At 57.1% G+C, this 67,318-nt stretch overlaps 4 protein-coding genes across 14 annotated transcripts; 2 read left to right on the top strand and 2 right to left on the bottom strand.

Annotated features, from left to right (window-relative positions):
• Window positions 1-4,128: 4,128 nt before the first annotated feature.
• On the top strand, window positions 4,129-10,205 carry PLA2G3 (phospholipase A2 group III). Its single transcript, XM_061385408.1, has 7 exons — window positions 4,129-4,894; window positions 6,312-6,444; window positions 6,700-6,834; window positions 7,144-7,451; window positions 8,109-8,238; window positions 8,348-8,464; window positions 9,045-10,205. Exons 1-7 carry the CDS (start codon window positions 4,381-4,383, stop codon window positions 9,256-9,258), a joined length of 1,551 nt encoding a protein of 516 aa, XP_061241392.1. The 5' UTR covers window positions 4,129-4,380; the 3' UTR covers window positions 9,259-10,205.
• A 114-nt stretch (window positions 10,206-10,319) lies between these two features.
• On the bottom strand, window positions 10,320-21,106 carry INPP5J (inositol polyphosphate-5-phosphatase J). 2 transcript variants are annotated; one of them, XM_061385394.1, is made up of 13 exons: window positions 20,367-21,106; window positions 17,332-18,479; window positions 16,863-16,979; window positions 16,614-16,722; window positions 16,286-16,402; window positions 15,571-15,746; window positions 14,702-14,813; window positions 14,453-14,562; window positions 14,124-14,307; window positions 11,791-11,928; window positions 11,556-11,633; window positions 11,300-11,404; window positions 10,320-11,082 (listed from the first exon to the last, which is right to left on the bottom strand). In XM_061385394.1, the coding sequence occupies exons 1-13, from the start codon at window positions 20,547-20,549 to the stop codon at window positions 10,573-10,575; spliced, it is 3,087 nt and encodes a 1,028-aa protein (XP_061241378.1). In that variant the 5' UTR covers window positions 20,550-21,106; the 3' UTR covers window positions 10,320-10,572. The 2 variants fall into 2 exon arrangements, with proteins under 2 accessions (XP_061241378.1, XP_061241379.1); XM_061385395.1 differs by lacking the exons at window positions 16,286-16,402; window positions 16,614-16,722; window positions 16,863-16,979; window positions 17,332-18,479; window positions 20,367-21,106 and adding an exon at window positions 16,403-16,605.
• Window positions 21,107-28,481: 7,375 nt separating this feature from the next.
• SELENOM (selenoprotein M) lies at window positions 28,482-31,396 on the top strand. The gene is made up of 5 exons (XM_061385409.1): window positions 28,482-28,826; window positions 30,248-30,283; window positions 30,481-30,515; window positions 30,875-30,953; window positions 31,042-31,396. Exons 1-5 carry the CDS (start codon window positions 28,707-28,709, stop codon window positions 31,198-31,200), a joined length of 429 nt encoding a protein of 142 aa, XP_061241393.1. The 5' UTR covers window positions 28,482-28,706; the 3' UTR covers window positions 31,201-31,396.
• A 162-nt stretch (window positions 31,397-31,558) lies between these two features.
• Window positions 31,559-57,925, bottom strand: SMTN (smoothelin). 10 transcript variants are annotated; one of them, XM_061385397.1, is made up of 21 exons: window positions 57,830-57,925; window positions 56,736-56,796; window positions 52,489-52,619; window positions 47,519-47,667; window positions 47,052-47,205; window positions 46,882-46,960; window positions 46,686-46,783; window positions 45,272-45,595; window positions 45,110-45,182; window positions 44,461-44,532; window positions 43,889-44,377; window positions 43,524-43,696; window positions 40,319-40,471; window positions 40,157-40,232; window positions 38,896-39,060; window positions 38,748-38,810; window positions 38,469-38,535; window positions 37,364-37,537; window positions 37,053-37,170; window positions 36,162-36,313; window positions 31,559-31,865 (listed from the first exon to the last, which is right to left on the bottom strand). In XM_061385397.1, the coding sequence occupies exons 3-21, from the start codon at window positions 52,537-52,539 to the stop codon at window positions 31,715-31,717; spliced, it is 2,781 nt and encodes a 926-aa protein (XP_061241381.1). In that variant the 5' UTR covers window positions 52,540-52,619; window positions 56,736-56,796; window positions 57,830-57,925; the 3' UTR covers window positions 31,559-31,714. The 10 variants fall into 10 exon arrangements, with proteins under 10 accessions (XP_061241381.1, XP_061241380.1, XP_061241383.1 ...); XM_061385398.1 differs by lacking the exons at window positions 56,736-56,796; window positions 57,830-57,925 and adding exons at window positions 35,008-35,172; window positions 54,336-54,495 and having other exon boundaries at window positions 31,776-31,865; XM_061385400.1 differs by lacking the exons at window positions 56,736-56,796; window positions 57,830-57,925 and adding exons at window positions 35,008-35,172; window positions 54,336-54,494 and having other exon boundaries at window positions 31,776-31,865; window positions 47,052-47,145.
• Window positions 57,926-67,318: the final 9,393 nt, after the last annotated feature.

Raw genomic sequence — 67,318 nt, 5'->3', positions numbered from 1 at the left:
GGCAACCCACTCCAGTATTCTTATCAGGAGATTCCCATGGCCAGAGGAGACTGGTGGGGCTACTATCCACAGGGTCACAAAGAGTCAGACATGACTGAAGAGACTTCACACATGCACGTAAATATAAAATACACAAAGATTTCAAAGACTTAGTATGAAAAAAGAATGCAAAATAGTTCATTAATAATTTAAGTGTTGATTACACACTGAAATAATATTTTGCACGTGGTTTACATAAAATGTATCATTAAAATTAATCTCACCTGTTTCTCATTTTTTTCAACTGTGGCTAGGAAATTTTAAATTACATTCATGGCTTGCACTAGACTTTTATTGTTCAGCACTGGTGTGGACAGAACGGATTTATTTACTTGTACAACAGGGACTCAGAAAAGTGGCTTTACACTGACCAGCTATGACAGAGTAGGATGGGAAACAGGGTCCATTTGAACCCTGAATCTATGACACCCACAATGCCTCCCTCCTCCAGTCCCCTGTCCTAAATGAGGGTGCTGCTGCTGAGTGTTGAACCGTGTCCTGGGTGCCCCTGATGCCAGCAGCAACTGCCAGCCCCTCGGTGAGCCCATCCTGGGTTAGGGTAGTCAGGGAGGAGGAATTCCTGGAGGAGGTGATTAAACCAACACTTGAAAGATGAGCAGAAACAAGCCCAGGAAAAGCAGAGGGAAGTATTTTAGGTAAAGGGAACAGCACATACAAAGGCCCTAACAGGGCCTAGTTATTATAGAAATGAAAGTAGTCCTGTGTGGCTGGAACAGAGAAGCGGGGAGCTGGTGAGTTCAGCCAGGCCCAGATTCTGCAAGTCATGGCAGGCTTCAGCCTGAAGGTCAGAGATGGTCAGGGGACAAACCTAGCCAGGCTTGTGTGTGATCTGATAAGATCACTAAGTGTGGTCACTAAGATCTGCTGCAGGCTCTTAGTTCCCTGACCAGGGATTGAACCCAGGGCCCTAGAAGTGAACGTGCGGAATCCCAACCACTGGACCACCAGGGAACTCCCTCCCGTGGAGGCAGCTTCCTAGAAGACACAGCCCAGGCCCCAGCTGCTCCGGGTTGCCCGACCCCTGACCCCCCAAGGATGCCTCCCACCTCCATCCCCCAACTCAAGCATCCTTGACCCCCCTCCCCTCCTCTCTCTGTGCATGGCTCTGCCCGTGCCTGACACAAAGTAGACTCTCAGTAACTATTTTAGGTTTTGAATGAATGCAGAATGCTCTGGAGCTAGGCACCGCCTGCACCACTGTCCTGGCGCAGAGAGCTGCAGAGAGCCCTCGGGTGGGGCCGGGAGGCCAGCTCCACGGGGCAGAGGGAGGAAGGCCCTCGGCAGGAAGGTTCTCAAGGAGCTGAGAGTCTCCCAGGGCCAGGGGAGGCCCTCCCCACAGCCTAGGGGACGTCTAACCTGGCTTCTCCCTTATGCACTGTGTGACTCCTGGCAAATCACCTCCATCCATCTTGACAATGGGATGAGAAACCCTGCCCTGCCTGTCTTCCCAGGGAGGGGCAGGGGTTGTGAGCATCAGATGAGGTCACGGCTGGGAAAATATGAGCAGGAAAGGGCTGGGTTAAGCTGGGCCCTAGACCTGGGTTCAGGGTGTGGAGGGGGGAGAGGGACAAAGAAAGGAGGAAAAGAATTAGGAGAGAGAGAGACACACACATACACACACGCACACACATACACGCATGCACTAAAGAAACAGAACAGAAACATTTGAGAGATGGAGAAAGAAGGAATGAAGGAGAGAGACAACAAAAAAGAAGGGCTTCGGTGAAAAAAATGTAGAGAAAGACGGAGAGAGAAATGGAGAGAGGAAAGAAGATGGGAAGTTAGAGGCAGAAAGATGGAGGTGGAGGGACGGAAGAGACAGAAATTACGAGAATCAGAGTCAGGGCAGGAAAGAGACAGACAGAGAGGGATGGGAGAGGGGCCAGAAGAGACAGAGGATGACGGGGATGGGGAGACAGAGACAAACGGTGGGACGGGAGGGAGGGGGACTCCTTCTCCCAAGGACCCCCGTCCGGCACTCACACCGTCACCGACTCTGCACCCTGCCACGCCCCGGACGGGCGGGGCTCCTCCTGTCTGTGGGCCCCACTGGTCCGGTCCTGTCCCGCTGGTTTGGCTCCCGGCACCCTCTGCTCCGAGGCCGCTGAGGGGCGCCCCCGGGGGAAGCACGGCCCCAGAGCCTGTCCAGCTGACGTGGCTGCCGGTTAATCTAAAGGGAAAATCCAGTGACCCCTCCCTCAAGGCCCTGGGCAGGCCCCAGCCTGCCTCCCTTTGGGAACCAGGCAGGAAGAGACCTCAAAGGTCAGTTCCACTGCACCCCGTACTGAACAGAGCAGGAAGCTGAGACCCCGAGAGAGGCAGAGACGAACCTGCAGTCACATCGCCAGGCAGGGGCCTAACCAGGACTCCCCGCCACAGATGCTGTGGCCCTGAAACCTCGTGGATGTGCCTTCTTCTGGGTAAACTGCTTCCTGCCCAGGGGTGTCCTGAGCCTTCAGTGATAGCATTTCAGATGCCAGGCACTGTGCCCAGGGTCCTGTGAAGTGTCCACTGTGAGTATGCCTGTCACATAGATGAGAAGACAGAGGCTCAGGGAAACTGAGACTTCCAAGCTTGAAGTCACACTGTGCCAGGACCCAAGCTTGGTCTGTCCCACCTTGAAAGTCTGGTTCCTGCCCAGGCACCTCCCAGACTCCCTGGGTTCTGACCAGCATGAAAAGTTTCTGTAATATAAAAAAGGAGGGCAAGGTATGTGACAGGGTCTTACACTGGGAAAGTTCCCAGACGCTGGGAACATCAGACTTCTTCCCAGAGGGACCCCCTCTGTGTTCAGTCCCTGCCTTTGGGAACCCCAGGCATCCCTATCCTTCCAGCCACCACTTGTTCTACCCTACACCCGCTTTCCCAGCCTCTGGAGAGAAGGAGTTTGGATGCTGTGCTCCCCTCCCCCTCTCCCCCTCCTCCTCACTGTCCCCAGCTATGACCTTTTGAGCTACAGACCCAGGCTGGTGCTGAAGCCAGAGATGCGTTTGCATAGCCTGTAGCTTCCTTCTCCCTCCTCTGCCCCGGGGAGCTCCCCTTCCCCACCTCTGCCCCCACTGGGGCCCGTCCTCCTGGAAGAGACCCAGGTGGAGATTGAGGGGATGTTACGGGAGCAGTAGGCTGACGGGCAGAGCAGAAGAGACACTGTCCCAGCCGGCTCTGACCTCCCAGCAAAGCCCCCAAGAGCTGCACTCCCAGCCTCTAACCCGTCCCGAGCTGGGCTCTGACTGTCAGCTGAGGTTTCCTCACCCTCACTGATTCTCAGTTTCTTCATCTGCATGTGGGTTGTAAGTACCCAGCTTTCCCAGTTGGTTGGAAGTTGAATAACACATCAGCTTTGAGATATAGGAACATGCACTGGGTGTAGCCCCTCCCTGATGGAGAGACCGCCCGGGTCTCTTGCAGGACACAGGATGGGCTGCCGTGTCCCCAGGTGACTGCAGTCCAAGCATGGAGGCGCTTGCAGACCCAGCCCCCGAGTCCACCTCTGCTCCTCTGGGGACGTCCGTCTCTTCAAGCCCAAAGTATCAGCCCAGCCCAGAGTTGCTTTCAAAGTCTGCGGTGGCTGTGTCTACACCATCAATCAGACCAGGAGGGCTGCTACTGGGCCACGCTTGTGCTTGGAGTCCAGGAAGCAGGGAGGCCTGGGACTCTGTTCCCTGAGTGTGCTGAGTGCCTTTCCTAGAACCAGGACTGGGCAGGGGGAGCACCCCAACCGCCCCGGGGATGGATGCTCCCTTTCCCAGAAGCCTCAGAGCTCCCGGATGAGGGGGGACCACAGAGCCCCAGCCCTGCCCTCGTCTTCTTTACCCAGCTTTGGCAGAGCCTCATGGCCTTCCGCCAGCTTTGCAGAGGTAGGCGTGGGAGCCATCCCTGAGGCGGGGTGATGAGGCCAAGTTCAGGAGCCTTCTCTGAGCCCCTGGACACCCCTTCAGCACCCAGGGAGACGCAGACACTCCTCCTGTCCCCCGCCCCAGGTCCCAGGGCTTTGGCTCCTACCGTCCCCATCCAGGAGGGCTGGGCCGGCGGCAGGTGACTGAAAGGCGTGGAGGAGAAAGGCCAGCTGCGTGGGGGCGTGGGCCCCGGCAAGTGCACTCCTCAGCCAATCAGCGGCCTGCCTAGCCGGTGGATTCGGTTACAAGCCCCGGATCACCCCATACTCCAGCCTCCTTCCTACTCCTCCCAAAGCTCCATTCATTGGCGCCGCAGCACCGGCTCGGCTGGGCACCGCTTCCGCTCCGCGGCCGCAGAGTTGCTGCCTCGTGGGCCCACCGGGGTAGGCTTCCCGAGGGCTTTGTCCGGCTGCGCCAGGGCAGGATGGGGGTTCTGGTGGCACTGTTGGGGGTGCTGAGCTTCCTGGGGGTGGCTCCGGGAGGCTCCCCTACCCTCCACTTGCACAGCACCTCCTGCCACTTGGCCAGGCCCACCGCCAGCATCCCTTTGGGGTCCCTGAGCTTCCTGGGCAAGGATGTCCAGGGACTAGCTCTGTTCCATGCCCGCTGGGATGGGCACGGGAGATTGCAGGTGTGCAGCCGGCAGGATGAGCCAGAGCTCACTGCAGCCTTCCGTGCACTCTGTGCTGGTGAGCTCACCCGGGGCTCCTTCATCCACACCCCTGGACCTGAGCTGCAGAGAGCCCTGGCCATCCTTCAGAGCCAGTGGGAGGCCTGCCAAGGGCCTGCTGAGAGTCCAGCAGGGACCAGGGAGAAGCGAGCAGCAGGGCAGAGTGGAGCGCCTGGCATCCGGCACCAGCGGGTGAAGAGGGGCTGGACTATGCCTGGCACGCTGTGGTGTGGAGTCGGGGACTCTGCCGGGAACTCCACGGAGCTGGGTGAGACCTCGGGGTGTGGACTGGGGGGCTGGTGGGGGAGGAAGCGCAGGCTTTAGCCCTGGCATCCACTCTCCCAGGCTGCGTGTCCTGAGGGAGCGACTTAGCTTCTCTGAATCTCAGTTTCCTTATCTGGAAAATGTGCGCGCATGCTCAGTCATGTCCGACTCTTTGCAACTCCATAGACTAGCCCGCCAGGCTCCTCTGTCCCGCCAGGTTCCTCTGTCCATGGGATTCTCCTGGCAAGAATATTGGAGTGGGTTGCTGTTTCCTCCTCCAGGGGATTTTCCCGACCCAGGGATCGAACCCGTGTCTACCGCATGGCAAGCTGATTCCTTACTGCTGAGCCACCAGGGAAACCTTCTGTAAAATGGGGTGACCATAAACCTCATTGTGGGGTGCTCAAATGAGGTTATAGATGGGAAATGTCCTACTCACATCTGGGAGCCATCATCAATCACCATCTGAGGGTGGGGGTTGGCTGGGGCTGGCTGTCCAGGTTGCTGCTGCTGCTAAGTCGCTTTAGTCGTGTCCGACTCTGTGCAACCCCATAGACGGCAGTCCACCAGGCTCCCCCGTCCCTGGGATTCTCCAGGCAAGAATACTGGAATGAGTTGACATTTCCTTCTCCAATGCATGGAAGTGAAAAGTGAAAGTGAAGTCACTCAGTCGTGTCCGACTCTTAGCGACCCCATGGACTGCGCCCATGGGTTGGGCTGAGCCAAAAAGCCATTACCCAAGAGGAGGATTTATGGTCTCAGAATGCCCAGCCAACTGGACGAGGAGACCCAAAGGCTTCGGTTCAAATCCCAGCTCAGCCCTTCCAAGCTGAATGAGTCACTTCCCCTCTCTGAACCTGGACAGTAAAAGTGACAGCTCCCTCCCAGGCCTGCTGTGTGCTGGGGTGGGAAGTGCCAGACGTTTGGAAGATGCTCAGCAAAGGGCGTTATAGCTCGGGAGGTGGAAAGCATGCATGGCTTTTTTGCACTTCTCGGTACAGCTGTCTGCGCTTACGTGCAGAGGGCTGGGGGAGGACTTGGCGCTTACACTGGAGCAGGTTGGCATCCTGACAATGCCTCACTGCGCCAGCAAGGTTGCACCCTACTGTTTGCCTTCCCATCTCACACACATTCGGAACTTTGGAGTTTCACTTGGGGTGCGAGCCTGAGAACTCTAGAGGCAGACACCTGTTCACCTGAGGAAGATTTTTCCATGGACAAGGGCTCCTGGGTGGGCTGCCTGGCACTTGGCGTTGCCCAGCATAGGCTGTACCTGGGTGTTCTCTTCAAGTGTTGGAACCGTGAGTCCCACAGAGGCTGACACAGAGGTGTCTCTGCTCCCGACACCACGTGGGCAGAGCTGGCATGTGGTGCCCAGGGTCCTGGGACCGCTGAGTCAGTGCCCCCTTTGCTCCCTGCAGGGGTCTTCCAGGGCCCTGATCTCTGCTGCCAGGAACATGACCACTGCCCCCAGACGGTCTCGCCCTTCCAGTACAACTACGGCATCCGGAACTACCGATTCCACACCATCTCCCACTGCAGCTGTGATGCCAGGTTAGTTAGCGGTGGGCAGGGAGGGCTGGGAGCTCGGGGTGGGGTTACCCAGCTACTGGGTGCAGAGTCTGGGCTCCAGAGGGTCCCAAAGGATCAGCCAGCCAGACTCCCCTGTGCAGTGGGAAAGCTGAGGTTTAACAGGATGTGGGATTCTTGGACCTCACGTCACCTGGCTGGTAGTGGTGGCTGGGTGGCCTGGGAGAGGAGCCAGGTAGCCCTCTCAGGTCCGGGGACTGAGCGCCGGCTCTGGGGCAGGTTCCAGCAGTGCCTGCAGAACCAGTGGGACTCCGTCTCCGACATCGTGGGCGTGGTCTTCTTCAACGTGCTAGCAATCCCCTGCTTTGTGCTGGAGGAGCAGGAGGCCTGTGTGGAGTGGTACTGGTGGGGCGGGTACGTTGGTTCCCCTTTTGACCCCCTTCCCAGCCAGGGTGGGGGAACTGGGGCTCCTAGGCTGGGGGGGAGGCCTGTCTGTATGTCCGTCCTCCAGGGAACCATGTCTCGTCCTGTCCTCCCTGTCCTCTCCTCGGAGAGGGAGTGGGGGCCCCAGGACACAGACATTCCCTGGTGCCCTGTACAACCCAGTGGGCTATGGGCTGAGGGAATGGGACTGGCAGAGCCCCGATCTCCATGGAGATGAGCCTGGGGCCCTCTGGGAGGGATGATTCTGGGTGACCAATGCCACCATGTGCTGCCTCCCAGGTGTAGAAGGTACGGCTCTGTGTCCCTCGCTCGTCTCCAGCCCAGGACCCTCTACAATGCCTCTTGGAGCTCCCCTGCCACCCCCTCAAGTCCCAGCCCCCAGAACACAGCCCCCAGCCAGCTTCGGCTGATGCAGCATCCTCAGAAGTGGCCATCACAGCAGAAAGAGTCTAGGCACCCCAGTCAAGCCAAGGCCACAGCCCTCCAGGCGCCTGCGGCCTCCCCTGGGCCTGCCATGCTCCCCAGAGTCCAGCTGGAGGTCACCGATCCAGGTCTCCAGGGGCCTCAGGGTGGCTTAAAACCTCAGGGTGAGTGCAGAACCTAACCTAGCTTTGGGGGCTCCTGAGGTAAAGAGGAGCCTCTGTGTGGGGTTGGGGAGACCCTGTGTTATTTCCTTTCCTGCTCTGAACTTCCAGCGACTCCCAACTTCACCCATCAAATCACACTACAGCCAGAGGGATTTTCATAAGCTGCAATCTTGACCAGGGGATTCCCCGCTGAGCCCCCTCCACGGTGTTCCAGCACCCAGGGGTCTTTGGGTGCTGGTCCTGCAAACCCTACTCCCCAGTCAAAATTCCACCTGCACAAACTGGATTTGTTTCCTCTGAAGCCATTTGCTCTCTCCCGCCACTGGGCCTTTGCGTATGTCACTCCTGTTCCCTGGGGCATTCTCCCTGAGTCTTCCTCCTTCAGCGTCAGCTTAGCAGCCTCTGCCTCCAGGAAACCTTTTCTGAGCACTCTTACCTTTCTGGGCTTCCCCCATGGCAGCACTGCTCTGTGTGTGTGTGTGTGTGTGTGTGTGTGTGTGTGTGTGTGTCTCCTCTACGTGTGAAGCACTCTGAGAGCACAGAGGACAGATGAAGGGACACTGTGTGTGTGGGACTGAGCCTGTGCCAGAGGGCAGCGGGCACCAGTGAGACCTCGATGTGGGGCGGGGCTCCCCTCACCACTGCCCCTGCCCCCAGGCGTCCGCCAGGCCTGCCGCAGCTTCCGCCGCCTGGACCGGTGTGAGCATCAGATCGGGCCCCAGGAGACCAAGTTCCAGCTGTTCAACAGCGCCCGGGACCCCCTCTTCCACTGCAATTGCACACGCCGGTGAGGCCTGCTCGCACCCCTGGGGGATGGGCTGCCTGTTGCCAGCCACTGGGAAGGGACTCCAGGCTGGAAAGGCCCTGCCCTAGTCTGAACCTGCCTCTGCCCTCAGGCTGGCCCGCTTCCTGAGGCTCCACAACCCACCTGTGGGCGCCATCATGCATCGGGAGCTGCTGGGCATGACCTGCTTCAAACTGGCCCCTCCGCTGGACTGTGCTGAGGTCAAAGAGTAGGTGATGGCAGGGCCAGGAGGGACGGGGGTCTTCTCCAAGGGGGTGGGTTGCCTCTCCCCTTTTTATGCACCTGGGCTGAGAGGGCGATGGAGCGGGTCAAGGGCCCACATAGGTTGCATCTCAGCTCCGTCTTCTACTTCCTGTGTGGTCTTGCCAGCTGAATCCCCTGTCCATACCTCCATTTTGTTACCTGTGAAATGGAGGTAGACACCAGGGCATGTTGTGTGTGATATATGTAGGCAAGGCCTGCAGAACAGCTAGTGAAGCACCTCCTGAACTCTTCCTCCTAAGCCACAGTATCATTTCGATTCTGATCCTCAAAACCAACTCCTTGTTTCTTTTCCTATTTCATATGTAGGGAAACTAAGGCTCAGTGGCCCAGGTTTCTGCAGTCATCTAGGGTAGAACCCCGGCCTCTAGGTACCAGATTAGGTTTATTCTGCCCCCTGCTAAGTATAACCACTCCCCACCCCAGCCCCATCCTTGCTCCTCTCTGGGCCTTGGTTGCCCTGTGTGCAGAGCAGGGTGGGTTTCTTGCCAGCTATGACCCCCTGTCCCCCTCTTCTGTCCCCACAGCTGTTCCAGTGACCCCAGGGCCATCAGAGTGGCAGCTCAGCACCTGCGGCGACTTCAGCAGAGGCGACGCCAGCTCCAGGGGTCAGGCACACACCACAGGCAGGCAAGGCCTTCAGAGCACCCAAAGGCCCCCACATCATTCTACGACCGGTGCCTGCAGCTGACCCAGGGAGCCGGAGGACCCAAAGGGCAGCAGAAACCCTGGAACCAGTGACCTCACTTCTTGTTCTCCTGGGCACTAGATCGGACCCAGGGCTTTGCTGGGCCCTGGGAAGGGGGCAGGTCTCAGCTTTCCCTCCATTGTGAGACTGAAGCATGGACAGGCTCTTGTGGACAGACAGAGGGCCCCATGGGTAGGGTTGGGGGGGGCCAAGGCCCAAATGCTGGACCATGTCTCCTGCTGTGCTGGGTGATCTTGGGCTGGTGACACAACCTCTCTGTGCTTGGATGTGGTATTCAGGAGGCTCATTCTGCTGCCCCAGGCTTGGGCCTCCCCAGGGAGTTAACAACCAGATGGGAAAGAGGAGAGGGTAACATTGCAGAAGCCCCAGGAGGTACCAAGAGGAGGTACACATATGTCCATGTTGTGAAATTAACACATGTCTCAAAAGAGTTGTCCAGGAAAACGCCAGAGCCTGCCTGCTGAGGTCTGGGGGCAGAGGGTGGTGAAGGAGGGATGTCACAGAAGTGCCTGTGTCTGAATACAGGATGGGGGAGCTAGAGAGGGGCTTCTTAACTCCCCTCCTCCTCAAGGGACCCCTTCTATTAACAGCTGCTATGCCCTTCCCAGCCCAACCCTGGCCCATTCTTTCTGCCCTAAACCTAAATTCAGATCTTCCTTATGCCCTTGGGCAAGAGACCTCCTTCACTCTGAGCCTTAGTTTCCTCCTCTGAGAAAGAGGGATGTAGACAGGAGCTACCTCATAGGGTTGTTGAGGATTAAGTGAACCAACTCCCAGACAGCACTCAGCACCCAGTAAATGTTCTCTCCCTCCAACACCCAGCCAAACTGCACTTAAGACAACTGATTTGCAAAGGTTCATAGCACCTCTAGAAGGCTTCAGTTTGCTCATCTGTGAAATGGGGCTAAGAACTGCACTGAACTCAGTGCCACAACTCAGGCTTATGGTGCCGATTAAAGGAGATGGCATGTGTAACGTATACAGCTGGTGCCTAGTCATTGTCAGACCTGTCATCCTCTCGCCTCTGTAGTCCTTTCCTCCGACCACCTGCTCCCCACCCCAGACTGCTAGCAAGTTAGGAAGGAGTCGGGAGTGAAGCTGGAGAATTTAATTCCTAAACAATGACCTCTGGGTTTGCTCCGCCCCCCATCCCAGATGGGGGCCAGGATAGGGCTTTGCTGATTGTCACAGTTGAGGTGCCAGGACTGAGTTTGAGGGACCACCCCTGGCCAGAACAGAGTGGCAGGTGCAGATCAAGCTGGAGCAGCAGCCGGTGGGAGGCAGGTGGGTTTGCAGAAGACTGAGGCAGAGTGGGGGCCCCCTGGGCCCGCCCGCCCACCCCACCCTCAGGGCCCCAGGCCCCCCTCCTCTAGCCCCTGCCGACCCTGGGGGCTGGGAGACAGGCTGCCGGAGGAGGCCAGGGCCCCCCGATCAGGTCCCCAGCAGCCACCCCCACCGGGGTCTACAGTCTCTAGGCGCAAGGCAGGCAGCAAGCCCAGGCTTCGAGGCACAGATGGCGGGAAGGCCCAGGCCCCCGGCAGCCCAGGAGGCCCCTCCTCACTGCTGCCCCGGCTGCCACCGTTGCCGGCCCCGTCGGGGGCTGCCCGGGGCAGGCGGCGGCTCTGGGGCGAGGGGCTTCGGCTGGTGCCCCGGCGCTCCCGGGACGAGGGCCGCAGGGCAAGGGTGGGGAAGCGAGCCAGGCCTGGGCTCCTGCTGCGGTGCCGCTTGGACTTGCCGGGGCTGGGGCTGCGGGACTTGGGTGCCAGCAGCTCCAGGGTGCTGTCATCCTCATCCTCCGAGCTGGCGCCCGAGCTGTCTGTGCTGCTGCTGGTCGGCTCCGAGGTAGGCAGCGAGATCTGGGGGCGGGGAGCAAGGCTGCTCACTGGGGTGCCCCTCTCCCTAACAGGCTGTGGAGGCCTCTGGGAACCCCTCCCAACCTCCCCGTTGGCAGGCCCAGGAAGGTCAGGCTACTGAAGAGCTCACAGAGAACGCAGAGGCGCTAGAGGATCTGAACAGTCTTCTGGCACCACCTCCCCACCCCCAGCCTCAAACCCTGCAGCCAGGACCACTCACCTGGAAGGGCTCAGTGACACCGATGAGGATGCCGTGGGTGTGGCTGTAATAACCTAGAATGAAGTCTCCGTGGCCTTTGGGCAGTGACTCCTCACTGAAGGTCACCTGGTGGGTCGGGAGGTTTAGGTCCAGGTTGGGGTGAGGGAGGCAGCCTCAGGACCCCTGAAACGGAATCCTGAGCCCCCAAGGGCAATGAGGGCTTCCTCCCACTCTCCCTCCCCTTAAATACCTGGTAGGAAAAAAAAAAAAAACAAACCTGGTAGGCGCTCCCGTCCACATCCTCGTGTTTGGCCCAGACATAAGCCACATAGTCCTTGCAGTGACGGAAACCCACCTGGGGCGAGAGCAATCAGGATCGTGACCCATAACGGTGACCCTAGCAGCCTCCCTGGGTGACATAAAACTCTGGAGAAGCCCTGTATGGGTCCCTGGCTACCCCTTCAGGCCCCAAGTTCCCTCCCCGATCTGCTGACCGCCCCTGCCCTTCTCACCCGGTACAAGCCAATCCAGTCCCAGGAGCTGCGGGCGAACACCGTCTCTATGCGGTACCTCACCACGGCTTGCTCCGGCCGCGCCCACTCGTCTGCCACCTCCAGCCGCACCAGAGGCACGTTGTCTCTGAAAGCAAACTGCCCAGGGGCAGGGGGCAACATCAGGGGAGACCCTCCAGCATTCTCTGCACCTAGAGCCCTTGGGCCTCAGTCGGCACAGTTAGGCTGAGATGAAGGGCCTTTGAGGCGGCTGCACCGACTGGGAAACAGGAGGAGGAGCAGGTCCAGGATAAATGCTAGGCCTCCCGCCTCCCAGCTTAGGGCTCCTTTTGTCCTTAGCCTCCGTGAGGAGTGAATGAGAACACAGTTTTGACCCTTGGTAGACTGTGGGTTTGGCCCTGGCTCTGCCACAGGCATGCAGTGTGACCTGGGGTAAATTTCTTGACCTCTCTGAATACCTGGGCTCCTGTCTGTAAACTCTGATGGATCACATTTAACTCTTGGGGTTGCTCTGCAGATTCAGAGAGATACCATGTAAAGCATCCTATAAACGTCTCAATATACAGTAGGTGCTCAATGAATGACTCACTTATACGCTAACAAGAGACAGGTAAAGTCCCATGATGCCCTGGATATCCTGGGGTAAACTGAACACCCCTGAGCCGGCAAGTAGAGCTCTGGGGAGAAGCCTGAAGACCTTCTGGGCTCTGCTACTAACCTGCTCATGACCTCAGGTAAGTCCCAAGACACCCTAAGTGAGACTCAGCTTCCCCACCTGTACTAAGGGACCATTATGAACCTTGTTTGTTACCAGTCCGTGGAGACAAATGATAACCATGAGTCTCCTCTTCCAAGGGTCACCCCGGGTTGATCGGGGGGTCACCATGGGGATGAGGTTGCTGGGGTGGTAGGCGGCCAGGGTGCTGGCTCCATCTCTGTCCCTCGGGGAAGGACTCAGGGGGTGCCAGCCTCAGGCTTTCGTTGGCTCCCCTGTTTATCTGGTCTCCACTTTCTTCCCCACCTTATCTTCTAAGCCAAGCTGCTTCAGAAGAAACCAGCACCTCCTCTCCCTGCCCCTGGGTTCCTGACAGCAGGAACCAGGCTGGGTGGCCAGGCTGGGGTCTTGGAAACACCCTCCAGGGCCTTGCGGGGTCAAAACTCCTGCTGAGCTCTGTTCTGTGCTGCTTTGGGTAAGAGACTGAAGTTCTCTGGGGCTCTGTTTCCCTCATCAGTGAAACCAGGAGGAGAATGTGGACATCCTTGGGGCTTACCAGTACATTCAAAAGGATGACACATTGACGTATCCTACACAGCTCAGGCGCAAAGCCAGAGGAGGAGGTGAGGAGGCACTCAACAGGCAATGTTTTATAAGGGAGAGTTCTAGATAAAGAATGCAGGATAGAGCACCCACAAGGAGTGGTTCTCAAGGTGAGGTCCCTAACTGGGGATTAAACCTCACATTCAAGGCTTTTACCAAAGGTCACGGGAGGCCAGACATAGGCAGATTTCCATTCCTAGCTGAGGACACTGGCTGCTGTCCAGCCGACTGATCATATGACAAAGTTAGCTGGGAAAATATTCTCTGGCTTGCTGGGCTCCATCTTATCAGATCAAGAGATCGGAGAGCCCAGAGTTGGGTTTCAGGGCTGGAAAGTGGGCTCCACCCTACTGTGCCGCTGAGCCTGTGTGCAACTTGGGGCTCGTGCCTACCCAACTAAGGGCCTCCGTTTTCCTGAAAAACCAAAAACAAAAACAAAAAACAGAGAGTTGGATCACGTGATCTCTATGATCCAGTTCTGACATTTTGGATTTTCCCTTTTTACTGTCGCAAGTAGGGGCCTCAATCCAAACACAAAGCTAAATTTTATAGTAACTATTCAGAGTCTAGCTGTGTATTGTTTTATATCTCTACTCCCTCTCCCCACCACATATGGAAAGATGGTAAATAAATAATAAGTGAATGTGAATGAACACTACATGGCATTTGAGTATATATTTTGAGTTTGCTCGTCTTACTGTATATGTGAATTTTAACACAATTGCCCTAACCATTTCTTGGAAAAGGAGAGCTAGAAATGAATGGAAAAGATACACTCTTTGAAATCAGCCTAGCCTGGGTTCAAATCCTAACTCTTCCCTTTGTTAACCATGTGACCCTAGGAAACGGATGCTGTGTCTCTGAGCTTCAGGGTTTTTTCATCTAAAAATGGAGACCATAATCCCACTCCCAGTCTGTTATAATAAGTGGATGGTGGTGAGGGCCTGGGGTTACCCATGGGCAGTGGGATGCTGAGCTGGGCTTGGGGATGTCATAAGGGGAGGCCAGGACTCACGTGCAGGACGAACTGTGCAGCCACAGGCTTGTGGTCACTGACGGTATATTCCATGTGGCTGCGGTAGCTGTGCTGGGTCACCTGGAGCCGGTGGCTCTCCCTTCCTGAGGGGCTGGGACCTCCACCTGGAGCCTTGACCTTCCACAGGATACGGTCTGTCCAGGCTGGCTTCCGCTTCTTCGCACTGCGATGGGCAGGAGTAGCCTGAGAATCAGGGGCTGTGATTCGAGCCCCCCTGTTCCCCTTTCCTCTCCTTTATCCTTATTCTTTTATCCCCTTTATCCTGTCTCAGCCCACATCCCCACCTCTCATCCTGGGGCTGAGCTCACCTGGTATCATATTTGTTAGTACCCACGTCAAACTTGAAGGTGGGTGCAAAGTTGAGGGGCCCCTCCTGGAAGCCCTTCAGGATGGGCCAGGTGTTCTTGGCCATGTTGAGCTGCGAGGGTCCAGAAGCAGAGAATTGGACAAGAGCTTGGGCAGAGCAGGTGAGGGCAAGGACCATCGTCTAGGGTACAGGTGGTCCTAGGGCGTGTTCTGTGTGCTTGGGGTTTGGGGTGCAGGTTGCAATCCCCCACCTGGTCTTTCTCCCAGAGCTGGTGGAGCTGCTCACTATCGATGGCAAACTTGACAAAGTGCAGGTCGTAGCTCTCGATGCGGAAGTTCAGGTCTCCGAACCAGAACACGAGGCTGTTCCAGGAAGGGAAGAGGGGTGCTCAGCAGGGTCCATGGGAAGAAGAGCCCAATTCCATCTTCTCTGCCCCCATCCAACCTGACAGCGCTGGCTGCTCCCAGTGATGACACAGGGGGGTGGGTGGGTGGGTTGTCAGGTTCTGACTCCCAGCAAGGTCCTGCCCCTCAGCAAATATCCATCCTGCAGGATCCATCCACTTCCCGATCAAAGTGAAGGTCACTCAGTCGTGTCCGACTCTTTGTGACCCCATGGACTATACAGTCCATGGAATTTTCCAGGCCAGAATACTGGAGTGGGTAGCCTTTCCCTTCTCCAGGGGATCTTCCCAGCCTAGGGATCGAACTCAGTTCTCCTGCATTGCAGGCGAATTCTTTACCAGCTGAGCCACAAGGGAAGCCCAAGAATATTAGAGTGGGTAGCCTATCCTTTCTCCAGAGGATCTTCCCGACCCAGGAATCAAACCGGGGTCTCCTGCATTGCAGGCGGATAAGGGACGCCCTCCCGCATTCCGGTTCCTAGACATCGTGTCTCCGCCCCGACAGGCCCCGCCTCTCCCTACAGGGCCTTTCTACCACTCCCCTTCCACTGCTGCTGCTGCTAAGTCACTTCGGTCGACTCTGTGCGACCCTATGGACAGCGGCCCAGCAGGCTCCTCTGTCCACGGGATTCTCTAGGCAAGAATACTGGAGTGGGTTGCCACTTCCTTCTCCAGCCTCTTCCCCTAGCCCCACCCAAGCTCCAAGAGGCCCATACTCGTGATCCAGGATGCCTTGAGCGCCAGGCCCCTGGAACTGCTGGAGGCTGAGGATGGTCTGGAAGTTGTCCTTGCGCTGCTCCGCTTTATCCATGTGGGCCGGCAGGTGGCAGTTCAGGAAGCACAGCATGTGCCCAAAGGCAGCCAGTCGCACACTCACTCCACCCTTGTTGCCCTGGGGAGACAGGTTGGGCGGGTCGTGGGCGGGGCTTAGGCAGGGAGGTGAGCCCTGGGGCGGGGTTTGGGGTGGGCGTGGTCAGCGGGTGTGGCTCAGGACTGGTGCAGGCTTGGAGAGGGGTGGGTTCTAAGGAAAGGAATGGAACACTAGGAAGTGGTGGGAATAGAAAGGGGCCACTCTTTGCAACCCCACGGACCGAAGCCCGCCAAGCTCCTCTGTCCATGAAAATTTCTAGGCAAGATTACTGGAGTGGGTTGACATGTCCTACTCCAGGGGATCTTCCCGACCCAGGGATTGAACCCTCATCTCCTGTGTCTCCTGCATTGGCAGGCGGATTCTTGACCACTTCGCCACCTAGGAAAGTTTTATAGAAAGGGGCGGGGTCTAGAAAAGGAGAGGTAGCAGTGGGTGGGGAGAGGCAGGTCTCAGAGTAAGGGGTGGAGTTTGGGGAGGGGATGTTGCCACTGCTTGGGGGCGGGGACTAATCTACAGACCCCTTAGGTCCCTGGTCTCTCCCACGTCCCTTCCACGCTCACCCAGTAGCCTCCCAGGCCAGTGCGCGTGCAGTCAGTCTGCACGTCCCTCAGGAAGGGCAGATGGTAGTACTTGGCAAACAGCAGCAAGATGACGCCCTGCATCCGCACGGTGCTCACCTGCCGCAGAGGCGAGAGGAGGCTGAGCGGCGGGACACGGCTCCCACCCCGCCCTCGCCTTTTCCGGTCCTTAAAGGTCTGCTCCTCCATCCTCCTATTTCAGGAACCCAGCCACAGAGGCTCAGCGGGCCCCACAGTGAGTCATGGCAGAGCTAGTACTGGGAAGCCAGGGGTCTCCACCTCCCAGGGGGGCAGCTGAGGGAGGCGTTACCAGCACAAAGTTGAAGGGCCCTAGAGCGTCCATGAAGAGCTCGCTCCACTGGTCCGTAAAGAGCGCGTCCTTGAGCCGCTTGTTGATCATGGAGTTCACTTCCTGCAACCTGGGGTGGGGGGGGCGGAGTGGGGGGCGGATGGCGAGGCGGCGTTCGGATTGGGGGGCGCCCTAGGAACCCCTCCCACGGGCAAGGGACTGGGAGGCCCCAGGGGCTCAGGGGGGGGTCCGCTCGCCCTGCCCCCTCACCCTATGGCGATCATGTCTGCCCTGTCACTGTCATCGCTGGTGCTGCCCAGGTGGAGAAGGGACGTGACATCGTCGGGGGGCATGGCGGTGCCCACGTTCCACGTGACCACAGTGATCCTGGGGATGGGGGTACGGGAGGGGTTACTACTGGGCACCACCCCTTACCCTCAAGCTCCCTCCCACAGGGCTCTTAATGGGGAGACAAGCTGTGGGTGAATGCCCTCAGAAGGACCCACCGTGGGCCCAGGACCCCTCCCACCAGACTCTCCAGAGGAGATCAACTGAGGCAGGGGTGGGCAAGTCCCTTCCGAGGGGACTGCTGTCTTCTGAGGGTCCCAGAGTGGGTCTAACAACCCCAGGGACTCTTCCTCAGGGGGGTCAGCTGGGGCAGAGTAGGGCCCACCACCAGAGGATTGCTTGTCTCAGGTCTCAAGCCCTGGCAGCCAGCCTCTCAGGAGAAGGCCCTCACCAGAAGCCAGGGTCGCTCTTGCAGGTGGGCTGGGCTGACCAAGAGGAGGATGACGAGGTGGGTGTAGAAGAGGAGGTGGTCACCGGGACCGGAGTTTCTCTGGGCTGAAGGCTGGGACTCAGACGCTCACCAGGCCCAGCACCCTGGCTGCTAGGCCTGGGGAGGGCCATCTCAGGAGCTGGGGGGACACCTGGGGAGCGGTTGGGGGAGCGGCTGGGGGAGCGGCTGGGAGACCGAGGTGGCTTGGGCAGAGGTGGGGGCCCGGTCTGGGCTAAGGCGGCACCTGGCCGAAAGGTGGGGGACAGAAGTCCCGGGGAGCGAGTGCTAGGCTCTGGAGGACCCTGGCCCACATCCAGGGGCAGGGTCTGGGGTGGCCGGGGCAAGACAGGATCTTCAGGGCTGCTGCGGGGGACCTCGGGCCGGGCTCTGAAGGACGGGGAGACCCGAGGATCTGGGGGGGCTTGGATAAAGGATGGGGAGCTCACAGCACCAGATGCCTGAGCTGGGGCCGGGAGATGCCCTTCAGATTGAGGGGGAGGTCTAGGGGCTGGAGCGTCCCTCTGTTTAGCTGGTGTCCACCCTGTGGAGGCCAGGGCTGGTGTCACAGATGCTGGAGCCAGGACCTGTTCCTGAGATGGCGACAGAACTGGACTGGGCCCTGGGGAAGGGCTGGAGGAGGGCTGTGGGGGCTGTTTCTCAGATGTCACGGCCAGGCTCAGGCCTGAAGCAGCCAGTGCTGGCTTGGGTCCCATGGAGGCAGGTGGCACCTGCTTCTGGTCCCTGGACAATGGAGCCAGCCTAGGCACTGGGGTAGCTGAGGGAGGCCTTGGCCCAGCTGAGGCAGGCATCAGGAGCTGCCCCAGGGACGTCGGAGCCAGGACTGAGCCTGAGGTCGCAGGAGGAGGCTTCGGCCCAGCCGAGGCAGACATCACCAACTGGCCCACGGATGTTGGAGCTAGGCCGGAGCGGCGGTGGGCAGGAGCTGTTTTCTTCCCTCCAGGGGTGGACGCTGGAGCCAAGATGGGTTGGGGAGACACCAGAGCCAGCCTTGGACCCTCTGAGGAAGGTGGAACTGCTGCTCGTGGCCCCACAGGCGTCAGAGCCAACCGAGGTTCCAAGGGCACTGGGGCTGACTTCTTCGCTGGGAGCTGAAAACGTGAGTCCATCTTGTACGCGTGCGTGCTAAGTCACTCAGTCGTGTCTGACTCTTTGCGACCCCATGGACTGTAGCCCACCAGGCTCCTCTGTCCATGGAATTCTCCAGGCAAGAATACTGGAATGGGTTGCCATGCCCTCCCACAGGGGACCTTCCCGACCCAGGGATTGAACCCGCGTCTCAACGTCTCCGGCACTGGCAGGTGGGTTCTTTATCACTAGTACCACCTGGGAAACCCCCATCTTGTAGGAGCAGGCAGAGACTCAGGGTCAACCGACCCTAAGCAGTCCTCCACTCCATAGAGATCATAGCAGACTCTGTCTAGCTAGAAAAGGCATATATTTCTGAGGAAGTTCTTCCTAATTTCTCACCTCAGTCGATTCTGCTGTGAATCAGTTTCTCTTTTAAAGGAAACAGGACACGGAAACCTATCCCCTCCCTCACCTGTGATACCTCTTTCATAGATGCAGAGTTTAAAATCCCCGACTTACAGGAAGCAGAGTGTAAGCCTGGGCCTGTGGGCTCCCCTTAACCTCCTGGCTGGCATCTGCTCCCTCGCCACCCTGGAATGTTGGGGGGCTGGAGCCAGCTTCCCTGAGCACTGCCCCACTCTCCCTACAGTCCGTGCTGCTTGCCTGGCCAAGGGCTACTGATCTGACCCCCCAGGTCTGCCCACTCTGGACATCCTGGGTCCAGCCTGTTAAACAGCCCCCCTTCCTCCACTGTACCCAGGAACCCTCATGTTCTCCCCCGGCAAACATCCCCAACTCCTTGGTCATGGTCCCCTCTGTCCTCTTTACCTGTACCCAGATCCCCTGCAGGAGCAAGAGCCCTGCTGGGACTGGCTGATCCCAAGCCCAGCTCTGTGTGACCATAGGCTAGCATTTCCCTGACTAGGGCCTCTGTCTCCCTGTCTGTAAAGTGAAGGAACCTCGTGAAGGGTCTGTGGCCACACTGATCCTGGGGAGCCCGGTCTCACCTCTCTGCATTTCTGAGCTCATTTGCTAGGATCGCATTTGAGCTCCAGGGAATTGTCCATCCTCCCAAGTGTGATTTCAACATCCAGAGCAAGTCCAGGGTTCTGTTGATCCCGGTGCCACACGTCTGTGCACAAGTTGTACCCTCTTACCCTCGTCACTTCTCCTGGGAGAGCAGGCCAGCATGTACCCTCTTCCTGTCTGGCAGTGGAGTTGGGGGCATTGGGCCCAGCAGGGAGGCCCTCTCCCTTTCCCATCTGTCCTGTTTCTGATGCCCCTGTCTCCAGAAGTCAGGATGAAGTGTCCTTTGCCAGGGAGGGCAGATGAAGGTTTGCACTCACCCTGGGGCGGCCCCATCCCTGCCTCCAGAGATGCAGTCCTGCCTGTATCCCGCGTCCTTTTCAGTTCAGAGAACCTGAAACTGTCTCCACTTCTGTCCCCAAACTCAGCTCTTTGAGGCTTGCATTTTGGGCGTCTTCCTTGGTTTCTAGTGTCCCACTCCACACCCCCCCACCAAACACTACACCGCCTCCAGTACTAACAAGTTAGACATCCCAGATGTCACAGTTTCAGTCTTCAGGGACAAGCCTCCTCATTTTGCATTGGCTCAGAGAAGACAAGCAACTTGCCCAAGGTCACACAGCAAAGCTGAAGCATGGCTGGGTCCCCTGATACCCAGTTCAGGGCTCTTCCGTAGGGTCCTGGAGATGGCTAACTCCATCTCTCTCTGGGCGTCTCATCGCTACCTCCTCAGACCCTAGGGTACCCTGTTTGCCCAGTCCCTGCTTGGTGGGCAGAGGAGAATGCCAGCCCCTCAGTTGGGGGCACCAAGGTGCCTGCAATGTGTGTGGGGTATGGGACCAAGGATCAGGAATGGGGGAGACTAGCTTTAGGGGTCTTACCTTGGAAGGTGCCCCAGTTTGTGAAATCCCATGGGGCATGGGCAGGGGGCCCAAGCCAGCCCGGGTCCCTGGCCTCCTGCTGCCACCGTCACCCCGGCCCTCCATGTCTGCAGCCCAGGCAGCCCCAGGTTCCCTCCCGGCTCCAGCTCCAGCTCCTCCGCTCCCGGGAACCAGTGATGTCATCAGTCGGTTCAACCTGCTGAGAATTTAAAGGCACAGGCACCCACTTTCCAACCTAGAGGTGGTCGGGCAAGGTGGCCTACCCCCTGGGGACTGGCTGCTGAACCTGGAATGGTCTTGGTAGGAGAGGAAAGGGTGGGGAGTGGGCCCATGGGCCTGGCACAGGTCCCAGCATAGTGGAAGCTCTCTTCTTGTTTTCACCCTCCTTCCAGTAGGCCTGGCCAGCCCTTGCTCAAGGGAGGGGCGCTGACATACCTGAGGGTAAGGTAACTCAAAGGTCAGCCCCCTCTCCAGGGCCTCGGAGACACCGGGGGTCCTGGCCCTGATCCTGTGGCCTTCCTGACTCCCTGCCAACTCAGGGCTTGCCTTGGCCCCCACCTTTGCCCCATTTTCAGGCCCTGGTGCCTGGCCCCCTTCCTGATTCTATCTTTCCCATCCCAGAGCCAGACACTCAGGCTCCAGCAACTGGAGCCCTTTTGCCATCTCAGCCTCAACACCGGCCCCTCCTCTTCTGTAGACACCTTCCCACCTGTCCCCACAGCTCCTCTCAGCTTTCCTTCTCCAGGACTCACTGGGTGTGGCTTGGGAGAGGGACTTTCTCAAGGTCATCTGGTGAGCTGGGGAGGTCCTCTGAGTCTCAGAGAGGACAGAGAGCTGCCTCTGTGACCCACAAGAGCCAGTTGGGGTTTCTGGGGGAAGGGGACTAGGGTGGAGAACGGCCAAGCGGTGGGAAACAGATGATGAGAGGGTCAAAAACAGGCCTGGGAACTTCTTTGGCCAGGACCCAGCACAGGGCCTTGTCTCTCCCACACCTAGGGAAGTGTTGGCTGCGTGCATGGACCAATCAATCAATGAGAAGTGTGAACGAGTGACAAGCTTCAGATCTGGGTGGATATGGCTGTGGGCTCTGCTTCTGCCTCTTCCCTACTCTCCCTCTTGTCTGCTAAGCAGTCCCTGAAATCTCAGTTCCTCCAGAACTGCTAGCTTGCTTAGAAAGGAGTGCTCTCCCTCCGTTTAGGCAGAAAATGCTCGGTTTTGCACCCAGAGCTCCTTGCTGGCCACCAGTGCCCTCTGTGTCCTCATGGGCCCTTGTGGCCCCCTGCAAAAAGGTCATGTGGACAGATGCCCCCTTCCCCTCTCCTGGATGGGCTTCCCATCTCTGCTTAACTGTCTCTGGTCTAGTCTGAGTTTGGGCCCAGTGTCTTCGTGAGGCTGGAATTTGAAGAGGCAGAGACCCAGGCTGCAGTAGGGTCCTGGGGTAGAAAGGTTGTCTTTGGATGGTGATGAGGGAGGTGACGACAGTGGTGACTGCAGGGGTGGAGAGGAAACTGCACATAATTATGATGATGGAAGGGGAAGACCGGCAGTGATGGGATGGATAATGTGATAGAAGGGATAGTGGAGGTGATGGTCATGGCAACGGTAGAGGTAACAGCAAAGCTTGGCGATGGTGGAGGTGGCAGAAGGAAGAGATGCTGATAAGGGTGATGGTAAAAGTGGAGGAGAGACGTGGGCAGGAGAGGTGTTGGGGGTGTTACGCTGACGGAAGACGAGGCGATGGTGGAGTTGGAGGTGAAGGTGGGGTGGCAATGAGGGAAGAGGTGAGTGTGGAGATGGTGGTGGTGATGCTCAGGCCGCTAGAAATGGAAAGGAATTTGGAACCGACCCTGCCTAGCCCTCTGACTTCTATTTTACAGATGAGAAAACTTAGGCCCTCAGGAGTAGTTGGCTTCTGCTGCAACCCTGGAAGTGATAGAGGACAGATCCGGGTCCCAGGAACCAGTCCTAAGGCTCAGCCACCAGGGCTGATACAGGAACATCAATGCCTTTGAAAAGCCAGGCAAATGTCAGGCAAATAAGCATGCACAGGGGTCCTCTGCAGGGTCTCCACCATCTCTCAGATCATGCAGAGGACTCTGTTTCTGGCTCTGCCACTGACCGACCTGGAGAGTCGCTCAGATTCTGAGTATAATGCAGACTCAAAGCAGGAGCTACCTGCTAAGGTTGCTGTGAGAATTCAACCGTATAATACATATGAAGGGTTTAGCACAGAGCCTGGCACAGGTAGGGCTTGCCAGGTGGCTCAATGGTGAAGAACCCGCCTGCAGTGCAGGAGAAGCAGGCTCAGTCCCTGGGCTGGGAAGATGCCCTGGAGGAGGGAACAGCAGCCCACTCCAGTATTCTTGCTTGTAATATCCCATGGAAAGAGGACCCAGGCGGGCTACAGTTCACAGGGTAACAAAGAGTCAGAAACGACCGAGTGACAAAATAGCAGCAGCAACAGCCGGCACGAGCAAGCTCTCAGTGAAGGTAGCTGCCCTGGAGTTAGCATCGCCACCACCACCACCACCATCTCTTCTAACCTGCACATTTGGTGGATGACGAAACAGACCCCGCATAGTTGTCTTCCTGGGGAGGGGAAGGAAAAGAGGCTCTGAGACCCAGACATGGCCTTGCCATGGGAAGGGGGCGGGGGGCGGACCCCGGCTGAGAAAGGAACAGGGTAAAAGCTATATTTGAGCTCCTGGCGTGATGACTAAGGAGGTTGATAACAGGCTCCGGGGCTCAGGGCGGCAGGCTGGGGGCAGCTGCCAGGGAGAACCGCCCCCCTGGAGACGGCTGTCTCCCGAGGCACCTCGTGGCTCCCAGCTCCCATCCTTCACTCCTGGGGGTAGGGGGCGGTGTTCCAAGGCAGAGAGTACATCTCGTCCCGCCCCCCTGGGAATCTTAGTGTTCCCCTCTAGGCTGTTTGGGTCAGGGACAGGAAAGGAGGTGGCTGATGCATTAGCTCAGTCACTCCATAGTAACCCTGTGAGATTGGTAATCAGATCCCCATTTGACAGAGGAAGAAGTCCCCCTAGGGATTACCCAGCCAGGAGGGGACAGGGCATGCGTTTCTCAGGTAGATGGTGGACAATTCTCGCCTACACAGGTTCCCATTGAACCCTTTCATTTTTTAGAAAAAAAAAAAAGATTCAGCCATATTAGTTGTAAAAATTTGTTTGTTATTCATTTTGGCTGTGCTGAGTGTTGCTGCGCGGGCTTCTCTATAGTTGTGGTGGGCTCTAGAACACACAGGTTTCAGTAGTTGTGGCTCCCAGGCCTAGTTCGCCCCTCCCCACCACACCCATCCCCTCATCCTGGCATGTGGGATCTTCCCTGACCAGGGATCGAACTGTGTCTGCTGACCTGGCAGGCAGATCCTTTATCACTGAGCCACCAGGGAAGCCGTGAACCCATTCTTTGGAGGAGAATCTGTGTTGCCAAACTGAAAAGGGAAGAAACGCCCTGGGAAGCAGAGAGAGAAGCAGGTGCAAAGATAGAGTGTGCCAGGCTCTGGCTGGGAAAGGATGGACACGTGCCCGCATGGCCCTTTGGCTCAGAGTAAATCCCCCGGAAGCAGGGAAGGGAGGGAGAGACTTTCTTCTTCCTCTTCCTCAATCCACCTCCCAGGGTACCTGAGGATGGTAATGGTACAGAAGAGTCTGTCCACCTTTGGTTCGCTCCCTGGTCACCTGACCCAGGCCCACTGTGAGGAAGGCCACTAGCTGAGAAATTATTTGAGATGTAGAGGATGCTACAGAGTACGGTGGGAAGGTGGACAAGGTAAGCATCAGGGAGGGCTTCCTGGAGGAGGAAGCATACTGGGCTTGGAGCATTTCTCCTCCCAAGGCTTCACTCCTGAGTTACCTACTGGTACCGAGTACCACATGTTATATTACTGTCCCCTCTGGGGGAGGTGGCATCCTCACTTCCCACCCTGGCCCTCAAAAAGGGGTTCTAGGAGGAAGAGTGACTTTCCCAAGGTCACACAGCTGGGGCCCAGCTCAAGCATCCATCCTCTCTCTCCTCAATTCCCCCTCCTCCCAGGCAGCCTGGCACTGCTGTCAGCTGCTTTGAAGTGAGCGGCTATTTTTATTCTGGTGCGAGGGGATCTCGGGCAGCAAAGCCATGTAGGTTAGAAGGCTCTAGGACAACCGGCTTCAGCAGGCAAGGAGAGGTTTAATGCAGCAGCGGAAGATTGCCTGGGGGCCCTTCTTTCCTGCAATGCTGACCTGCCCTTGGCTCCCAGGTCTCCGGAAACGTCTTTATCAGAGCTCAGAACAGAGCACAGAGCCAGACTAAATCCTAGCCCTGATCCCAGGTCCAGCTTGAGCCCAATCTGGTGTTAACTGAGCCCCGATCCCACACTAAGAATGAGCCTCTGCCCCATCTCTAGATTGAGCCCTGACTGTGTCTGGTCAAGTACTGAGCCTGATCCAAGCCTGATTAAGCCTGATTCCAACTTGAGGCCTCTATTCTGGACCCAGATCCAGCCCCGATCCTAGCTTAAGACTGAGCCACAGTCACAGACTGAACTCTAACCTTGGCCCAGGCTAATCTTTGGTTTTAGACTGAGTCCCAGGTCCAGGTGTAGACTGAGGTCCGAGTCTGGTCATTAACTGAACCTGGTGGCAGGGTGAGTCTTGAACCCGGTCACACGCTGAACCCCGGTCTCAGACTGAGCCCTGACCCTTGGTCACACAGCTCCGGTCACACAACTGTGTACTGAACCTAGTGCACAAAGGCTGACCGCTGAACTTAGTCACTGAGACCAAATCCCCATCACTGACTGAGCCTGGACTCCAGCCCCAGCCTCAGTTCTGAATGTGGCCATAGGCTAAGAACTGACCCAGACCTTGTCTGAGCCTGGCATTGTCACAGTCTAAACCCCAGCACCGGCCCCACCTGAGGAAGCCTGCTGGCCTAGATTCCAAACTGCCACACGGGGTGTGGATTACGAGCAGAGATCTGTTCTGGGAGAACCTGGGCCTCCTGTGGCTGCCGATGCCAGAATGTTCCCGGCACTGTTGTGGCCAGCGTCTCTACCATTGGTTCCACTAGCTGGCTAGTCAACGCTCAGCGGCTCAGGCTCTGGCCCCTCCAGAGACCACAGTGTCCAGGTTAATGCAACGAGAGTGGTTTGGTGGCACCTGTCCAGTGAACAGTGTGGGCCCACGAGGCACCGAGCTTTGGCTCTGTCAGCGGAAAAGCCACAGCCTCCATGGGGCCTCTGGCTTCAGGCAGTCTGGGGCCCTTGCTGTGGTATGGTGTGGGGTCGTGGGAACCCAAGGCTCTGACCCATTAATTTTGTAAACAAAGATTACTGTTTCTGTTCAGGTGATACATACCTACTACAGAAAAAATACTGTAAAGGAGGGAAAAAGATTCATCTATAGATTCAAGTACCAAGAGATGACCGTTCTGATTTCCTAGGCTGTTTCCTTCCAGACTTTATGTTTTGGTCTAGGCATATATATTTATATACACATATTTTATATAATTTTTTGGCTACTCTGTTGCTACCACAACATCCTTTGCAGCTCATATCCTTGACAGCTTTCAGGAATGGATTCCAAACAGTGAAGTCAGGGAGCATTCCCATTCTCCAGCTACTTGATTGGACCATGGATGGACCTAGTGAACATTGAGGAGACTTTTGCTGAGGGCTTTTGGGAAAGAAAGTTTGTTTTTTCTCCTGAGGAGTTTACAAAAAAAAAAAAAAGATTTCCCCTTGATTAGATAGAAGTGAAGAAGTCTGTAGTGGTGGTGATTACTGCTGGCAGTCATCTTGACACCATGCAGATAACTCTGCTAAGGACAAACTGATGTTATGGAAAGCAGGATGGAAAGAGATCAGGCCTTGGTGACTTTATCAACCAGATCAAACCTCATGTGAAGCCCTCCCTCCCTGAACTATTTTGTTATTTGAACCAACAGATTCCGTTTATTGTTTAAGCCCATTTAACTTGCGGTTTCTGTGACTTGCAACCTGGAACATCACAATTCCCAACTGATATTACTGTTTTAGAGCTTAAAAAAAAAATTAACACCATAACTGTGAACACTCTACATGTCATTCAACACCATGCCACATCATTTTAAACAACTGCTTGATTCTTCTTTGCGACCCTATGGACTATATAGTTCATGGAATTCTCCAGGCCAGAATAGTGGAGTGGGTAGCCTTTCCCTTCTCCAGGGGATTTTCCCAACCCAGGGATTGAACCCAGGTCTTCTGCATTGCAGGAGAATTCTTTACCAGCTGAGCCACCAGGGAAGCCCAAGAATACTGGAGTGGGTAGCATCTCCCTTCTCCGGGGGATCTTCCCTGCATTGAACCAGGGTCTCCTGCATTGCAGGCAGATTCTTTACCAACTGAGCTATCAGGGAATCCCAACCTAAGCAAGTACCAGCATTTACTTTTCTCATCCCCTGCTGTGACATGCTTCTGTCCAAGCTCATTTTTCACCATTGTAAACAGTGTCTTGATAAATATCTTAACCTAACCATTGATTCCCTCTCTCAAGATTACTTTGGGTCAAATTCTGAGACGTGTAATACTGGGTAGAAAAAATATTTTTAGGGTTTTGATTTAATGTGTCAAGTTGCCTTTCAGAAAGCTTGGATGAATTCCCACTTTCACAGCAGTAAACAGAGTGTTAGACATAGCCTATCATTTCAATAATCTGGATAGAGCCAATTATATTTACTGTGTCCTCATGTATTTATAGATAATGAATATTAAATAACAGCCCTAAGCCTGTTATATCTTCACAATCAAGTCAGTGAATGGGAGGTAACGATATGAGGTTCAGTGTCTATGGCCCATCATACTTTTAGGGGCCCACAAAAATGTTTTACTTTTAATTTTTGTTTTAAGTCGGAAGAAAAAAAATGAATAAATAATAATGAACCTAGCCTGGATTATATTCATTTCTTTTAAAATCAAAGCAGTTGTAAAATTCAATTAAAAAATATTTATCTAGCTGTATCACATGGCATCTTCCTTGCAATCACATGGGAACTCTCCTTGGGGCAGCAGGCTCTCTAGTGGTTTAGGGTTTAGTTGTCAGGATTGAACTTGTTCTGTCTTTAATTACAAAGCAGATTCTTAACCAACGGACCACCAGGGAAGTCCCTCCAATTTCTAATATAAGATATTTTAATAAAGGAAGGGGCCCAGGAAGGCAAAACTACCTAGCATCCGTGAAAGCCATAATGCAGCCTTGGCTGGATGTTGAGGAGAATTCTGAGTTCCAGTCCAGATTCGGTGGGAAAAAAGCACTGCGACCAGTGTACAATGTCTGCCTTAGGCTTGAAGAGGGGAAGTCACATCCTGATCGAGCCGTCTTTGTCTTGGTGACATGAACACGGGAATGTTTGGGGTTCAAATCCAAGATCTACAACTTAATCGGTTTACCTTTCTGAGCCTGTTTCCTAACTTGTAGAAAGGAGATCAATGGGCCTTTTTGAGGTGCTGTGCCGGTACTGTTCTAAAGAGCTCTCTCATGTGTTGCTGCTGCTGCTAAGTCGCTTCAGTTCAGTCCGACTCTGTGCGACCCCATAGACGGCAGCCCACCAGGCTCCCCCGTCCCTGGGATTCTCCAGGCAAGAACACTGGAGTGGGTTGCCATTTCCTTCTCTAATGCATGAGAATGAAAAGTGAAAGTGAAGTCGCTAAGTCGTGTCCGACTCTTAGCGACCCCATGGACCGCAGGCCACCAGGCTCCTCCGTCCATGGGATTTTCTAGGCAAGAGTACTGGAGTGGGGTGCCATCGCCTTCTCAGCTCTCATGTGTATCAACCCCTTTATCCTCCCAGCTCCGACGTAATATTCCCATCGCCATAATGTTTGCTAAGGAAATTGAAATCCAGATCGGAATCTCATCTAGAGAAGTAAACAAAACAAAACAAAACAAAACAAAAAACAACACACAAGCAAGGATTCTCCAGGCCTTAGTTTCCCCATCTTCCAGTCGGGTGCCTGACCCAGAAACTCCGGTGCCCGTGCGCATCCCGCCTGCGCCCTCTGCCGGCGTGCTGGGGCACTGTCTGGACGCATCCAGTCGGAGCATCCATCCTGTGGGTCAGCAGAGGGAGGGTGGACACTGTTGGGACCCGGAAAGTAAAGGGCTGCGGGCCAGAGAGGAGCCCAGACCCTGCCGGGAGCGCGCGGGCTGCCCCCACGCAGGTCCTGGGCGGAGACCGAGAGCAGGAGGCGTGGTCCCTAACGGGGCGGGACCTCCAGCGGAGACCCGGCCAGCTCTCCGGGCCAGACGTGGCGCAGTGGCCGGGCGGTTCACCTCCAGCTTGCGGATCATCTTCGGCCGGGTTTCAATGCACCTCCCGCTGCCTCCGCCGCCGCTGCTGCTCCTCCTCGCGGCAGTCGCGGCCGCCACCACCACCTTCCGGCCCGACTGGAACCGTCTACAAGGCCTGGCCCGAGCCCGGGTAGAGGTGAGTGCGGCGGCCCCCCAGCCTAGGGACCACCGCCCCTAAACCCCGTGACTCCTTAACTTTGCAATCACTGCCCGTTCTGGCACAGGACTTTCCCGACTCCCTCGTTCCCCTCGGAGCCGGGACTGTCCCTCCCACTTCCCAGACCCAGAACGCCCCAGCACCCACCGTGGAAGCCCCAGACACCCGATCTTGCGGCCTGGAAATCTGAACCCCTCCCTAGCGCCCCATCTGGCCGGACAATGGGCCCCCGACACATTGGCTGTGTCCCCTAACTTCTGGCTAGTGACTCTCCCAAATCTGCCTTCTGGAGCCCAACTTCCCACCCCCCCACCCCCCCATTCCTCTTTTTTCCTGGAATTCCTTCCCACCCCAGTTCCGGTTGGTCTCTCTCCCTTTCCCCGGAAGGGAGGGATGACCTTCTGGGAGCCTCCCTGCCACGCGGGGCAGGGGGCTGGGAACTGCCTCGCTGCCTTACCAACACTTGTTCCTCAGGAATCCCTCCACCCTCCCCTGCCAGGGAATGCCCCGCCAAAGTCCCTGTCTGGTGTGTGACTTGGATGGTCACAGACCCTCTCTGGGCTTTAGGTTTCTCCCTGAAAAAAAAAAAGGGGGGGGCAGTGGGGGGTGGAGGGGGAGGAAAAAGAAGGACTGAGGACAAGAATGGTAGTCCTAGGGTCTGGACTCCCATTGGGAGCTAGCTCCCCTTCAGGGAGTATGGGGAGGGGCCTCTCGGGGAAGCAACCAGATGGTCTGCAGGGCTAGGCCGCAGGTGGCAGGGAGGGCCGGCTCTGCGTGGGCTGAGGCAGGGACCAGATGGTAGGCGTCTCTAATGGGGCCTCCCAGGGAAGTTCTGAGATGTTTCCTTCTGGTCGGCCTCCACCCTGAGATTCTTGGGGCCACAGGGGAGTAGGGTGATCATTTCTCTCGGGTCAACCTGGCACTAGTGGTAAAGAATCCACCTGCCAATGCAGGAGACGCAAGAGATGAGGGTTCGATCCCTGGGTCGGGAGGATCCCCTGGAGAAGGGAATGGCAACCCACTCCAGTATTCTTGCCTGGAGAATCCTATGGACAGAGGAGCCTGGCGGGCTACAGTCCACAGGGTTGCAAAGAGCCGGGCATGACTGAAGTGACTTTAGCACAAAGGCACAACCGTCAGTAAGATGTGCAGGCAAGAGCTCCAAGGCTGGTAAGTGCCCTCAGGCCTCTGGCTTTGCTCCTCCTGTCCTCTGGTGTGGTTAGGCCTCAGCTTCCCTATCTGCACAGAGTTCCCCTTCTGCCTCCATCTCCACATCTTCCAAACCTCTGTTCCAGGGAGTAATCCACAGCCTGACCCAGCCCAGCTGGGGGATGAGGGTGAAATGGGGGTGAGGGTAGATGTGAGAGGCTCCTGACCTATCCCATTTTGTCCCCCTCCAGACATGTGGAGGATGACAGCTTAATCGCCTGAAGGAGGTGAGTTTGAAGGAAGGGGTCCTCAGCTCTGTCCTCCCTGAGTCTTCTGAGGGGTGGGCAGCATGGTCCCAGTGACTGGATGGGGGAGGGTCCCTGGGCTGGGAGTCACGAGCCTGCGCCTGACTTGCTCTGTGACCCTGGGCTTCAGTGTTGGTACCTGGAAGGGGTTGGGGCCTGATGCTCTGGTTCCTCCACAGGTGAAGGCCTTCGTCACCCAGGACATCCCACTCTAGTATCCTCCTTCTGTTCTGGGGGAGGGAGGAGAGGGAGGGGATCTTCCAGAATCTCCTTCTGCTTGACTTCACCGAGAGAGATGATGAATGGTTTTCATCTGACAAGTGGGGCTGATTGAGAGTGAGCTGCCCCGTGAATTCCGAGGTGGTCTTGGGGTTGGCAAGAGAAAATGATTAGGTATGACCGGCACAGACCCAAGAACAGAGAGGAGGCCCTCTTTTTTGAACCCTAATTTCCTCATGTGTAAATGAGGATCCTGCCCTACCTGGGCAGACCAAGTAGTGTCCACATCGACAAGGCCCCCGGGAGATCCCACCTGCCTCTGCCCATCACTATCCGCCTTAACACGGTCTGCAGCCACAACCTGGTGATGAAACACCTGCCGGGGGCCGACCCAGAGCTCGTGTTGCTGGGCCACCGCTTTGAGGAACTGGAGGTGAGGCCTGGGGAGGCGGGAGGGGGGCGGGGGAGGCGGGGCGGGAGGCGGGGCCCGGAGCCCTGACCCCGCCCCTCTCCGGCTTCAGCGAATTCCACTCAGCGACATGACCCGCGAGGAGATCAACGCGCTGGTGCAGGAGCTCGGCTTCTACCGCAAGGCGTCGCCCGACGAGCCCGTGCCCCCGGAGTACCTTCGGGCGCCCGCTAGGCCCGCCGGAGACGCTCCTGACCACGCAGACCTTTAGGTCTGGGGGCGCCACTCCCCCACCTCCCGCCTGAGCCCTGGGGACAGAATGAAGCGCTCAGCGGCCCGGGAGCACCTCCCTCGTTGAGGGCCGACGCCCCGTCCCCGAGCCGGCAGGGATGGAATTGGGGGGGGGGGGTCCCTCCTAACCCCTCTCTCTTCCCTCCCCAGCTCCACTAAATTCCCTTCCGCCTTAACTGAGACTCGATTCTTTCTTTGCTGTGGCGGGGGAAGAATAAGAGCTCCCCGAATGCCCTCTGGGAGACCCCGCATTCCCAGCTGCCTGAGTAGGGACGTGGGCACACCTTGCCCGGCCGCCCTCCATCCAACCCCCCAAGGGAGGCAGAGAGAAATCCGGGTCGTTGAAAACCAATAATTTATCAAAACGCTGCGTGTTTGCGTGGGAAGGTGCCGCGACAGACAGGGCAGCGGTGGGCAGGCGCACAGGGAGGGGATGGTGCCTGGATGGTGGGCGCTGCTTGCCGCGGGCGGCCGTGCGGGCGGCGGAGGGGAAGCTAGACATTCTTGCCGCGCAGGCGCAGCTCGTGGCGCCGCAGGTGGTTGTAGAGCGATTGCACGTAGGTGAAAACGCACTTGGGGTCGGGCTTCTTGCCCATGATCATCATGTCCTCCACCTCCACCAGGGGTACGCAGTCCACCAGCATCCTGCCGGGAGGGGGCACAGGAGTGATTGTCAGCGCCGGCCCCACCTCCTGCGGCGACCCCTCTACTCGAAGGTCTTTCCAGTGCCGCAGCCTGCAGGTCTTGCATAAACTCGACTCCAGATCGATTGACCGGGGGAAAAGCCTTCTAGGAAGGCTGAAACCCCAGGCCCTACCCACCCACGCCTGGAGGCACCCTGGTGGGGAGCAAGGCCAGGCAAATGGAGGCGAAAGAGGAGATCCCTGCCCCATCCCTTGTGTCCAGGCCCGTGGACCTACTGCAGGGTCGAGGTCTCAACCCCTAATCCTGGGGAGGTCCTGACTTCAGACCCCGTCCACTTATCTCTGGAGGGCCGCCTCCTTCTCACTCCCAAAGGTACACTCTAGCTGGCAAAGCCTTTCATTTGGACCGTGGTACCCAAGGGGCCTCAAATCCTTCTCTGCATCCAGGACCACTTCAGTGACCTGAACCCTGGATTATCTGCCAGCTCCCTGGCCTGGGACCTGCTGTAGAGCAGCTTGGGAACCCCCATCTACCTCAAGGGACATCCCTGCTGTGTGAGACGGAGGCCAGGGAGGTGTATGTATGTGTGGGAGGCAGTTCTTTAACGGGGGTGCAGATGAGCGTCCCAGTCAGTACACACTGGACCATTAGCATCACACTCGGGGCCTGGACACCCTGCTGACCATCCTCCAGGGGATCTTCCCAACCCAGGGATTGAACCCAGGTCTCCCTCACTGCAGGCAGATTCTTTACCAGCTGAACCACCAGGGAAGCCCAAGAATACTGGAGTGGGTAGCCTATCCCTTCTCCAGCGGATCTTCCTGACCCAGGAATCGAACCAGGGTCTGCTGCATTGCAGGCAGATTCTTTACCAGCTGAGCTATCAGGGAAGCTCACAGAACAGAAGAGGCATTCATTTCCAGCTCCACCACTTAGTAGGTGCAGGTCTGGGCCTGAGGCGATCCAGGCCCCCAGCCCTGGACGTTGGCACCTGCCTGGGGCCCCCTTCCTTCCATATTGCAGGAGCCCTCGCCCCACTCTGAGGGGAGTGGGCTGCGGCTACTAAATAACTGACAGCCCCAGGGCTCAGAGACAGAGCGCGCTCCCTGGCTCCATTTCCCTTCCTGGAGCCAGACCTCTCCTGCCTCCCATGCGCCACGCCTGGCATACAGTTAACACTGTCACTGTTGTTAAGTGAGTTTCCTTTGGCAGGAGGGGCATGAGGAAAGGAATTGTTCCTGTTCCCAAGACACCCAAGGGCCCAGGACTACCTGCCATCTTGCGCCTTCAAGGTCAGACCCTCAAGGTCAAACCATGTAAGGGCCAGGGCCCACTTTCCTTTCTCCAGGACTCCTTCAGGGAAGAAGCCAGGAAAGCAGGGGACCCGTTTCAGTGTAGGCTCTACTCCTGGCCAGCTGTGGAAGCTAGAGCAAACCCTGCCCTGTGACTCAGTTTCCCCATCTTTACAACAACAGCATAGTCATTCTTTGCCTCATTTGAGTCCTTGGAAGCGCCGAGAATGAGTAAGAGGTTCCTGACCCTGTTGCTGACGTGCTGTGTGCCCTGGGGGTCGTCTCTGCCCCAGACTGGGCCTGTTCCAGCTGTACTGTGGTGAAGAGGCAGCCTCTCTCTGTAGCTTCTTCCAGCTGCGGCTATCTCCCGGGGTATCCTGGCCTTTCCCATCGTGGGGCTCCCTCCCACCTCTGGTGTCTTCCCTGGAGACCTTATAAAGCCATTGTTTACACCGGGGCTCACGGCACAGGGCTCTGGCTGCCCCAGTGACAGGCCAAACACCAGGCAATCCGAACAACAGCACGGCTGAGTCACACTTTCCAGCTGGAACGGGGCGGACTGGGCCCCTCTCCCTCCAGGCTGGCCTGCTGGGCAGCAGCTCCCAAGTCCATATATGACCTGGAGACAGCGCCATGCCCATCCTCCCCTCACCTGCACGGCTTCTCTGAATCTATGTGTGCATGTGGGGGTGGCCCCTCACAATGGCTCCAGGCCCTGAGGGGCATCTGGGTGCATTGCAAGCTCTGTCCCTGATTCACATTACTTTAGGCAATCCCTTTTCTCCTTCTGGGCCTTTTGTCTTTTCTTCTCTCTATGAAATGGGTGGGAAAAGGGATGGGGCCAGGAAAAGAGCCACAAGGTGGGGAGTTTGAAGTTCCCGTTTCCAGCCCCGGCTCTGACCTACCACCCCCTGGCACACGATGAGTCCGCCACTCTCTTCTCTCCTCTGAGCTCCTGGTATGTAATGGGCAGTAAGCTCAAGATATGAATTCTCTACTGTGACCCTGATGTGAGATGACCAGACAGGAAATGCCACGGCTGGTTTGGGGATCCAGGACCTCCACCAGAAACATCTTCCTGTTAAACTGGTCTTGTTCCTGAGCCTTTCACCTTAGAGCATGGCACAGCCAACCCCCCAGTGCACCAACTGGAGGCCTGGGACCCTCCTCCCTCCCCAGTGGATCCATCAGAACTCCTATCTCTCTAGTTAAGGTTCTCTAGCTGGCTAGTCCATCCCCTCCCTCCCTGTCCTTCATCCAGGCCTCACCCAAGGATTGTTCTAAAATGCTACCTACATCCCTTCTCTGTTTGGAAAACTTTTATGACTCTTGTCTTCAGAAGGAAGTTCGGACTCCTGAATATGACCCCTTCCTCCCCCTCACACCCAGACTAAACAAACATCCTCCCCTGCCTGGGTGTGCCATGCCCTCCACGTCCCTCAGCCCCACCCCGGTGCACTTGGCTGATCCCTCTGCCCGGGATTTCCTCTCCCTCCTTTAGCCTGAACTTGGTATTCAGATGCCAGCTTAGTGTGCACTTTTTTCAGCGAGCTGTCCTAGACCCGCTGGCTGGGTCAGGTGCCTCCCCCGCAACCCTGGGATCCCATGGCCTCCTGGGCTTCCTCCAGCTCTGTCCTGCCCATCTTGGTCATCACTGCCCATTGAGAAGAATGGTCTCAACTGCAAGGTACTGAGCAGCCAGAAGATCAGGCTGTGTCTGGCTCCTTCTGGCTCTTCTCAGGGGGCCCCTCTGCTTCCCCCTCCCTGCTCCGACCTCCCCTGCTTCTCTCTGAGCCCCCATCGAGCAGATCCAGCGCAACAGGGCAGGCGAGCAAGGCGGCGTTCCTCACCGTGGGGCCCCGAGCGGGGGTTAGGACTTTTTGGTTTTTACCAGCCCCTTCTGGACCAGACAGCGGTAGAACTCCTGGATGTACGTGTACACGCACTTCCAGTCAGGCTCTCGAAGCCGGACCATGTCCTCTGTGTCCAGGAGCTGCGGGCAGTCCGCATGGGTCCTGGGGAGGGTAGGGGGCCGGGGAGGGGCGGGGCGGGCCGGGCCCGAGTGGGGCAGCGGGGTGGGGGAAAGAGGCAGAGAAGAGAGAGGGGAGGAGAACAGAGAGAGACACACACACACACACACATACAGAGACATGAGTTCAGTTACGTTCTCAGTGCCGCAGTCTGCCAGCCTCCCGCATGCCCCCTCCCCACCGTGGACGTGCCGCTCAACTACCCATCACTAATGGTGTGCGATGCAGACAGGGGTGGGGGCCAGATCAGTCACAGGTGCAGAGAACTCTCGGGGCAAGCGGGAGGGAACGAGGGGTGGGGGGCGATGGCATTGGCGCCGGGGTTGGAGAGGAGGGCTGTGCCCCAGGGAGCGGGGGTGAGGAAGGCGTGAGAGGAGGTGGAGGGGGGGAGGAGGAAGAAGAAATCTGGGGGGAACCAGAAAGAGAGAAGGAGAGGAGGAGAGACAGGTGGAGGAGGGTGCTGAGAGTGAGGTGTGCAGACGGGGCAATGATTCCAAAGTGGAGGGCTTGCGGAAGTCCTATATAAGCCTCTGGCAACACCTATATAGGCTGGGCGGGCACGGTGCCCGGGCCAGGAGCCTCCTTTTGGAATCTCCAGCCGGGATCCCGTGGGAGCAGGAAGCTCTGGTGATAGTGGGAGGAAAGCAGGACAGAGAAAGGGCAGAGAGAGAGGGAGAAGGGGGCAGACGGAGGATGGAGGGGATACGGACAGGGCCACCTGGTGGGCCTTGGCCCGGGCTGGTAGGTGGGCCTCCGGCTCCTTCGTTCCGGCGGGCACCTGGCACGCTCAGCAGCAGGTGGGTGGGGTGGAAGAGGACGGGGGCTTTCTGGGGAAGGTGGGGGGTGGGTCTCAGCTGCTGAATGACAGTGGGGCTGGCCGGCTCCACGGAGCCTCGAAGCGGCTGGGCCTGGAGCAGATCGCCCAGCCCCAGACGCCCGGCCGACACCAGCAAGGAGCCGACAACCACACTTACTCGGCGGACGAGAAGGCCACCTCGAAGTTCTGACGCCGGTTCTGTGGGCTGAGCTGCCCGTAGTCGAAGGCCTCGGGGAAGAAGTTGTGCACCAGGGCACAGAAGGCCATCCCGTCACTCCAACTCGAGGAGAAGTTCTGGATGTCCACATGCTATGGGCAGTGGGAGGACTGGTCAGCGCCCCCATGCCCTCCACCCTCTGTGTTTTGGCATTCCAGATCTAGGGCAGCCGAGCTCAGAGAGGCCCTGTAGCTTGCTCAAGGTTGCACGGTAGGTGGGCAGTGCCTTCTCCCACTGTTTGTTAACTCCTATATCTGCTACTTAATGGGCCAGAGTGACCAAGAAGCCCAGCACCACCCCGCTAAGGCCATGGTCATGCCCTCATCACTCTTTCTCTTACGTATAGATAGTCACCCAGTGCATTGAGAGAGCAATGAGGGGGAAGACTCCAAGAGTGGGGTCTGGTCCTGAACCCTGCCCACCATCCAAGGGCCCTCTCTAGGCCCTGCAACTTTATCACTTATTCAGGAATCTAGGGCATGTTATGAGGCTTCTCTGGTGGCTCAGATAAAGAATTTGCCTGCAATGCGGGAGACACGGGTTCAATCCCTGGGTCAGAAAGAGCCCCTAGAGAAGGGAATGGCAACGCCCTCCAGTGTTCTTGCCTGGGAAATCCCATGGACAGAGGAGCCCGGAGGGCTATAGTCCTTGGGATTACAAAGAGTCAGACGTGACTGAACGACTAACACACACACACACACAGAGCCTGTTATGTGTCACAGAAGAGGAATTCCCATCGTCCCTGCCAGACACAGTGGCTATGAAGGGTACAGCTGCAGCTGGGGGACATATGGGGGTGGGGAGGCCCTCACCTGGCCTCCTGGGGCTCACCTCGTAGCCACGTGTCTTGGCTCGGCACCAGTCTAGCAACATCTGCTTGATGCTGTTGGCGTTGGGGACCCCGAAGCTGGTGGAGCGCTGCACAGCCATGCGGGGTCCGCCCGGGCTGCTGCGGGAGTCATGTAGAGAGCCGGGTTACAATGGGCACTTTCTCCACCTGCCCACCCAGTAGGCCAGATCTCCACACCCCCGCCCACCAGAGCCCAGACCCCGCCCCGTGTGGTCATTAGGCCCCCCGCCCACCAGAGCCCAGACCCCGCCCCACGTAGTCACTAGGCCCCGCCCTGCCCACTGCAACTCACCCTGCCGCGCCTTCCTTCTCCAACTTCTCAATCATAGCCTTGCGCGCCTGGGACGCTGAGGTTTTGGGCAGGCTCTGCGCCTTCATCAGCTCTTTCTTCTTCTCTGCCTGGCGTTTTTCCAGGGCCGCTAGGCTGCCAGACCGTGGGCTGGCCTCATCTTCCCGGTCGAAGATACTGAGGGGTGGGTAAGCGACCGGTAGGGCCCCGGGAGCGGCTCCTGTGCCTCGACCCCGACTCGCCAAGGGCTAGTCACGCTCCAGACCTTACACTCTTCCCGTATCTCCACCACCGGCAATGCCGGCCAGCAACGGAGGGGCTCCCATCACATACGTTTTACAGAGTAGACTGAGGCTCAAAGGAATAGAAAGTAGGAGCCAAGCTCTTTTCAACAGACTTGCCCGTGGGGAGTTCTCTTCCAAGGCTCATTATATGCCCAGGTTACAGGTGTGTTCCCATTCCAGGCACTGTCAACTAATAAGGACCACCGATGTGCTAACAGCAATGGTAACAATAATAACAGCTCGTGTCTCTTGAGCCCTTTCTATATGTCATTTTAAATTGCACAAGGGTTAGGGGTGAGCTTACCACTTCCACTGGAGATGAGGAAATGGAGGCCCGTGGCCTCAGATTTCAGAGGGCACGGGGAGGGGGACCAGTGCAAGGACTTGAACACAAGTCTCTGATGCAGAGTCTCCGGACCCCTGCAGTACCCAGCCTGAATTCTTGACCCTACCTACCCCAACGTCCTCTGTAACATAGGCGTACCCCTCCACCACGGGGTTAAGATGTAAAGATGCTCTCTGTGACATGGGACGTGGTCTGCAGACACTGGAAACTGGCAGTGCCATCAGGTAGCTCAGTGTGGTGGGGAGGCCTCGCTAAGACCCCAAGCAAATCGTTGGCCTCCCCCAACGATTTGGCATAGTTGAGAATTACATGAAATGGCAAGGCAAGCAGGAGTGTTCTGACTCCCACTCTACCTCTCTCTGGCTGTGTGCCCAACATCTCCCAACACCTTGCTCTACCCATCTGTAGAATGGGCATGCAATGAGGTCTCCTGCGGCACTGACTCCTCCGTGGTCTGGGAGAAGGTACCTGTGCTCACCTGCCCATCTTCTTGGATGATGAAGAGGAGAAGGTCTTAGTTTGCATCATGGTGCTGCCACCACCATCTGCAAGAGAGGGAAAGGGGAGCACAGTGAGGTCCCGGGCTGGGAGACGGGGCGGGAGGGCTGGCAGAGGGATGGAGGGAGCCACAGGCAGAGAAGAGAAAGTGACGGCTGGACAGAGAGACACACAGACGAAAGTTTGGAGTGACAGTTCGAGGAAGAGCCTGAGGAGGTGGGCTGGCAGGCAGGCACGCGGAGACGCCCGGTGGCCTTACTCTCTGAGCGCCTCACAAAACTCGACTCCACTGTGGTGGTGCGGGCCGTCCGTGTGCCGTCATCTGCATGGGCAGGGGTGAGAGGAAGGGTGTGAGCGGCGGGATGGAGGGGCCGTGGTCCCGTCCTGAGCCCAGCTTGGCCCCTTACTGGATTGGACGAGCCGCTCGGTCTTGGTGACCGTGCTGACGGCTGAGCCGTCAGCCGTCTGTTGGCTGTGCCTCGTGCTGGTCTTGGTTGTCGTGTTGCCGCGGCCCTCTCCTGGCCGGGCCCGGGCCTCTTGCAGCCGCCGTTCTCGTTCCTTGTCCCGCTGGTCTGGGTGGGGGATGGTCCCACGCATGCCCAGAAAGGTCACCATCGCCCACACAGCACATATGCACGGGCACACGGGGCACACAGATGGGGTGGAGGGCAACTCGTTAGCAACACTGAAGACACGGGGGCAAGGGCCCTCTCTGGGAGTAGCTGGGGGGGAGGGGGGAGCTATAACCTGGGAGGGAATGGGGGCATGTGGTGCACTCGGAAATAAGCAACAGCTGAACTTGAAGGGGGAGAGTATGTGGATCCAAGAAGGGAGTGTCTGTGCGAATGAGTAGCTGAGTCTGGGAGGGAGTATCTCCAGTTAGGGAGGGAGTAGCAGGATCCAGGGAGGAGAAGCTGAGAGAGGGCAGCAGCTGCAGGGGCCTTCAGATAGGTCTTAGCAGGGAGAAGAGCAACTAGAAGTCCACGGACGGAGTCCTTGGAGGTAGCTGAGAAGCCATTTGATCCAGGGACGGGGTAGTTGGGAGAGAAGCTGGCAAAGGGGGTAACTGCCCCAACATCCTCTGTAACACAGGCGTACCCCTGCCTAGAGAAGCAGCAGGTGGGTGGGCATAGAGGCTGGCCAGCCATCCGTGGGCCCTGCAGGAAGCAGCTAGATCCAGAGAGGGAGTAATTGAGAGAATCTGGAGATGCAAACGGGACTAGAAGCTGGAAGAAAGAATAGCTGGGTCCGGGGGTGGGAAGTAGCTGTGCCTGGGGAAGGAGGCAGAGCCCAAGGTGGTCATCGGTGGACCTTGAGGAGAGAAAAGCAGCTGGGAGGAGGAGTATCTGGATTCAGGGAAGGAGCAGTTGACAGAACTTGGAGAAGCAACCGGATGGAAGCAGGAGTTTCTGGGGGAGAGAGTAACCGGGGTCTAGGAGGGAGAAGAGAAGTTGGTTCTGGGTCTGGGAAGCAGGAGAGAAGCATCTAGAAAACGGAAGCGCTGGATCCAGAGGAAGGAGGCCAGGCAAGAGCCGGGTCCCGAAAAGGCAAAGCTGAGTCTAGAGAATACACTGGGGAGGGCGTTACTGAGCTGGAGTGTCCATGAATAGACCCCAGAGAAGGGGGCAGCTGGACCTGGGGGCGGGGTGGGGGCATTGGGCTCTCTACCTCTCTTCCTTTGCCGGAGCTCACGCAGTGCAGCCCGGATGAGCTTCCGCTCCTCAAAGTCCGTAGTCTGATCCAGCTGCAGACAGAGCCCCCATCATTTCCCACCTGGTGCCTGCCCGCCCGGGCCCCCGCCCACCCCAAGTCCACCAGATGCGGCCATACCATCTTGTCCAGGACGCTCTCATCCTCGATGGCCATCAGCTCCTCGGCACTCAGCGGACTCCGGCTCCCTGGTGCTTTGTCCACTCGGGTCTGCTCGGCGCCATTGGCCACCTCCACTGCGGCAGAGGGGGGCTCTGCGGGCTCTGGCTCCATCTGCAGAGAGGGGAAAGGGCATGGGTTATAAGCAGGGCTGTAGATGAAACCAACCGTGCCTCCAAAGGACAGGAGACCAGGCCCTGGGGCTACTGGCACAGGCTTTGAGATACCACTAGCCAGCTGGACTGTCTGCCCAGGCATGGCCACGCTGGTGTGAGGCTCAGGGAAGAGGCACTGAGAGCTTTGTTGCTGGGCTTCCCATGTACCCAGAACTGTCTTGATGCAACTAAGGGTGGCGATAATGGTGATTTCCATTCAGTAGTGAGCACTGTGTGAACACTGAGTATTCCTAACAGATGGGAAAGCTGAGGCTCAGGGCAGCTGTGGGACTTGTCCCCAGTCCTTCTAGAAGTGTGACGCGGCCCGGCGTCCGCGCTGAAGCCTAACCCCTGAACCCGAGTTCCTTCTGCCGCTTCATTCCCAGCCCCCTCCCAGGCAGGCTGTGCCCTGTCCTGCCCGTTCCCAAAGCCTGGGTCCTCCTGGGCCAGTGCCCAGGCAGCATGTGTCCCCCCTCCACACGGTGAGGGAGCTGGACCAAGGCCCACAGGCTCCTGACCAGGTGTCTGACCAGGGCTGCCCAGAGCCAAGTCCTCTCTGGAGCTCGCCCCTGCTCCCCACTCCCAGCACGTCACCCCCTAAGGGGCCCCTCTAGCCTCAACCTAGCCTCCTACCCATCCCAGGGCATCTCCCCAGACCCCATGCAGACAAGCCCCCAGCCCAGCTATCACAGCCCCCTCCCCTCCTGGCAGGGCCCCTTGGTCTGCTGTAAGGGTAAGGAGAGACGAGGTGGCAGCTGCTTCGGGGAGGCTCGGCCTGGCTGGGGCAGGGAGTGGGGGTGGGGCTGGGGGCTGGGCCCCGGCCAGGGGCTGCCAGGGCAGCCGCCACGCGTGCCTCAGGGCCAGGGGCATGGCACCATCTCGCCTTAGCCTGGGAGCACCGGCGCCCCAGTCCCCTGTACAGACAGGAAAACTGAGGCTCAGAACGGGTGGTGGCACCCCTAAGGTCCTCCGGCAGAGGCCGAGCCTGGCTCCAAACCAGCCCCCCCAGCAGCCCACAGGGACTTACGAGACTGGCGCTGTGGGCAGGGCCGGCAGAGGAGCGGCGGCGGGTGCTGAAGGCAGGTGGGTGGGCCACGGGGGTCCCGGCATCCTCGGCCGCCTGGAACAGGGCCTCGGGGTCTGCGGCGGCCAGGAGCAGCTCACTGGGCTCCAGCTCAGGCTCAAGGTCAGGCACAAGCGGGACCCCCATCCGCAGGCTCAGCACCTCCACCTGCCTGCCCAGTGCATCCAGCCGCCGGCTCAGAGCGGCCGTCTCCACCCGCAGCTCTTCGGCTGCCCGGGCCACCGGCTCCACGGCCGAGGCTGCTGCTTCAGCGGCCTGGGTCACCGCCGCCCGGCCCGCCTCAGCCACCGCCCGCAGCTCCTCCAAGGCCCGGCCCAGTCGCTCCTCGAGGGCTGCGGCCAGCTCCGAGCCTGGCCCCGGGACCCCCGGCATGGTGCTGGTAGGGGGCTGTGCGGTGGGATGACGCCAGGGACTATGCTGGGGACTGTTGCTCCTGGCTGGCCGACTCGGGCTTTGCAGCTGGTCCTGAGGGCGCAGGCAAGGGCAGCGGGCCTGCCCCGCCCCTGCTGGCCTCCCGGCCCGCCGCCCGCCAGCTGGGGCTGTAGCCCAAATAGAAACCTATTCTGGGCTCCCTCTGGAAGGGGGCCGTGGGGGGAGGGGCAGCCTGCCCAAGCAGGCGGACCGCCAGGCCTGGCCCTGGCCCTGCAGAGATCGCAGACCAGCAGCACAGCGAGGCTGCCCAGGTGCTGAAGCACTGCCTATTCCCCGTGGGTGGGGAGACTGAGGGAGGGGGCAAGGAACGGGCCTGTCAGGGCCCCCGTGTGCATGAACGGAGAGGACCCAGCCTGCCAGGCTCCAGACGCCTGCATCCTCTGCTCTGCCCTCACGCCATGCTGTTTTAGAAAGCCTCGAGCAGGTTGGGGGCAGGACTTCGCGCAACCTGCTGTGGCGAGTGCCTGGTCCCTGAGATAGACGTCCTCTGCCAGCCTCTGTGCTCAGATCCAACCACAGCTTTGAGCAGGTGCATCCCAGGCACACCATCTGCCTCCCTTTGCTTCTGGAGGGGGACGCTGAGGCCAGTTGGTGGTCTCAGATCCCCAGGCCCCCGGTGGTGTCTCCCATCACCCCCAGAGCCTCAGCCACCCTGTCCTCACCTCCTTGGCAGAGAGTGCTTTAAGTGCCGACCTGGGAGGGGAAGGGTGCTTCCTGCCCCCGCCCTCTCCCTGTCACCCCTAAAGCTGGCTCTATTCTCTCTCACTTCGAAGTCCCACTCAGCCCCTGGAGCAGCACTGAGGCCATTACCTGGGCAGCCGGGTGGCTCACTGGGGATTCCCTCCCCTGCAGAGCGTCCAGCCAGCTGATGCTGGGCTCCAGGATGAATAATGGAAGGCTGCAGCGGATTCAGTTCCCACGGCACCTGCTGGGCTGCTGCCTCACCTGACTGGCACCCCCCTGCCTGTGCCCCCATCGGTGCTTCAGCCCAGTATCCCCTCCCCCGAGATGCTGACGCAGATGGCAATCGCTAATCTCCAGTCTCCCAACGGGCCAGGCTGATCTTGGATGAGCAGATGAGCGGCTCTGCACCTCAGGGCTGAGGTCCAGCGCAGGGTCGGAGCAGGGCCCCTGTGGCCGCTACAGGATGGGGGGTGGGTGTGGCGGGGCAAGCCCTCACCACCCTCCCTGACCTCACTTTTCCCATCCGTTCATGAGGAATGCACTGGCCAATTCTGGAGTAGGGGCCGGAAATCATCACATGGGAAGCTTAAGGCCGGTACGCAGTGAGCTTCCGACACGCCTAGTGGCTGATTGGCGAGGTCTGGCCTTAGCTCTGCCACCAACTGGTTGTGGGCTGGGGGCACCTCCCCTGTCTGGGCCTCGTTTTCCCGTGTGTGTAGTAGGAGAGGATCCCGGCGAGCCCTAACACCCTGAAGCCGTCCACGTGAGGCCGATGATGGGGAGGCTGACGGGGTGAGGAGCAAGGGCTCACCTTTATGCTGCAGCCTCCTCGGCTACTCAGGGAGGCAGGGCTGAAGCTGGTGACGTGAGTGACACTGCCCAGCCGGGCTAGGTTCCCAGGGCTGCTGATGTGGGTGATGGTGCTCTTGCCCCCACTGCTGGTGCTAATGAGGGTGGGGGGCGCCCGCAGCCCCAGCGTCAGTTCTGGAGGGGGAGAAGGACGACCGTCAGGATCAGAGGTGGGGGCATTGCCAGTCCAGGCTGATGGCGCCCCTCGTTTCCAGCGCACCCTCTGGAGACACCCTGAGCCCTGGCCACAGCACGTGTCCTGTGTGCGGAGCTGGACGGCCATAGGCACGCAACCCCCAGCAGTGGGGAGGCAGAGGGGAGGCCTACCTGCCCTCTGGTTGCCCGTGGGCAGCAGCACCCGGCCTGTGGAGGCCTGGCCCCGGCCATCCTTGATCTCGATGGTGAATGTGGTCTTCATACTGGCCCCTGGCTCGGCGGTGCCCACGGCCACAGGCAGCGGGGCGCTGGGCTCCTCTGAGCCGGCCACGGGCCCCCCTGCTCTGTTTTCAAGGGACCTGACGGCCAAGCCCCGCCCCCTGGGGCCCTCCTCCCGAGGGCAGCTCTGAAGCTGGGCCAGGGGCCGGGCTGTTCCCCGCGAGGAGGGGCCACTGGAGGAGGAGGAGGAGGCGGCAGGGGTGGTGCTGGTGTGGGAGGGGCCTGGGAGCCTGGCAGGGGTCGAGGGGCCGAGGGCCGCGCGGGGTGGGCCTTCCTGGAGCCCAGCAGCCATAGGAGAGTCCGATGTGAACTTGCGCACGCGGTCCCGGACGGAGCCCGCCCGCTGGAACGGGGAAGGTCCGCTGGCGAGGGGGGTGGGCTCTAGACGGGACGGGGCAGGCCGTCAATGGTTGGCTGGGACAGGCACTGCCCAGAGCCCAGGGTTGGGGGAAACAGGCAAGTACCTCGGTTCTGGGCTGGCTGGCGGGGGCTGAGCACAGACAGGGAGAGTTGGCAGGGGCGAGGGTCAGCCAGGTCTGGCAGCATGGGGAGGCGGTAGTGGCCAAGTTGAGGCGGGGCAGAGAAAGGAGAGTGGACAGTGGAGACCACCTCTTGGAGTCCTCTCTTCCACACCCCTCTAGCCTACCAGCCCATCCTGCAACTCCCACAGCTCCCGGCTTCCCCACGCAGCTGCGTCCCTCTCTCTCTCACAGGCCCCTCCTCCCGCTGACCCCAGGATGACTTGGACACTGCCAGGAGCTGGGGCTAGGCTTGGGCCGGAGGAAGGGTGCCCAGATCCTCCCTGCCGATGGGGAAGGGGGACACTCCCCTGGCCAGCACTGCCCAGGGCTGCAGCTGGGAGATGGGTGCACTCCCTTTTTGGGGAAAAGAATGTGCCTGAGGCCCGTTGCCTTTCAAGGCTGCAGGAGAGCCTCTGGCCATGGGTGGGGGGGAGTGGGCCGGGCGGGGGGCGGGGACACCTCGGGGGCAGTGGGAGGAGGCAGTGTCAGAGAGGGCCTGGACCCGAGGGTGCTGGAGCCGTCCAGGCACCACAACCCATTTTGCAGGCAGGGAAGGGGAGGCCCGCGCTGTCTCTGCTGCCGGAACCCTCACCTGCTCTCTTTGTGTCTGAGCGACCTTTGGTGGGGCCTTGGGCGGCAGGGGGCTCCGTGGGGCTGGGCGGGAACTGCAGGGGAGACACGGTGTGGGCAGGGGTCTGACTCCCAGACCCGGGAGCTCACCTGCTTGGCAACCCCGCCCCTCATCCCGACTCACCTTGTCGACCACCTGCCCGTCTGTGCTGGGGGTGGCTGGAGGCTCCTGGGGCTCAGGGCTGGTAGCCCTGGGCGGGCTTGGGGGAGGCTCGGGACTGCCCAGAGCCTCGGGGGCAGGGCACAGGGCCTCCTCGGCAGGCTCCAGCGGAGGCTCAGGAGAGGTAGTGGTGGGCGAACCGTCGGCTGAGGCAGGTGGGCTGGGTGTGTCCCCGGGAGGGGCCCGCAGCAGGAGCGTCACCGTGGTCACATCCCGGCTGGAGCTGCTGGGGGTCGGGGTTGGCTCTGGGACCTCCACCTGCTGCTTCTGTTCCTCTGGCTTCGGCACCTGCGGGAGGCCCACAGGATGCGGCCAAGGCTCCCTAGGCTGGCAGCGCCCCGGGCAGGGCATGCAAAGCAGAGGGGCTGGGCACGGCTTCCTGCAGGTGCACCTGTGCAAGCGTGGTCGCTGGCGCACCACGAGCGGTCTCTGATCCCCACTTCCCAACCTCTTGGCACTGCCTGGTCACAGAAGTTCAGAGAGGACCAGCTCCTGATGTCAGGGGTTAGGGACAGCAGCAGACCTTCTGGGGACTCCCAGACTTAACAGATTCCTGGAGTGGAGACCCCTGACCCCTGGCCTCAGCCTGGTTAACCCGTGGGGTAGGGGGCTTCCCAGGTGGCACAGTGGTGAAGAATCTGCCTGCAATGCAGGAGATGCGGCTTTGATTTCTGGGTTGGGAAGATCCTGGAGGAGAGAATGGCTACCCACTCCGGTATTCTTGTCTGGAGAATCCCATGGACAGAGGAGCCTGGTGGGCCACAGTCCACGGGTTAGCAAAGAGTCAGATACAACTGAGCGACTGACACTCGGGGCAGCCCTGCCAGGACCAGGGGCCCAGTGGCTCTGCCGGCCACTTAGGGAACCTGCAGGGCCCGACCTCTCACCCACACGGCCTGGAGAACAGACCCTGTGAACAGCTGGGGCCTGAAGGCGGGACCCGATGAGCCAAGGTAAGGATGTGGGCTGTCTGGAGCAGGAGGGGCGGCCACGGATGGTCTAAGCTGGGCCGGAGCCAGGGTCTGATTTGCATTTCAGGGAGATCCCCGGTCTGCTGAGTGGAGGCTGGATGGCTAGTGTGGGGGTGGGAGGTAGGCCTGGGAGCAGGGAGGCCAGCAGGGTGGTAATGGGAGACAGACAGGAGCCTGGGAGCAGTGCAGATAAGCTGGCTTTGCTCAGGAGGCCTGGGTAGAGATGAACTCTGGCATGGGGACATGTCACCAGAGCTTGCCTGGGAGAGTGGGGCAGAAGCCTGAGATTAGAGCCCCAGTATTCCCCAAACACAAGCTGGGCACCCCCCCCCGCCAACAGTGAGAGACACACAGGCGCTCTGTGGTGCTGGCATTGGTTGGCCCAGGACCTCACCCACGCCCCTTACCTCACACGGTTCTAGCCGGCGTGCTGCCTGCCCCTTGCTGTCCTCTCTTGAGTCACTGTTGGGGCGCCTGCTGTACAGCCTTCCAGCCAAGGTGGCAGCTGGAAGGGAAGGGAGAAGTGTCAGGTGAGAGCCAAGGGGTCGGGGGGTTGGTGGAGGGGTCGCTGAGGGCAGCGTGCAGCAGGGCCGGGGCGCGTACCCTCGATCTCCTGGGCCCGCACACGGCGGATGGCGGCTCGGATCAGCTTCCGCTCCTCGTATTCCGCGGCGCCCCGCAGCTGCGGGTGAGGGGTGGGTGTCAGGTGTTGGGCTGTGAGTCCAGGTCTTCACCGGCCCAGCCCTCTCCCTTGCCCCTGGCCCAGGCCTCACCAGTGCAGTCAGCTCCTCCACATCATTCATTGACTCCAGCCGTCCTGCCAGTCGTGCCAGAGCAGCCCGCTGCTCAGCCTCCCGCTGCTGGGAGCTGCGGGGACACCATAACTGGTCACCTCCGCGGCCAGGGCCGAGTCCTGGAGGATGTGGGCTGAGGGTGGAGGCCAGGACAGGGTACCCGGAACTTCAGCAGAGGGGCAGGTAGCTGTGCACACCCTCTGGCTACACGCTGGCACATGCACGCCCAGGGACCTGAGTGCTAATACCACACGGGCGTGGCCAGGCACGTGGTCCACGCCTGCAAACATCCTTGTATACTACCCCAAATGCGTGCCCATGCGGCCGTGTGCACACCCAGATGGGCAGCAGACACCTGGCTCAGGCCTGCCTACACAACACGCGCTGAGCCCTGGCACATTCGGTCCCACCTGCGTGTGTCCCCACTCCCCGCCACCGACACTCACTGCAGCCAGTTCTCCTTGTTGTCCTGCCGCTCGGCACGGAAGCGCTTCGATGCCAGGGCCTCCTCCTCGCGTTCCAGCTCCTGCCGCTGCAGCTCCCGGATGGCCGAGCGGATGCGTCGCCGCTCTGCCAGATCCGCCGTGACCTCCAACTGTGGACAGGCGGAGGCGGCAGTGGGGGGTGGGGGGCAAGTCATTTTGGCTGCCAGGGGCGGAGGGCGGGCAACCAGCCGCCCACGGCTTGGCCTGGGGCACAATGAATGGTCTGTCTTGGCTCCCTCTGCCCCAAGCCCATCATGTGCCTGCCCGCCCACTCAAACCTGGTCTCAGGGGGAGACCCAGATCACGGCCAGGGCTTCTGGAAGGCCCACCATGCACGGTGATCCACAGACTGGGCAGCCGGCATCCCACCCACCTGAGCCAGATGCCAAGTCAGGCATGCCTTCCTGTGACTCTACTCCTGCCTCTCAGAGCCCTTCATCGAACCCCGAGAGCCACGGAGTCATTTGTGGAGGAGGAGAGAGGCCATCCTAAGGGCCCCTAACAGCGTCCCTCGGCAGGGAAGGGCGATTCGGGCTGCTGGGGTCCAGCTGTGAGCAAGGGAGACTCCCACGGTCCCGGAGCACCACAGCCTTGCTGATGGGTGGCAGCCTCATCCATATTGGACAGATGGGGAAACTGAGGCAGGGGCAGGCCCTCAGGAGTCAGAGCTCCCTGCCTGGTCGGGGGCTCTTTTTCTCCCTACGCTGGTCCAGCTCCAGCCACCATTAAAGAGGCAAAGGGGCTGGTGCCCGTAATGTTAGGGCCAACCCCCCAGACAGATAAGGCAGCTTGCACTAGGGTCTACCCAGGGCCCTAGAGAGGGCATCCATGGGGACAGGTGCTCCCATCAGCTTCTCGGCCCGTCCTTCCCTGGCAAATTGAAGGTGACTGGTCTAACCAGGTCCGGGAAGGGGCACCTTCTCTGGGTGGTCAGCCAGCCCTACTGCCCCCACCCTCATCCTCCCTACGGAGCCTCTGTGGGAGAGGGGAGAAGGACTGGCTTAGGGCCCCCAGGACGATAATGGCAGAGATAGGCCTCCAGGGTGGGGTCTGTGTCAGGTGGGGGCAAGTGTACACACGGTGATTTCCTCCATACCGCCCACCCCCCAGCCCCCGGTCCCCAAGGGACAGCCCTGGGAACCCTCTGCTGCCATTCTGTTCCGCTTCCTCCGCCATCATTCCTTCCTGCTCCCTGGGGGGTCAGGTGGGAGCTGGGGATGTTTCAGCGGGGGGTGTGGCTGGCCCAGCTTAGCCATGAGCTCACTTGTACCAGTCTGAAGAGAGCAGAGACAAGTGACAGAGCCCCCCAGGGAACCTTCAGTCTTCACATTCCCTAGGAGCTATGGGAGGGTCCCTGGAGGCTCAAGACAGGACAACCACCCCCCCACCCCCCGCCACCAGCTGGCTCCAGCCCCAGTCAATCTCTGCTGGGTGGTCAGAATCATATCCCCAACTTCTCTGGTCTTGGCTTTCTCACTTGGTCCCCCTTCGGGGCAGTGGGTGGGGATAGAGGAGGTGACTCTGGGTCCCCCACCTTGCAGAGCTGTGTATGGTTGATTCCAGAGTCAGACAAGAGGGGAGAGAGAAAAGTGAGGGAAGTGAGGACAGGATCCCCAGAGGCATTTATAATGTTTACTGAGAATCTGTGTGCAGATCCTGTGCTGAGTCCCATAACTGTCCCAACTTCACAGAAGCCCTAGGCACTCTATTACTCCCATTTGACAGATGAGGACACTGAGGCTCAGGGAAAAGTGATCTGAGCCAGGGTTTGAACCCAGGTTTCTGTGAGGAAGTCACTTGACTTCCCTGGTGGCTCAGACGGTAAAGCGTCTGTCTACAATTCGGGAGACCTGGGTTCGATCCCTGGGTCGGGAAATTCCCAGGAGAAGGAAATGGCAACCCACTCCAGTACTCTTGCCTAGAAAATCCCATGGGGTCACAAAGAGTCGGACATGACTGAGTGACTTCACTTTCACTTACCATGACTCTGGGGCCTTCCCTGGGCTGAGGATAGCTCTGTGACTGTTGTCTGTCTGCTATGGTGAATATCTTGATGACCCTCGTACTATACTGGGGACCCCCTGCAGCCTGGACTAGAGATGCCCCGGGGTTTAAGGGAGTCTATTATGCGGGAGCGGGTGGAGAATGAAGCTCAGCTCTCCACCCCCAGTCCTGACCTTGACTCAGGCCCCAAGCCCTCTGTGGTAAGCTAGGAGATTGTGGGCCTGGGAGGCCAGCTGATGCAGCCCCTCCTGTGCAGAGGGTAAAGAGGCTCAGAGATGCAATGAGCCCTAGCCCTTTGTCTCCTGGGTTCCCCTTCCCAAACCCCTGGAATCCTGAGATGGGGTTCTCATCCTTGAAGAAAGGTTGATGTGGGAACTTCTGCCCACCCCTGGGAGCCTCAGTGTCCCCATCTGGAAAATGGGAGCCTCTGTCTGATTTCCCCCCCGTGGGTGGGGCAGGGCTGGGGAATGGACAGCCCCACCCCACTGGTGACCCTCGCGCATGACCCGTCCCTTTGGGCTTGGAGACAAAGGTCCGCCCACCGTGTCCCTGCTGTGTGTCCCGCGTTGCCAGCCCTCTCCGGCCCCACCGCCCTGAGTGGAGGGGGCTGTTGTTGGGAGGGAAGGAAGTACAAAGCGCCATTGTCCGCCGGGGGGAAAGGGAAGGAGATGGGGCGGTTTCCGAAACTGCCCGGTGAAATTCTCCTGGGAGGAAAGAGGGTGCTTCCTCCTCCCGGGGGGCTGGGCCTCCGAGTACTTTGTACTCTGGCTGCCGGGGGCGACTGAGCCCCGGCGTCTTCCTGTCCCCACCAGCACCACGGGGGAGACTTTGCGGGCATTCGCTCAGTGCCTGCTCCTCCAGGTACGGAAGAGGGACCGGCAGGCAGCGAAGCCAGGCCTCGCCAGAGGGCGCTGAAGGCACGCGGGCCGCTCGACCGCGGCTGCCCGCACCGCCCACGCCTCTCCCAAGCAGCCCGGCCCGAGGCGCCCGGCCCGGAACCAGCCAGACAGGAAGCCCCCCGCCACCGCCTGCTTTAACATCCCCGGCTATGGAGAGGAAACACAGGTTCGCGGACTTAAGCAGCTTCCGCACGTCACCCAGCTAGTGTCAGTGCCCGATCTCCAGCCCGGGACCGAGGCGGAGGGCGTCCCAGTGTGTGGCGGAGGCGCACGTGGTGTTCGTGGCCCCAGGCACCCCCTTCCCGCACAGCCCCTCTCCGAGTTCGCAGGCATATGCGGGAGCACATCCGGAGGGCATCTCGGGTTCCCCAAATCGGCCCGACGCTCAGGCGCGGGTCAACTTTTCCCTTATAAGGCCCGGCCCCGCGGGGAGGAGCCCGGCTCGGGACGCCCCCTGTTCCTGCCACGAGGCCGGCGCGCGCGGGGCGGGACCCTCGGCAGCGCTGGGGCACAGTAATGGCGGGCGCCTGGCCGCGGAGGGCCTGGTCCCGGAATGGGAAGGATTTAGGGAAAGGGAAGGCGGGGTTCGGGGTCCAAGACGAGGGCCGAGGTCTTGCTAGTCCTCTCCCAGGGAGGGGGTCGGGGATGAGCGGCGTACAGCCAACGCTCCAGCTTCTCCGAAACCCTTTTTCCAGTGCCCAAGCCTGCATGAAGCAGGGGTGGCGGCTGAGAGCCGTGAGCCTGGGCGGACCCCTAGAGATGGGGATGCGCGGAGACCTGGCTTTCTCTTCACTACCCGCGTTAGGATTCTGACTTCCTGCCGGGAAGTCGAGCTGACAAGGTGGGAGACTTTGGAAGCCCATCTTCAGGTTGCACACAGCCGCCTGTGGCGGTGGCAGACACCCAGAGTCTGAGGTGCTGTCCGAGGCCGAGTTTCTTGGGTAGACGACGGCAGTGACTGGGCTGAGCTGGCTGGCTCCAGCCCCTGCCTCCAAAGGAATGGAATGGGGGTGGGGTGGGTCATTTGCCTTCTCCCAGGGAAAGTAAATCTTTAATTTACCCCCTGGACATGGGTCAGGGGCTGAGGGGGTGGGGCTCTGGCCCCTTCTCCTGTTCCACTGCTCTCTGCCCTTGCTGGTGGGCACATACTTGCCCTGCTCGATTGCCCCACTACCTCTCTGTGCATGGTACCGATGTTGGGGGAGGGGCTTCAAGAAGAAGCTAGGGAAAGGGGATATAGGGGGCCCATCTTTTTCCACACCAAGATCTAGGCCATGCCTCATTCCATCCTCATGCCAGCTGAAGGACCTAGATATTATGTTCACACACATTGCCCCCACCTCCCATTTTACAGATAGATTAGAAGTCACAGAGCTCCTAAGGGTCCCCAAGGCCTGTCTTGATGAGCTCTTCTGGCCTTGACTTATCCAGGTCTCTTGGTCTCCCATGATCCTCTCTGGGGGTTTGTTTGGATCCTGGCTAATCCTTTTCCTAGCTGGGCAGGTGACTTCCTTTTCCTAGTCACCCTGGGCAGGTGACTTTACGTCTCCGAGCCACAGTATTCTCCTCCTGGTTCTTGGAGCTGCTGTGACCATTCTGCAAGACGGTGTGCTTAGCCGCCCAGCCTGCTCCCTGCTATTCCCTGGCGTATTATTAATCATTGCTGCTACTGTTATCATTGGGCTGGCCTCCAGGGGTGGATACTGCCCAGGCCGTTGCTTGGGAGAGGCAAATCCAGCCTCCCCACACCTGTGGCTGCACATGGGCAAGTCCTCACCAGTTACTGTTTAAACAGGTGGTGGCACTGGGGGGCTGGGAGGAACAACCTCAGCATCTGGCATGGATGGGCACATGCCACCAGAACCTCTGCATCAGCCACGTGGAACAGCCCTAGCCCTGTTTCCCTGAGCCCTCCCTCTGGCCCCTCCCCCATCACCTCCTCTCGTCACCTGAGAGGTATCCTGGACAGACCCTGCCTCTCCGGCCTGGCTTGTCTGTCCTCATAGTAGAGATGATGGGACCACTTACCAGCTTCCGCAGGGCTCCCTCATCCAGCCCAGCCAAGGTTTCGTCTGCCATCTTGCTGGCCCTGAGCTCCGTCCGTCCCTTCCCGGTGAGTTCCCCAGTGCCTCTGGCACCTGACGCCAGCTCAGGAAATTCTGCAGTGGATAGACGTGAGTCAGGCCTGCGGAGACCTCCAGAAACCACAGGCACTTGGGCTCTTGTGCCTCAGTTTCCCCCTCTAACCCATGATCATCCATTGGTGTCCCATCCTTCTTATCTGTGATGTCACTCCTGGCTGGGAGGTGCCTTCTTCCCTCAGGTAGTGTGTGCTGGAAAACTCAACGAACCAAGAGGAGAAGCCCCTAGTTCCAGTCACCTGGACTGCTAGCTTGCTGTGTGGCCTCAGCTGGGCCCTTGCCATATCTAAGCATCAAACAGGGAGGGTAGGGATCTGGATTGTGAAGCCAGGGCCCAGCAAGGCCCACCCAAGCTGTGCTCACCACCAGGGGGTGCCGGCCACACTCCATGGCTTCCTGCCCCACCCACCCATCCCCAGGGCCAGCCCAGCCCCCAGTCATCCCAAAAGCTCAGCCTCTGGCTATGGACTAAGCCCAAACCCAAGTCCTTGCTGCTCTAGCGCCACTCGCACTTCCCCAGGTAACTTAGGCCATTGGAGGTAACATTCTGTCTTCCAATGCTTGAGGACAGCCCTCTGCACACACCCCTCTCCACTCCTCCCCTTCCCGCCCTCCCCCGATGCCAACTGCCCTGACTTCATGAAGCCAGGTGTCCGGACACCCAGCTTCTCCTGCCAATTCCCACACTTAGAATTCAGTTCCCTAGCTGGAAAAACATTCAGAAACTGATCCGCCCAGCTCCTGGACTTTGAAAAACAGGATTGGAGAGGGCCATAGGATTGTCACGGAGGAAGGAGGATCCCAAAGACCCAGAGGGCAGGGAAAGGATTTAAACTTGGCCACCTCTAGCTTCTGAAGTCCCCTTCCAAAGTGCCCTCAGGGGCTCAGGACACTCCCTTTTGCCCTATTATTGTCTCTCAAAATGGCCCCCTAAATCCTGGCCCAGCTTCCCAGCGTAACTCTTTTCTTCCTCCCGCAGCCCTAACCTTTCTGGAATCTCCAGGGCCCATGGCCTGACACACCAGAGGTGCTCAGTTACTGTACGGTGACTGAAATGGTCCCAGGATTGCCCCTGCTCCCGCTGATTCATCCCGCAGTCATCCCTTCCCCCTCCCCAGAACAGTCACCTTTTGAGTCACCTCATCCGGTGAATGGGTCTGGGGGTGTCCTAGTCCACACACTTGGGGTTCGTGGGACTCTGCCTGTTCAAGTCGCTGCTTGCTTCCCCATCCCTGTAGTCTCGGACAGGTGGCAACCTCCCAAACTCCCTCTGCTGCGGTCCTTCATGAGCAGTCACCAGACTTAGGTTCTGTGGATACTGTGAGTTCCCCCATGTCTTCTGAGGGGCAGGGATCCCTAATGCTGAATCTAGAACTCCTAGGGAAGTCTCTTTCTCTTCAGGAATTCCCGCCGCTGCTCCACGCCAGTCCCATGGCTCCCTGTCACACAGTGTGGGGTCCCCAAAGTTTGTGAGGGGCCTCAGAGGAACGGAGGAGCTTCCTCGGGGTTTCTGCCCCCATAGACTTACACCCCTGGTGGTCGTGGAGCGTCCTGGAGATCCGTGAGCGTCTTTACCCCGGGTCTCAGAACTTTTACCCCGTCGCTTAGCGCCCCCGTGGATGGGTGGGAGCTCCCAGACCTGAGGGTCCCAGAACCCTGGGAGTCCACATATCCGGGTGCCACCCTCGAACCCGTTGGGGGTCCTGCTGCCGCCCGGAGGCCCCGCACACCCACCTCTCCGTCTGGTCCGCCCGTCCCGCGCGGGCTCAGGTTAGGTCGTTCGGAATCCAACAGATGGACGACTAGGAGCGGTCAGGCGGAAGGCGCCGCGACCGGGATCCCAGGCCCGCTCAGCAACCGTCCCCAGGATTCTGCTAGCACCGCCTGTCCAGCCGCGCCAGCAGCCCCGAGGACCCCGCCCCGAGCCCCCGCGCCAGCCAATTCCGGGGAGGGTCCCGCCCACACTCCTGCCCTATTGGGGAAATTCAATTTTGACTACCACGCCCCTAGTGGAGGCCCCGCCCTTCGCGGGCCCTGGAAGTACAGGATTCCAGTCTTGGGGCCACTGCTCCTGCAACCTTGGCTGGTCGAGTGGGCGTCGCCAGGAGGACGCAACTTTGCGCAAAGTCGGGGAGGGCGCGCGAAGCCAGGGTAAGTGGCCCGGGATAGTACTATTCGCGGAGCCTTCGGGACAGCCTCTCTCCGCCCTCCTCTTTGTTCGTGAGACCCTGTCCCCTCCCTCAGCTCCGCCCCCTCCTCGCTTCTGTGCCTGGGCTTGGCCGCTGCCCCCAGGCTGCTTTCAGGACACCTGGTCCAGGCCACCTCAGAGCAGGGACTAAGTGGCCGGCAGCACACTGACCCTACGTGGGGGCACCTCAGGGGCCGCCTCAGATGCAGTAGTCAATCACACACCTCTTCCCCAACCCACACACCTTTGCACACACATTCACCTTATCTGTCACTTCTCCCTGCCAAGCTCCTCAGGGTCGCCCTCTTTCAGCGCTGGGGTTTTAAACTGGAACACCAGGTCCAGAATCTCATTCAGTAAATGGAGGAAATCGAGGCCTTGAGAGAGCCGACATGCCCAAGACAACATAAGGAATAAATAAGGGGACCTCAGAGCTCAGACCCCCCTGGGAAAAATCACTCAGTCCCTTCTACTAGAGATCAGGGTCCCTTCCGCAGGTCTCCATGGAGACCAAAGGGACTTGGAGCCTGGGAGGTGGTGTCTGGAGTCCTGTCTGTCAAATAATAACAATAATAATGTAAACTCATTTATTTTGTACTTGCCATGTACCAGGCATATAATCCCTATGATGACTGTTTGAGCCCAAGATTACCGTCTCATTTTACAGTTGAGGACACGTGATAGGTAGTGGAACTGTGATTCATACCAGCACGTTTTGAGTATAGAACCTCTGCTTTTAACCACTGTGATATGGGATTATGGGGAAGTGGCTTCAGCCTGTTGCATCAGGAGACTCAGCCCCACTGTCTAGAGCCTCTGTGACCATCCGCCACCACACCTCACCCCCATCTAGACAGAGGGGCAGTATCCACTCTGAAACTCTTTTAAAGACGTCAACTTATTTCACCCCCACATTCCTGAGAGGTGATCCCATTTTACACATGGGAAAACCTCAGCGCTGAGAGGGAAGAGACTCCTTAAGGTCACATGGGAGGAGGAGCAAACAGAGCCCAATTTGGGCACTTTAATTCGAGCAAGCCGCATCTACTCTCTTTCTAGTTAAACTATATGTAATGTTTTAAAATAAACTTTGTTTTATTGTTACCATTATTATTATTATTATTTTGGGGGGGGTGGGGTACGTGGCTTATGGGATCTTAGTTCCCCTGCCACGAATTAAACCCGGGCACTCTGGCAGTGAGAGCTCAGAATCCCAATCACTGGACTGCCAGGGAATTCCCAACCTAGACGCCTTTTTATTCTCCAGGACGAGGGTCAGGACCCTCCAAGGCCAACTAGGTCCTAGTCAAACCTCGCGCGCCCATTGGAATAGCCCCCTGGGGCGGAGCACAGGTAGGCCACCTGAGTGGCGGCTGTCTTCTCCAATGAATGGCCTTCTTCGTCCTAGCTCCGCTCCTCACCCCGCCCCCACCCCCACCCCCAGCAGGGAGAAACGGCACGGGTGAGTCTCTGTGTGGACTTTATGTGACACTCACGCGCTCACTAGTTCCTGGTAACACTGAAGATAAGCACTGGTCCCGCCCCTCCGTCAAGCCCTCAGGGCTGGGGTCCTTCTCCAATCTTACTTGCCTTCCCTTCCCATCTGAAAGGGGCGGGGCGAGATGGTGGTGAAATAAAGATCAAAGGGCGGCCCGTGAGGTCCTGGAGAAGCTTGCAGACACAGTACAGGAAGGAGCAAAACGTCCCAAGAGGAGGACCCTGGGGTTTACTGAGCACCTGTTGCATGCCTGACATGGGATTTACCGGGTTGCAAATTGACCACGGAGCTAGATATGTATTAACCCAAATTCTACAGAGGAGGAAACTTAAGTTCACGGAAGTGAACTGAATGAACTTCCATTCAGTTCAGCTGAATGGCATTCAGCTGGTAATGCCATTCAGACCTGAGTGGAATTCTGTCCCATGCCAAAACCTCTTTCGTTTACCTTGCTGCGACTAGGATTGAGGAAATCCTGGAAGACTTCTTAGAGGAGGTGATGTTGCAAACTGATCCATGAGGAAGGGTGCAAAGAAATCCATCCCACGGAGAAGAGGGAGAAAGATGTGAAAGGGTATTAGTGGCTAGGGAACAGTGTGAATAAGGCCAGAGGTTTGTAAGTGGGAAAAGGAGGCAAGAAAGGCTGTGGATAGAGCAGGAAATGGGGATGGAAGACCTTCCATTTGTGAAGTGCCCTAAATGCCAGGTGAGTAGGGTGAAAACTGTGGAGGCCTGGGCTTCAGTTGGTCCATCTGTAAAATGAGGGTCTTGGCCCAGCTCACTTCAGGCCCTCCCAGAAAGGGTTCAGATTCCTCTAGGTCCAACTCTAGACTGGCAGAGTGGGCAGTGGCTGGAACAGCTCATGGGCCAAGGGTAATATTTTGCTCTAGTCTCTGAGTCTGAAAATAAATATTTTTACCAAGCTGGCAGTGCCAGATCCCTGCATCTCTCTGGCTTCCCCTCCCCCAATCCAGGGTCCTGCAGAGAAAGCCCAGTCCTGGGGTCAAGAGGCAAGAGGAGTGATGGGTTTTAGACCCGGCTGCAGCCCATGCAAAGTTTTCTTTCCCTTGGAGCCTCAGTTTCCTCATTTGCACAATGGGGTATTTGTGGCCTGAGCTTTCTAAGCCCTCTCCCTATCGACTAGACAACATACAATTCCAAGACTTCCAGGGAGACCCCACCTTGGGAATGTGTGCACAAGGGGCTGTAAGTCCAGTCAAGGCCGAGACCATGAGCCTATTGGAGGTCCCGAGGCTGCTGGGCACCAGGAGGAGTGAAGGGGTTAGAGCTGGGTCAGAGTTGGGCCTGCTCTTGGGGTCTCACTGCCTCATGAGAGTAGGGGGAGAGACGGTATTTGGACTCTAAAAGTTGTCGAGGGACTTCTTTGTGGTCCAGCAGCCTTCCAATGCAAGGGGGTGTGGGTTTTGATCCCTGGTCTGGAAGCTAGGATCCCACATGCCTCGAGGCCAGAAAAACAAAACATAAAACAGAAGCAATATTTTTTAAAAAAATAAATAAAAGTTGTAGACAAAGAACCCTCACCTGCTGTTTGGCATGTGGAAGAGGTGGTGAGAGGGTATGGCATGAGAGAACAGGAAGGCAGGTGGGACTCTGAGGATTTTGCTGGGAAAAGGTCATATAGGAGAGGCTGGAGCATGGGGGGCCCTGGAGAAGAAGAACTGGTTCTTGCTGGGGTTGGCTGGACCCAAGGGCTGTGACCCTCTTCCTCCTGGGCAGAACTGGAGGCCGCCAAGGTCATGGCCTGCAGCCCCAGGAGTGGGGCTGGGGATCTGTTTGGCAAACCAGTTTGGCAAGGCTGTCTCCTCTGTGATGTCATCCAGCCGTGGTGTTCTCTGTGCAACACGGTCAGATAAACGTCTGGGCTTGGAGGAGAAGGGGGCCCGGGCCTAGGTGCTGAGGGGTGGGGAAGGAGTGACCCTTCAGTGTAGGAAACTGGGAGGCAAGTGAGCCCTGTGAAGGCAAAGCGCACCTGAGACACCCACTGGGCTGTGATGAACCCCAGGAGAACAGCCTCACGGACAAAGGAGAGGCTTCTGGATGGGCCAGCCGGGACTTCCTGTGACTTCCGGGAGTTCCCTGATGCCTGGTGTCATCTAGGCTTATTGCTGGGGCCCTGTATAACTGCTGGCCAGTGGGTTGGAACCATGAAAATACATGAGTGGCAGTTTTATTTTTACTACGAACCTCATGGCTTGAACCCCGTGAGGCAGAACTCCATCATATACAGAAGAGGAGACAGGCTCGGCGAGGCCAAGCCACACCAGCACCTCACACAGGATTAGAACCCAGAACCCTTGATCTTAACCACAGTATCCTGCCACCTACCAATTGGGATCTCTGCCTACATGGTGCCTTATATATTTTTAACTGCTTGTGAGCACAGCAGCTGAATCACAGCGTCATAGAATCGTAGATGCCCACCTTGTGGTCTAGGTAGGTGATCAGTCCTAGAGAGGTCAAGGAACAGGCTTCAGGTCACACAACAGTTTGGAGGTGGAACTACTCCATACCCCAGATCCCCACCCTCCCCTTGTTTCCCTCTCAAGGCCTGGCACACCCATGCACGAAATAGTAGTTGTTAGCACATATTGAGTCCCTATATGTGCCATTCAGTCATTTATCATCACCACAGCCATGAGAGGTATGTGCTAAGATTATATCCATTTTACAGATAAAGAAGCTGAGGTTCAGGGACTTCCTTGGTGGTCCAGAGGTTAAGAATCTTCCTTGCAATGCAGGGGACATGTGTTTGATCCCTGGTCAGGAAACTAAGATTCCACCTGCCATGGAGCAACTAAGCCCGTGCGCCGTAACTCTAGAGAGTCCATGTGCTACAACGAAGGATTCCACATGACCAACGAGGACCCCGCATGCTGCAATTAAGACCTGATCTAGCCAAATAAAAGAAATGAATATTAAATAAAAGAAAGAAACTGAGGCTCAGAGAAGGGAAATCATTTGCCCAGGTTGACACAGCATGTTGGTGGTAGGGCTGGAATTTGAACCAATCCCTTGGTGGACCCAAGAAGCCTCACTGGAGGCATGAAGACCTCTGGACAGGAGGTGGGCGGCCCCTTTGCAGGCTCCCGAGGTAAGCAGTGTCCAATTTATAGTTTCCACACAGGCCTGGCCTCCCTGGGGCGGGCAGAAAAGTGCTGAGGCTGTAGAAATGCTCTGAACCTTCCCAGAGGAGGCGGCCACGGTGGGAGGGAGTGTTTGGTGTGGACCTCAGAGCCAAGTGTAGACGTGGCGGCTGGGCCCGCTGCAGGCGAGGGAGGGCAGGCGGGGTGGGGCCCCGAATCGAACCGGCCTGTTAGTAGCGTTCCAGCCATCCGCCAGCCAGGCTCGGCCCTGCCCGCCCTTCTAGCTCCTCATCTGGATTTGAGATGACAACGCTGGGCCTAATAAAAGCAGAATGGTAGCAAAGGCAGGGCCTGGAACCACAGCCAGCGGGATGCTGGGATCCCCCATCATCTCATGCTGGCCTGGAACAGGTTTCTGAATATTTAAAATAATAGCAACTGCTTATGAAGTGGACACGTACCAGGCATTGTGCTAAGGTCAGCCCACGGTAACTCATTTATTCCTCATGATCACCCCAATGAGATAAGACTCTTATTAGCTCTATTTGATGATAGAGAAACTGAGGCACAGAGAGTTAAGCAACTTGCCCCTGATGGTTATAACAGCATCTTACTGCTAAGCACACACATGTCCGTCCTGGGCTCCATGCTAAGCACTTTCCGTGTGTTTTCCCATTTGAGGAAAAGGCATGAGGCATCCTAGGCAGATAAGCATTTATTTAGATGATGAAAAGAAATGAGATCCAGAGAGAAAAGGGACTTGCCTGAGGTCACATGGCTGCAAGGGGCCACTCAGACCCTGGACGCTAATACTAGAGAGAGTAAGACCTTGGCTTCTGGAATCAAGACAGACCTAAGTACGCTGGTGACATCACGGATCCTTAGCTGTGTGGCCCCGGCAAGTCACATCACCTGCCTGAGCTTCTGTTTTCTCCTCTGTAAAATGGGGGTTGGTTGACATGATACCAATACCACCTGCCGGCTATTAAGCCCAGCTTGGGAATAGTAGATCATTTACATCATGCCTCTAGTTTGTGCATGGGCTGTGCTTAGTCGCTCAATTGTGTCCTACTCTTTGTGACCCCCAAGGACTCTAGCCGGCCAGGCTCCTCTGTCCATGGGGATTCTCCAGGCAAGAATACTGGAGTGGGTTGCCATGCCCCACTCCAGGGGATCTTTCCGACCCAGGGATCAAACCAGGGTCTCCTGCATTGCAGGTGGATTCTTTACCAGCTGAGCTACCAGAGAAGCCACTAGTTTGTGCATCCCCTCGTTCAATCCTCACAACAGCGCCCTGTGGGTTTGCAGCTTTTCATTGAAAGCGTGGTCAGCAACTTTGGCATCTCCTAGGAGCTTCTTGGGAATGCAGAATCTCAGGCCTCGCCCCAGACCTACTGAATCAGGATCTGTATTTTAACATGACTCTCAGGGGGGTTCATGTGCACACTATAGTTTGGGTTCATGACCACAGGAATCAACTGGGTGATGAGGGTGGGGAGGTGTCCCTTATACCTGAATGTTCCTAGAAGAGCTGCTGCCTCCGTGATCTCCAGGAGAAAGATGTTCCCCAGGGTCCACTGAGGAGAGGTCAGTGAAATCAGCAGTCTTGGGCTGCTGTACTGATTCTTGCTTAGGTGCTGGCTGGGGAGGAGTCAGCCCACAGCAGACTGCTCCTCACATAGCAGATGGGCCTGGGAAACCTGGCTTGTGACCTGCCAAGGAGGAAACGACTCAGGACTTTGGAGGGAATCTACTATACACTGCTGGATTCCTACTTAAGGGACTTTTTTTTTTTTTTTAATGTGGACCACTTTTACAATCTTTATTGAATTTGTTATGATATTGCTTGTTTTATGTTTTGGTTTTTTGGCCTCAAGGCAACTGGGATCCTAGATCCCTGATCAGGGATTGAACTCGAACCCCCTGCATTGGAAGGCAAAGTCTTAACCACTGGATGACCATGGACATCCAGGGGATTCTATTTTGAAAGGCTCATCTGCTTGGCTGAAGGAAGGCAGGGGGTGGCCCGGGCGGGACCTTCACTTCGCCTGCTCCCATCCAGGCAAGCAGTTCCTAAAAAGCTGCCCTCAGAGCGTGAATTGGGACCAGCCGTATTGACTCGGCCCTGTAGGAGTTCCAAAGCACGTTCACCCTTTATCGTTTTTGATCTTCGTAACGATCTTATACAAAATATGTAAACAAACAAAAAGAACAAAACCACCAGTCAAGCATGGAAGTTTCCTGCCTTTAAAGAAGGGTGAAGTGCAATCCCAGGAGTGTTGCTACTTAACTTGTACCTCCTTCTTAGTTTGTTAAAATCCTGTTCTCAGATTAAAGGTGCTGTTGGATTAAGAGGTTAGGTCAGGGGTGAGTCCATTCTCATTCTTTCAGTTTATGAAGTTGTTCATTTAAAGCATGCCTGTGTAGCTCTCTCAGTAAGACGTAAGTATCCACGCAGGTTTATTCAGTACTCTCTGGAGCTCAAGAGTTTCCCTTTAAGGGCCAGAGCACTATTTGAGGAAGCCAAGTCCTCCTTCTCCCATTTCTGCCATTGGAGAAGGGATCTCCTGCCTGCCACCCGCAGGTCCCAGGCATTACTCACTACCACGAGGCAGCTCCCCAAATTGCAGGCAGACTCTAGGAGGAATCTGTCAGTCTCTACAAGGCTTGCCTTGTGTCTCCAAAACTTATTAAGTGACATCATAAGGCTTGGCAAATAGGATGAGGGAGTCTGACCAGTGAGGACAGACAGAAGCCTGCAGGCATGGGTGCAAAAGGGTGTTGAAAGCGTCTGTCGCTTTGTCGTGTCCAGCTTTTTGCGACCCCATGGACTGTAGCCCACCAGGCTTCTCTGTCCCTGTAATTCTGCAGGCAAGAAATACTGGAGTCAGTATCCATTTCCTTCTCCAGGGGATCTTTCCTACCCAGGGATTGAACCCAGGTCTCTTGCATTTTGGGCAGATTCTTTATCATCTGAGTCACCAGGGAAACCTCCAAGCAGAACAGAAATGGAGACTGCCAGGAGGCAGAGGTGAGGACGGCGCTGAGTGCTTTGAAGAGAGAATGAAAAACCCCAGTTAGCTTTACAGGACACGTTCATAAGCAGGGTCCTCCTCCAGCCTCAGCAGCCTTGTGTGGCAAAATTTAATCACACCCAGTTCACAAATGAGGATCCTAAGGTCCTACAAGGTCATTGAGCTACACTTAAGTGAGCCATGTGTTTTAGACCTGTGCTTGTACGAGTGAATAGTTGACGTTTGTTGAATAAAAGTACAAAGTGTGCATTACATAGCACCTTTAAAAAGAACTGTAGGGATTTCCTTGGCAGTCTAGTGCCCATTGCAGGGGGCACAAAGATTCCACATGCTGTGCACTGCGGCCAAAAAATAAATAAAAAGAATTGTAAATGATGAGAACTTTACATTTTTAGATAGTCTTAAGTATCTTCCCACCAGATACTAATTACAAAGATACCTTTTACCATAGAGAAACCTCCTTAAAACAAGTGATATATATCTATATATATCAGTTATAAAAAAGAACAAAATTTTCTCATTTGCAGGAACATGGATGCACTTGGAAGTCAATACACTAAGTGAAATAAGTCCAGCAAAGGTTAACACTGTATGATGTTACCTGTATGTGGAATGTAGAAAATATAATGGGGCTTCCCTGGTGGCTCAGACAGTAAAGAGTTTGCCTGCAGTGCGGGAGACCCGGGTTTGATCCCTGGGTTGGGAAGATTCCCTGGAGAAAGAAATGACAAAGCACTCCAGTATCCTTGCCTGGAAAATTCAACGGACTGAGGAGCCTGGTGGGCTACACAGTCCATGGGGTCACAAAGAGTCGGACATATATATGTGTGTGTGTGTATGTGTGTGTGTGTGTATATATGTGTGTGTGTATATATAAACAAAAAATAAAGAAGTAGACGCATAGATACAGAGAACAAACTAGCGGGTACTAGTTGGGGGACAAGGTAGGGATAGGGGAGTGGGTGGTATTGGGTGTAAGACCAATATTGGGTGTAAGACCTTTTGAGGATGTATTGTACCAGACATGGAGAATATAGCTAAAGTTTTGTAATAATTATAAATGTAACATTTACAATTGCATAAAATTTTTTAAAAATTAGATAAGCTAAAAATCTTGACAAAGTGACACATTAATATATAGCTCCTTTGGATGACACCTTCTCTACCACTGCTCATTTTTCTCTTCTAATTTGAGAGAATATTTCAAGTCTCTGTATATTCCAGATTATTCTCACCTCGAAAGCCTCCTCTCCCAAGAAGCTCTACATAATCTCTACCGCTGCAAGTTGCGTCTTCCTCCCTTGAAATCCCACGACCCTTACTGGCACCTCTCTTAGGGCATTTATCACCTCGTGGTGGACATCTATGACATCGTCCACCCAGCCCCACTGTCCAGCTCTTTTTCCTCTCTCCATGACTCCAACCATGATGTTCTTACTAGGAGCCGCCATGTTGTTACAGATCACACTCCAAGCGACAGTTGATTGGTCTAGGGGGTAGACGTCTGACTCTGCTGGGCCAATCGGACACTTAGTTCCAGAGGGGGACGGGAACTGAGTCCCTCCCCCACTGGAACTGAGAAGTTCATTGGTCTGTTCCTGGTTCCTGGAGCCTTGAGATAGGAAATATGGAAGCCATTAGCCATCGTGTCCTCTGACACATGGAGGAACTCTGTCTGCAACTAGAGAGAGAAGATGGCTAACACAGCAAAAGAAGGAGGGAGAGAGAGCTGGTTCCATCTGGCTTTTTTGCTTGGATTTGTGGTTTTTTGTTTGTTTGCTTGTTTAAGTAGCAGATTAATTTTTCACAATTTTGGAAGTCTGAGATCAGGCTGCCAGCATGGCTGTTTTGGTGAAGGCCTATTTCTTGGATTGAGACAGCAGCTTTCTAATTGTATTCTTACTTGGTAAGAGCAAAGAGAGGACTCTGATTCTATCTGCTCTTGAAGTTTTCCATCGTTTCCAGGAATAGTTGATTGGTTGGTTGGCCCTGCTGTCTACTAGGTAACTCTCAGAATCCAAGCTTCTGATAAAATCTCCTTCCAATAAATCTTTATTAAGGTAGCCAGCATAGTTTTCTGTGGCTTTCAGTCGAAAGATACTCAGAGTATAACTACTCTGCGTTATTTACATCAATGTTTTACCTCTCCCTCTCATCTGGGGATCACCAAATGTCCACCTTCGATACAGTTCTGCCTGGCCTGCAGCTGGTGAGAAAACTGGGACAGTTACTTACAAAGATAATTTTCAAAAATTACTAAATTCTGAGATTAGTCCTTTTTAAATTTTATGGTGACAGAAAGTAATGCTCTATTTCACCTTTTCTTTAATGTTCTTTGACAAATAACAATGTGTTGGCAACTGTATGCCTCTTTCAGGGATGTGAAATCCCAGAGTCTGGGGAACGCTGTCCAGGTATTGATTCCTTTGGCAGGGCCCTCGCCTGGCTCCTCCCGAAGCTCCTGGCATAGCGCAGGGTAGGAGATGCCTCCAAAAGTGAGTGAGATGAGCTAATGGGTTTAGAGAGCAGTTCTGGTCTCCTGCCTGTGACAAGATGATCTGATTTAAAACTATTACAGCTTGTTCATTCATTCTTATATGATTTTTCAAAGGAAGCTTCATTTTTAAAAATTTACGTATTTATTTTATTTTTGGCTGCGCTGAGTCTTCATTGCTGTGCAGGCTTTTCTCCAGTTGCAGCAAGCAGGGGCTACTCTCTAGTTGCAGCGCACGGGCTTCTCATTGCAGTGGTTTCTTTGGAGCTTGGGCTCCAGGTGCATGGGCTTCGGTAGTTGCAGCACATGGGCTCAGTAGTTGTGGCTCCCAGGCTCTAGAGCACAGGCTCAGTAGTTGTGGCTTAGTTACTCCAAGGCATGAGGCATCTTCTCAGACCAGGGATCAAACCTGTGTCTTCTGCATTGTCAGGTAGATTCTTTACCACTGAGCCACCAGGGAAGCCCCGCTCCCTGCCCCAATTTCTTTATATATTTGCATAATATCTCACTAGACTTGCCTGACTTTTCCTTTTAAGTGGACATCAGATAATTTTCCCCTTTATCCTAATTGTCAAGGAATGGCGTGGCTAGGAGGAAAGCTCAGAACGAGCTCACTGTGGTGGGAGAGAACACTGGAATGGAATTCAGACAGCACTGTAGTCCAGCTCTGGCTTCCCCTCCAGCTGGCTGCAAGGTCTTAGGCTGCTGCTGCTGCTGCTAAGTCGCTTCAGTCGTGTCCGACTCTGTGCGACCCCATAGACGGCAGCCCACCAGGCTCCCCCATCCCTGGGATTCTCCAGGCAAGAACACTGGAGTGGGTTGCTATTTCCTTCTCCAATGCATGAAAGTGAAAAGTGAAAGTGAAGTCGCTCAGTCGTGTCCGACTCTTAGCGACCCCATGGACTGCAGCCTACCAAGCTCCTCCGTCCATGGGATTTTCTAGGCAAGAGTACTGGAGTGGGGTGCCATTGCCTTCTCCGAAGGTCTTAGGCAACCTGCTTCATTTCTGTGAGCCTTGGTATCCCCATCTGTGAAATGGGAATGATATCTAGTCTTCCTTCTGTATAGGACTGATAGGGGCTGAGTAAGGCTTTGGCAGCAATTTGGGAATTGGACGTGGAGGAAACAGGTACCGAGCGTTGTTTTACAGGAGCTGTTGGGAGCATTGGATAGGGAAATGGTTAAGAAATAGAAATGGAATTCAGGGAAGTGCAGGGGAGTGGCAAAGGGCTTCTAGCTAGTCCTGGCTCTGTCTGTTACTTGCATGTGACCTCACCTCTCTGTGCCTCAGTTTCTTTATCTGGAAACCCAGGTCCCACTGTCAGGAAGTAACTCTTCCTGATCCTTCACACAGGGCATCAAAGTATGCGGACAGCTAGTTGGAGAGAGAGGAGCACTCTGGGGGGCGGAGTCTGCATGAGGAAGGCTTGCAGTTAGGAATTACTGGATAAGAAATACTGGTCTCCCGTGTTTCGTTTCATGGGGACAATCATAAGATTGGTTTGGCCAAAAAGCTTGGTTATGGAAAACTCTAACGAACTTCTTTGACCAGCCTGAAACTTCTCTATCGTGATGAGAATTAAACAAGATAATGTAGAGCACTTAGCACAGGCTGGCACATCGCAGACTCAGTAATGATGCTTGTCCTTGCTGCTCTTGTTTTATTTTACAGATAAGGAAAATGGAGCCTCCGAGAAGGTGTTGCGGCCAGCCCAGGCACACAGCCATCAGTGGTCGAGCAGGATTTGAATCCACGTCTTCCTGACTCTGAGGTCAGGCTCTGAACCACTGTGTTACAGTCACCCCATTGTGGGGCCTCTTTGCCAGACCCCAGCTGCCGGCCTGACTCAGCATCTGTGGGTGGCCTCGCTCCAGTGCATGGGCAGCAGAGCCAGTGAGAAGCCTCCCAGTTCCTTGAAAACCAAATATGGCCAGACCAGGCCCTCAGAGGTCTGACCCCCAGGCTGGGCCTGCTCCTGCCTGCTCCTCTGTGCTGTGGGGCCCTGCTCACTGTGCAGCCTCCTGGCTCTGCCCCAGAGGACTCTGGGAGAGCCCCCATCCAGATCCCCCTCTTCATAGGATCTTGTTGAGCAAGTTACTGAAGGAGAACACGCAAGACCAGTGTCTCTTCTGTGCTGTGGTGATTCCCAGCTCCAAGCCTTGCTCACACAGTCCTCTCCGCCCGGACTTCCTCTCCCTCTCTAACCAGCTGTTATGCATTCTTTGGTGCCCAGTGTGAGTTGTCAGGACATGTGTGACCCTGAGTAAATCTCTCATCCTCTCCATCCATCCATCCATCCATTCACCCATCCTTCCATCCAGTGAGCACTTGCAAGGTGCCAAGCATTTTGACATATAGTCACTCCTTCCAGACTAGAAGCTCCTTGAGAATTGCAGA

Source organism: Bos javanicus, chromosome 17, assembly GCF_032452875.1.
Source record: "Bos javanicus breed banteng chromosome 17, ARS-OSU_banteng_1.0, whole genome shotgun sequence".
Lineage (NCBI taxonomy): Eukaryota > Metazoa > Chordata > Mammalia > Artiodactyla > Bovidae > Bos > Bos javanicus.
This window is presented reverse-complemented; position numbering and strand designations above follow the sequence as displayed.

Bases quoted from the DNA above. Each gene is read 5' to 3' on its own strand.
- INPP5J (XM_061385394.1), bottom strand. From the start codon at position 20,549: ATGACATCACTGGTTCCCGGGAGCGGAGGAGCTGGAGCTGGAGCCGGG. The intron at 16,403-16,613 runs GTAACGCCTCCC...CCTCTGCGGCAG, and splicing joins GGCCCTTCAACTTTGTGCTG to GTGAGCACCGTGCGGATGCA. The intron at 15,747-16,285 runs GTGAGCGTGGAA...CTGTCTCCCCAG, and splicing joins CTGGCCTGGGAGGCTACTGG to GGCAACAAGGGTGGAGTGAG.
- PLA2G3 (XM_061385408.1), top strand. From the start codon at position 4,381: ATGGGGGTTCTGGTGGCACTGTTGGGGGTGCTGAGCTTCCTGGGGGTG. The intron at 4,895-6,311 runs GTGAGACCTCGG...TGCTCCCTGCAG, and splicing joins CGGGAACTCCACGGAGCTGG to GGGTCTTCCAGGGCCCTGAT. The intron at 8,465-9,044 runs GTAGGTGATGGC...CTGTCCCCACAG, and splicing joins GACTGTGCTGAGGTCAAAGA to CTGTTCCAGTGACCCCAGGG.
- SMTN (XM_061385407.1), bottom strand. From the start codon at position 52,539: ATGGCAGACGAAACCTTGGCTGGGCTGGATGAGGGAGCCCTGCGGAAG. The intron at 40,233-40,318 runs GTATGGCCGCAT...CTCTGTCTGCAG, and splicing joins AGAGCGTCCTGGACAAGATG to CTGGATCAGACTACGGACTT. The intron at 37,538-38,468 runs GTGAGCACAGGT...CCCACCCCTCAG, and splicing joins TCATCCAAGAAGATGGGCAG to TATCTTCGACCGGGAAGATG.